Source organism: Cygnus olor, chromosome 1 (genome assembly GCF_009769625.2).
Source record: "Cygnus olor isolate bCygOlo1 chromosome 1, bCygOlo1.pri.v2, whole genome shotgun sequence".
NCBI classification, from domain to species: domain Eukaryota; kingdom Metazoa; phylum Chordata; class Aves; order Anseriformes; family Anatidae; genus Cygnus; species Cygnus olor.
This window is the reverse complement of record NC_049169.1, coordinates 192002399-192060246: the sequence shown is the minus strand read 5'-3', so window position 1 is coordinate 192060246 and position 57848 is coordinate 192002399. Positions and strand designations below refer to the sequence as shown.

At 42.1% G+C, this 57848-nt stretch overlaps 2 protein-coding genes across 3 annotated transcripts; both read right to left on the bottom strand.

The window, feature by feature from the left end:
- Positions 1-3404: 3404 nt before the first annotated feature.
- POGLUT3 (protein O-glucosyltransferase 3) lies at positions 3405-16186 on the bottom strand. The gene is made up of 8 exons (XM_040544093.1): positions 15898-16186; positions 10940-11137; positions 9274-9560; positions 8593-8809; positions 7013-7209; positions 6002-6196; positions 4874-4978; positions 3405-4028 (listed from the first exon to the last, which is right to left on the bottom strand). The coding sequence occupies exons 1-8, from the start codon at positions 16100-16102 to the stop codon at positions 3903-3905; spliced, it is 1530 nt and encodes a 509-aa protein (XP_040400027.1). The 5' UTR covers positions 16103-16186; the 3' UTR covers positions 3405-3902.
- Positions 16187-20060: 3874 nt separating this feature from the next.
- On the bottom strand, positions 20061-55261 carry EXPH5 (exophilin 5). 2 transcript variants are annotated; one of them, XM_040544090.1, is made up of 6 exons: positions 54919-55261; positions 38198-38355; positions 35859-36003; positions 31175-31223; positions 29816-29942; positions 20061-27971 (listed from the first exon to the last, which is right to left on the bottom strand). In XM_040544090.1, the coding sequence occupies exons 1-6, from the start codon at positions 55047-55049 to the stop codon at positions 22627-22629; spliced, it is 5955 nt and encodes a 1984-aa protein (XP_040400024.1). In that variant the 5' UTR covers positions 55050-55261; the 3' UTR covers positions 20061-22626. The 2 variants fall into 2 exon arrangements, with proteins under 2 accessions (XP_040400024.1, XP_040400026.1); XM_040544092.1 differs by lacking the exons at positions 35859-36003; positions 38198-38355; positions 54919-55261 and adding an exon at positions 33853-34324.
- Between the last annotated feature and the right edge of the window lie 2587 nt (positions 55262-57848).

Sequence of the window (57848 nt, the reverse complement as noted above, 5' to 3'; positions counted from 1 at the left end):
TACCACCAAATTTAAAAATATATATATTTTTAAGTTTTTGTAATTACCACCAACAGCTAGGTGTACTAGAGATTTACTCAGTGCTGTTCAAGAACTGTTGGAGAATAATAGAAACTCTAGTGTACATATGCAGCTTAAAACGCTGTGCAATATGTGCATTGCACTTTACTTGTACAAACAGGTTTTACTGAATATTTAGCAATTCCTGTAACACACCAGGCCAGTGAATATCATTCTGTCATCAAGCTAAAATAGATCTGACATCTCTTCTGGCCTGGGGGTGCAATTGTTACGATTGCTCATCATTACAATTTACATTGCAATATAGTACCACCAGTGGAAACGAGAGAGGCTTTGCCTTCCCTTCTTTTATCTTTGGAAGATCTGTAGTTATAAACTGAACCAGATTTTCTCAAATGACTAAGCACCTTCCATGGAAGTTCTACCATGTCTCTTCTGTTTTCTAATTTTGGCGGGAAGACGAATATTCCTCAGGGTATTTCTTGCCTCTAAGCCATAAAAGCATCTTTACAGATGCTTTCTGTGACAAACTAGTCTTTGCTTTGAAGGGATGCTTATTACCAAAGCAAGTTGTTTTTGGCAGAGAATTTAGAAGATTTTTTTCGCTTTCTTTGAGGGAAAAAGGGATGGGTGAAATATTCTTACTTATTTATATTCATGACCATATAAATGTTATCTGATTCTTCTTCCAGTTTAGAAGACTTATGTTTCAAGCCAGGCAAGTTTTCCTACACAAGTATTTGAAAAGAACCCTAACATATCCAGTGGAGGGCAACAAAGATGATACGGGGCCTGGAGCATCTTGCCTGTGCGGAAAGGCTGAGAGACCTGGGTCTGTTCAGCCTGGAGAAGAGAAGACTGAGAGGGGGTCTTATCAATGTTTACAAATATCTTAAGTGTGGGAGACAGGGATTTGGCCAACCTCTTTTCAGTGGTTTGTGGGGACAGGACAAGGGGTAGTGGCCAGAAAATGGAGCACAGGAAGTCCCGCAGCAACATGCAAAAGAACTTCTCCACGGTGAGGGTGACGGAGCACTGGAACAGGCTGCCCAGGGAGGTTGTGGAGTCTCCTTCTCTGGAAATATTCAAGGCCCGTCTGGACGCCTACCTGGGCAGCCTGCTCTAAGGAGCCTGCTTTGGCAGGGGGGTTGGACCTGATGATCTCTGGAGGTCCCTTCCAACCCCTACAATTCTGTGATTCTGTGATATGTATCATGACTACTCCTGGTCCCTCACATTTTTATTTTTTTTTAAATACAGATTATTTTTGGACTTTTGCTTTGAAATATGTGTGCAAGGGGGAAAATTTTGTTGCTTCAACCATCTGCTATGCTTAATTGCCTTTGCTGAGCACAACATCGCATAAATACCGATGAATACAAAATGCAGATAATATAATGGATAATGTAAGATTGTATCATACAGTAAAAATGACTGTACACAGAGAAGGAATGAGGAGCACGTTACCCAGGTTTAAGTGTCAGTGTCAGCAATGGAATTGTGTTTCTGAATTCTGATGTAGAAAATTTTACGTCAGATGACATGGAACATGTATTTATAGTCTGAAGTCTTAGGTTTGATTGTAATGCCAAATAAAAATACAACCACTATTTATATTAGTGTTAGAACTAGAACAAAGAGGTTGACAGGTAGAACAAGATGTTTCAGGTTTTTTCTTAACCAGTACAACGTAATAAATGACTGAGGGACAGAGGCATTAATCTCTTTAGAGACCTGGGGTTCTTTCCATATTTAGCATGCTGAAAATCCAGTCTTTCCTCCTGTTCTAGTACAGATTTATATATTTTTTAATGTATTTTATGAGAGTAAGTTGCAGTGTTACTTGGAGTGTTACTTGCAGGAATGAAACCCAGATGAGGTACACAGCACTGAACTTCGGACACCTAAGCAATCAGATGAGCCCACAGTCTTAAAATGTTTCCACTCCTTTTTGCACAGGTAGAATTAGGTATTCAGGAAAGACATTATCTGAGTGTAGCTGAGTAGGAAGAACACAGATGCCACATAAAGTTAGAAAGCAGAGGCATTCTGAAAATCTTTTTCTCACTGCAGTTTTGTCATTGTGTCAATACCAAGTATCTTTGTGTTTGTCTCCTGGAAAAGAACTTAAGAGTGAGGTGAGCAGTGAGTTTGGTAATGCAGGTGGATTTCAGCACTTACCTTGCTTGGATGGTTTCAGCCCAATTGAACTCATGTTTTTTTTCATATGGATTTGTTTTCCTGTCTGCTTTTACTGGTTTTCAGTGCCCTACATTTCAAAGTTAATCTGCATTTAAGTAAGGTGTTGACTTTGAATGGATTTTAACCAGAAATCTGACAGCTGGCTTTCAATCTGGAAGCCAGATGTTACATGGTGGCCAGTTAACTCTTCATGATGTGGGAGGTAAGATTTGGTATTGGTCTCTCCTCCCTGGGCAGTTTATGCATTTTGAAGTAGACAGTTTCTTGGGTAAAAATTGGCAGAGACACTGGGAGCAGCATCCAAGACTAGGATTTTTCCTTGAACCCACCCAAAGGCACACTTTATTGCTGTTTTATGGCCAGCTCCTTCTGGCCCTGTTTATTTTGTATCATTAGCTTCATGGCTTCACAACTTCAGTGCAAGACCTGAAGAACTTGTCTCCAGTCTGGAGCTAAGGCACTCTGGAAACATGGCTTTGAAACAAACCAAGGAGAACCAAATTGTTTTGTTGCTCAGTATGGCCCCCAACCCCTACTATTAAGACACAAAATGCAGCATAAGTTTTTCTACCAAAACTGTGATGGCTGACCTGCTGGCTACTCAATTCAGTGCTCTCAGCAGAAGATTAGGTAGGTTTGATCTAAATTCAGAAAATGGATAAGCTCACTGTGGGGGCTTAAGTACAGGAAAAGTAGTTCATGAACCCAAGGGAAAAAGATGGTGACATCTTTAGCCTTACACAGAAGTAAAACCTAGGTAGTCTAAAACTTTACTAATAAATTTCAGATGCATGAATACTCAAGTAGCCTAGAATACTGTAGACTGTAGCTGTTGAACTGAGATACCAATATTTTACCTGGCCCTCACCTGAAGTTACTAAGTCCTTTTGTGGATCTGTGCCTATATTCAAAGACATGGTCAGTAGCAAGGAACAGGCCTTCAGAGAGATGTCTTGGCACTCAAAGCACCGTGATTGTGATAGCTGTGATAGCTACACAGTCTGCTCTAAAGCAGAATTTAATTTTGGTGATTCGCAGCCATGGTGCTTAAAAAAATATTATTCTGATCTTTCCCTCTCCTCTCCATTAATTTCCTCTCAAATTAACAATGATTAATCATGTTCTCTATTCTGTTATCTGTCATACACCACAGAATGATCTCAATGCAACACCAGATTTGATATCTGTAAATCTCAAATACTAATTTTCTTTGTCTAGTTAGAAAATTGTTTTGTATACAAGAAACAATCTCACACTGAGGTAAACTTTATGAAGAAATCATAACACTGTTTTAGTATGTTGCAAATGCTCCTTTAGAATAACTTGCCCTGACTCATGGAAGATCTTGTGGATGACTGGTTCCTCATAAAACTCTGGGGAACTGGATCCCAGCAGGAACATGCGCAGCACTGCACTCGTCTTCCTGGTGATGCGGTACATCCAACCAATGCCCCAAATGCTCCCCAGTACAGGCTCAGCATCTGTCTGGTGGTGGTCACGGAGACAAAACTGTGGGAACCGACGTTGCACATCAGAGTCAGTGTGAAAAAGGATATGTAAATACAATAAGGATGCATAACTAAGAATGTCTGCTAGTGCATAAGTGTCTTAGGTTTCACAGCTTAAATCCTATTTAAATTCTTGCATTGTAAGAGGGTGATTTTCTCCATCCGGTACAGTTATAGATCTTCCCTTAAAGGCTTTTTCCTGTGGCAGCTGCATACTGAGTCTCTGTCATCAGGCTGAGGTACAAGATCCATTCCATCCCGTATTTCAGGTTTGCTGGCTTGGTGTTCGGCATATTTCTGAAATATGTAAACAACATTTAAGAATGCTGAAAGCACCAAGGTATAATTCATGAAACAGAATTTTCCTCCTCCCTTCCACTTACAAGCTTCCCTTTATCCAGGCTCCTTATGTCATTGTTTACAACCTGTTTACAAGATGTCTTTATAACACGCCTAGTAATAGGCTACATTGCCTCTGAAAGCCTCCTTTAATGTTTTCCCATGTGCTATGATTAATGTCAATTTAAATATTGTCATTATTTGTGCCTCTAACCACGTTATGCAGATAATACTGTCATTTTGGTACACTGAACTATGTCAAACTTTGTGTCAACCTGTGACTGCTGAGGCCGAGCTCTACCTCTGTACAGCAAGGGAGGAAAAAGAAATGAGTACTTTCAGAGAACAGAAACTCAAGTTTCACTAGAGACTTGCATCTCCTAGGGAAGCAATGACTATTGGGCCTGCGTCACCCTTCACCACTCTGCAAACCATATTTCCAGAATTTCTTTTCCAAGTATTCATGTAATACAGCAGAATAGCTAATGAGTGAATATAAAGGGAAAAAGAAAGTTGTGTGCAGATTGTCTCCTACCTCTATGTCATATACCAAGTGAAACCGAAAACAGGTCTGACTGTGGGGATGGGGGCAAAAAAGAAATAAATCTCTCATTCTGTAAGACAACTGTTACATCAGGCTGCCTCTTTAATGGTGAGGCAAGTTCTAGCAAAGCTCTTTACACTGATCTCCTGTGAATAATATAAAAAATGTCTGCTACTGATGTAAGGACTGAGTATGAAATGTGTAGCATCAGTAGCTGTAGCAGTTGAGGAAAAGTAATAAAATGATCTATTGTACTAACCTGGAGCACTTTGTAATAGTAGCAGTAAAGCCTGTGAGGTTGAAGTAATTCTCTTGCCATTAACTGTCCTTCTCTAGCAATTTTTTGTGCTTCTTCATCATTTTCCTGGAAAATCGAGAGGAGATGATAGGAATAAATAGTAGAGCAATCAGCGAGTTACTTGAAGCCTTGCTGGCGTAAGTATGGTTATCAAAGGGGCTATTCAAATCTGAACTTTTACAATTGCTGGTACACTGCAAAGGCACACTGTTTAATTTTTTTTTTTTTAATACTGGATTGCTTTTATGGTTTTGATTAGTAGGTTAGGGCTATCAGTTACAGCTTCCACGGGTAACTGTACAATTTCAATAACTAATTACTCTTGCTCCAATGTTTTGGCCAAGTCAAAGCCTCTTCAAAAGCAGCTCTGACAACTCTCACGCATACTTAGTTACACAGAAGACAAAGCTGCAGCTGTTGTCCTCTTCTATGCAATGCAATTCAATGTTTTCCTTTTAAAAATAACTGATTGACATTTCAAAGTCATATACGTAATGCCAACATGAGCATGTGAATTCATGTACTTACTCTCAAGTTTTTTAGGTCTCTATTTCAGACCTTTTAGTATTCTCATCTGATTCTTTATGAAGAACTACAGTATTGTCAGAACAGAATCTGTTCCAAGGTTTTAAACCTTACAGTTAAGCTTAAAACACAAATGGTAATTGCAGTCACACAGCATGCCAGCCTCTCTTATTCTGAGATTATATAGAGTAGTGATTTTTTGTACATTCAGACAAACATGCAATGACTTCTGTTCTAGTCAGGACCTGAAAAAAATGATAGAATAATTAAGTAGTATCTAGGATTCTGGGCATTTCTTTGAAAATTACCTGCATTAGTCAGTATACTAATGCTCTGACTCATGAAAACACTACTGCACATACCTAAAATTAATTCTCAAGTATTTCCCTGAATAGAGATGGTTACTTGAATTAAGGCCTTCCCCTCTAATACAGCAAAATGTACTTCCTTTATCCCAGGATCTCAGTAAAGAGTTTATGCAAAATATGTATGTGGAAATACAAAAAGAGAGCACTAAGATATTTTTTTAACATATTTATTTATTGAATTTGTAATGGAACTTACCTTAGCCCATTTTATTTTTTCTAGCAAGTCTTCCAAGCTTCTTTTAACTGGAACATAATGTTTCCATGGTTTTAATACAGAATAAAAATGTTCATAGTACTGGGAATCTTGCTTCAGTACTAGGCTGTCACCCAGCATGAGGTATGGAAACCTGTAAGCTGCTACAGTCCCATCAACATTCACTTGGTATTTGTACTACAATATGAAGACAGAGGGAAAAAATGTGAAATATTTTGAAACAGAGTAGGAACGCTGATTATATAAAAAATTATTTTCACAGACTATACATAATTGTGTTTATTAGTCCTCATCTTCAAACCTATTTTAGTGTTAAGCAGGTGTAGTTTAGTGGTGTTAGGATAACATAATGGAAAAATGGTTTGTTTTCAGCCCAGGACTGACAGTCAAGAAGCTTTGTGTCACATGAAATTATTATGCTGAAGTGTCCTGTGACAGAACAAGGGTTAGAGCTATCAAGGAATCAAAACTAATCTATACTTCAAAAGAGTACATTTATTCTTACTGAAAACTACATAGAACAATCTAACATAGTAAACTAAAAGCAACCATGAATACACTGCTCTGCCAGATACTCTTGGCTTTTACAGCGTTTCTAATATATTAATCTCTGGAATAGAGCTTCAGTTGCCATTTTTATAATTACTTTTTACTAGACTCTGTCCTCTTTACACACAAGTTTTGTCCATTGTTTTCATATTTTTCCCAAGTGAAAAAAAAAAAAGATGGTAAGCAATCACATTTTTCAATCTCTTTAAAAAAAACCTCCATGAATTCTCTCAAAGGGAATCCATGAAAAAATTGTAGTGGCTTTCTTTAAGTGTGTCACGCTACGACTTTGATTGTGGGTGGTCTAGCTACCCGTGGACCAGGGTTCACTGTGTAGCATAACTCTTTTGTTTACTGAGTGGAATTAGCAAAACTAAGCCTTGTTATTTTAGCTGGTAAGAACTTGGCAGCAAAATTAATCCAGGACTGTAATTTGCTTGCTACCTTAAAGAAGTCAAAGAAGCCCATCAGCGGAACCTTTCCCAGCTCTTTCTCTTTTTCTCTGAAGAAGAAATATCCTGTTATTCCAGCATCAAGTAGTTCTGGATTTTTCCTGGATAACTTGACAAGATAGAGACGTTCTTCTCTGCTGTCTCGACCTCTAAATAGAGCTTGCTCAGTTTTGTTTTCCCAGAATGGGCCTATAAGCATTGCGTGATAAAATAAAAGTGAACAGTAATGAAATATACATGATACGTTTTGTGCAAATAATAGGAACTTGCTATGAAAGTGGCATTACTCTCAGAGACGTGGTAAAACAGGCGTGATTTCTTGTAATTAACCCATAAACACTTATTAATCACAGGGTTTAGACTCCCAGTTCTGGCTTGAATTTTGGGATGAGAAACTGAGCAACTTTTAAGAAGAAAAGCAGAGAACTGCTTTTGCACTCATCAATTTTACATTTAAATAACCTGAAATATCTTGAAAGCTGTTTAAGAAATTATAATCAAATTAAATAAGTAAAATAATAATTAAGTAATTCTCTACCCTTAAAGACTGCCACAATAACCAAACTTTCTTTAGAAAAATCCACTGGTGTTACACAGCAATTTATTCAGGTCTTTGAGAAGTCACTTAATGATGACCTATAAAGGAAAAAAAATGGCTATAGTGTGTCCTCAGGATACTTAGCGAGAGTCAGAAAGACTTCATCTCTGCTTACTTCTTTATTTTAAAACATTAAATATGTGTCCTTTTTCATCCTTCTGCTGGAAATTTGGGACATACCAAGTTGGAGTAGGACCTTAATCATATCCTAACCGGAAAAGCAGCTGCACTAAACAAGTAAACACAGACTGCTTCAAACTGATAATGCAATTAAGATGGTAAATTTAAAAACAAAGTAATAAAGCAAGGAGAAACTGTCAACTATTCAAATAAAAAGAAACACCTACTCGCTCAAATTTTACTCCTTAGGTATTCTGCATGTCACTTGCCTGATCCCTAGGTATTCATGAATATCCTGGGGGAAAAACACACCTGTCAGTAAAACTGACTCTTCCTTTGAAGGTAGAAAAACAATTCAGAAGATCCCAGTATGAGGTATTTTTATACAAACAATATTTTTTCAGTTGAAAGAGGCTACAGCATAGTACTAGTTTGCTACTTTCAGGATTCAAATTCATTTTTATCTAAGTGGAACATTGGGCCACATCACTGTCAGAAGAAGGATTACTATTTTATTAGAAGGAGAATATTCAAGCACTTTACTGAGGGGACAGGCCTTCTAATTATGTATGTATATTTGACATGTCATGGTAGCTATCTTCTGGATACCTTTAAGTTAAAATTCACCATTATTATGAACTGAATTTCTTAAATTTTGGCTCTAACCCTGTATTAAACACCTCCTTTTAGCAGTGTTGAAAGTGTGTAGACTCTGTAAAGACTAAACTGCTTGTATTATGAGATGTCCTAAGGCACTTCATGTGTCCTGAAGACTGTAACACACATTATTTAAACACAGCTTGCTTCAATGGAATTACAAATTCTTTTTTTTAAATTCACCATCTCTAACTTACCTGTATTTCCCTGAATAGAAAGGAGATCATTTGTGACACCACGTAGGGTTTCAAGAGTTGAATGGGTTACATCATACGTTGGAAGGACGATGTCTCTTGAATCCACAGAGCCACACCATGAAATTATAGGTATAGGACCAGGTGTATCATTAACTTTTCGATACTCAACTGGCCAATCTCCAACATTAAGATAAAACTCCACATCTGGAAGATGAACCTAAAAGTATACCCAAGAAAGCATAATAACACAAAGATAATCATTTGCCACTCTTAAGTAAAGTATAATCCTCAGTTCTCTTATGAAACAACAAACCTACTGAATCAACCTACCTTAGAATCAACAAACCTACTAATAGATGTTACAGATTTAGCTGGTATTAAGATACGAATTTCAAGTTTCTGTCCTGCAAGTAGATGAGAATGGAACACTTACAGAGGCCAGGAAGCTTGCCAGGTTGAGCTTTAGCTCCTGCAGCTTTTCTAACAATTTCATGAACATCAAACTCAGATCCCACACATTAATTCTAGTATGATCCCTAAACAGATACTGTCATCTTGATGAAAAAAAAAAAAGTAAAATCTCACTGCAGCAATTACAAATCTGAAGCTACAACAATGAATACACTACAGCCATATTGGAATAAGATTTAATAGTTTTAAGTAAATGGTCAAGACTGATACCTTTCTTGCTAGTGACAGTAACATTTCATCGGAGAACATTTTGAAGTCTGTGTACTTCCCTAAGGAACGACGGTAGATGCGATTATTGAGAATAGTGTAATGTACGATAGCACCTCTTGTTTGACTGAACTTTGATGGGATTTCTTTAAGCATTCGCTGAAGGTCAATGGTGGGAAAGGAAAGGAAGTCCTTTGTAATCTGAGGTTCTTGGGATGGACAAGAGAGAGTGTTCTGCCAGACCTCAGGGTCTTCTTCAGGACAGTCACAATATTCATGATAAACTGGTCCTGCAGAAAATGAAACACTGGGAGTCAGTATTTGTGATTCTACACCAATCATAACTCCCCAAACACACAGGCATATGACTCTAGAAATTAGAGTGGCTTGACATATTTTATTCTAAGTTTTCTGAAGTTTCCTGGGGAATCATCCATCTGGGGGTTAGCAGCGTAACTGAGAAAACTGCATCATTCTTTTCAGAAATAATAATACGAGATGTGTTGTTACTTGTTGAGGGCAAAATTCATCTGCAAAATGAAGCTCCATTATTGTGCTACCTGCCAACCACAGAAAATGTTTAGAATTGGTCTAACTATCCATAACTACTAAAGCACAGGTATTATTTTCAATTTTAGCCTAATTTAGGACTTTGATACAGCAGTCTTTAGCTCTGCTGTAAGGTACTGTCTTTGATATATCATCAACTATTCTTTCTGTTCTTTTGAAGCAGCAGGCTTACACAAGAGCCTCTCACAGCACGAAATAAGCCTTTATGGACTCTACTCAACACAGGTTCTGCCCTGTGCCATATTATCATGGTTGCTGGTAAATGTGTACCAGCAAAAAGAAGACAGACTGCTACCTTGACGACTCAGGACAGTTTTATTTCTGTTTGAAAGCATTTCTAAGTTTGTATTTACGATGTTTTACAAAAATGAAACATAACCAAATTCTGGTTAGGAGTGCTAAACTGAAACAAGACTCTCCAGAGAAGTAACTTTATATTACCTTTTTCTTTGCCAAACAGCTGTCTGTCCATTTTAGAGCAAAAGAGGGAAATTAAAAAAACAGATCTGGAATGAGAGAATAATTTGCCTTGTTTTCCCTGCTTTTAAATAGTTCTTGTGTCATATAGACCTGCACTAGGCTAAGGAAAAGAAAGTTAAATGCTGTTCTAGTTAGAGAAATATTATCTTTGTTGTTATGAAGGATCACACTGCTTAGAGATCACACAGAGAGACATTTACATTATAAAGTATTGGGAACAACACACTCATTACTTTTGCAGGTAGTAATTTCTATTTCAGATAAAAATGACAATGTTTAAGTGAATGGCTGCTGGAAAAAAGTAAAAGTACCATTCCTCTCTTATTCCTCTTACAAAATCTGATGAAATCCATTCCTGTATGCAAGAGGGAAGAGGATATATTCAGACACAGGACCTTAAGATCAGAGACTGTAATCTACCTGCCTATGTGCCTACGTCCTGTAACTTGGCAACGTATAGGGATTGTCTCTGCTTGCTTCTCTGCATGAGGGGAAGTTTGTGATGAGACTATGAACAAGAGCAACCAAACCTCTAATCTCCCACCTCCAGCAGTAAATTAGTCCATAGCATTTCTGTAGCTACCATCCTACATTGCATTAGATCAGAAAAACAACATACCTTTCAAAATATAAGGAGATCGAGCCACATGCTTATCACCATAAAGTATCTCAATTTTTAGCCCTTTTTTGACACTGCCATACATCCGATACCGCATAAGAAATGTGCCGTCGTTTCTATCCAAAGGGAGAGGAGTATGAATTCTGGTGATCTCTTTTGGAGAAAGTGCTTTAATTACCACTTTAAACTGTGTTCGTCCTTAAAACGGGAAAATAAAAACAGATACAAGCACGTCAAGCTATTAGAATCACATGTATAAATTAAAGGTGAGAGCAAACTTTACTGGATGAAATCCATGGAATTTCATTTAATGCTGCACTGGAAATTTTTTGATTATACCATGTTGGAAAAATTCATTTCCAGTCATGGAGTGCCATCCTAGCAATTTTTCTGTCTGGGAGCAGAAGAATCTCATGAGGCTGATCACTCCCCCTCTTCTGCTTTGTATTCAAATGTACGAACACAAAATGTGGATTGTTTGTCATCATCCCTCAGTTTTCTTACTATTCAAAGTCCTTGCCAGCTAAACACACCAAAAACCAAGTCAGAATGTCTTCACTGAAGAGCATACTGAGGAAATAAAATCATTATGAAGTAAGCATTCAGTCTTTCTTGGAATGTCACTGCGGCAAGCAGCACTCCCACTGCTGAGGAATGTGGAATATTGTGTCTTTGGTAGCTAGCAGATCTGTCATGAAAAGCCCTCATTTATCTGCCCAGCGGGACTCCCAAAAGTGCACTTCTGACTTCAGAGGAACAGGGAAGTGTTAAGGTTGCTCCAGATATATGGTACGTCCTTTTCAGAGGAACGCTGAGTGGACACCTCCCTGCTTGCCTAGGTGCTAGGCTGAAGATACGCTAGCAGCGAAGTTATGCAGCGTGAAATTTCCTTGGGCAAGTACCAATACAGCTCTGTACCAGCCTAGGTTAGCTTTCAGGAATCCCACAATATGCAGATATGCTCCTTTTTTTTTTTTCTTTGGGAAATGGTCGATATGTCAGAGTGACTCCAACACTCTAAAGTTGCAGTTCTCTAAAGACTTAAGAATACCAGGTGTAGATGCTCTGTGACGAGTGGACAACCCATGTGTGTTGCAGGAAATAATGGAGCTTTATTCGTGTGCACACTTTATTATGATTTCCTCCTCCTTGAATCTGCCTGAGTCACGTAACCAGATTCCAAACTGTCCATGACTGAGATATCCAGGACTATTCAGAGGGCAGTCAGGTTCTTTCTAAATGTAACCTTCAGCTCTTCTTTGCTCTGTGCAAGATTATGTTGCACCATGCAACACATGATAATTAAAAGCACAGAATAACGAGAATAACAGAAATGTCGAGTTTGGAGGGGACCTCTTGAGATCATCAAGTCCAACCCCCCTACTCAGGCAGGGTCAGCTAGAGCAGGCTGCCCAGGACCGTGCCCAGCTGGGTTCTGAATATCTCCACTGATGGAGGCTCCACAACCTCTCTGGGTAATCTGCTCCAGTGTTTCATGACACACTGTTAAAAAAAAATCACAACTTTTTCTTGTGTTCAGATGGATTTTGACTGTTCTAAACTTCAGGAACCTCTCCTGTTCGCCATGATCTTTCAAAGATAATCAGAAGTGGCCTCGCAATGACATCAGCCAGCTCCCTCAGCGTTTGTGGCTGTAATCCACCAGGCCCCACAGACTTACACATGTCCAGTGTTTATGTGTCCCCTAACCACCAAGAATAAGTCGTGGTTCAAACTTTCCATCTGGTTGCAGCGGCCTGGGATTCCTGAAGGCTGGTCCTACCAGTCAAAAAAAAAGGCAACAAAGGCATCTGACTGCCTTGACCTTTTCTATGTCATTTGTCACCAGGTCCCCTGCCCCACTCAGCTGCACGCTTACAGCTTCCTTAGTTTCCTTTTGCTGTTGTACCTGTAGAATACTTTTTTGTTGCCATTCACATCCCTCACCAGATTCAGTTCCAGATGAGCTTTGGATTCCCTAACCACATCTCTGCACAATCAGAAAACTTTTCTGTATTCCTCCTCAGTCATCTGCCCTGGCTTCTACCTCATGCCTGCTTCAGCAGAAGCTCCTTGTTCATCCGTGCAGGCCTCCCGCCACCTTTGTTCGATTTCCTGCTTGTAAGGATGGATCATTCCTGAGCTAGGAGAAGTGATCCTTGAATATAAGGCAGCTGAGAAGGCAACAAGGAAAGACTTCTTCAGAAGACAAAAAGAACTCTTAACCTTTGTTCTCCGTAATAATTCTGATGGAATGAGACTTCTCTTGGCTTGCACAGAAAATGAATGAATGCTAATTAGGATGACACTGGAAACACTTCAGCCCCTGTAGTAGGACTTGGGAGCAATTTTATTAAATAAGGACAATGTACCCAGGTCTAAAATTTGTTTTACCTGAAAACCTGTCTGGGACAGCATTTTAAGGAAAAAAAAAAATGTTCCTATCCTGAAGAGAGACTAAAATACAGACACAGTCAAAATGGGATACTTCAAGAAAACCACCTGGTGAAACTTGCTTTATGTATTTTTTTTCTCTTATATAGCTTGCAAACACGGTATTCCATGCATGGATGAAAAAGTGACAAAAGGGAGGGAAGGGAGGGAAGGAAAGGGAGAAAAAGTAAGAAGGTATTGGTTTATGAAAATTGCTAGAGAAGAACAAAAGAAAACAGACACCCCATTTCTGAAATGCAAGCAGAAAATGAATGAAAAGATCTGAAAACAAATTGCTTTTTCCCTCAATGATTTTATTGAACTCATTGCTGGTTACTTCTTCAGATGAAAACTGGTGGTATCGTCAATAAAGAGGCAGTTGAACAAAATAGGTTCATTTAGCACTTGACAAAATGGATTCCTGTGAATAGCATATAATTCATATAAAGACATGGTGAACAGTTGTTTAGTGTAGGGGAAAGCCTAGCAGGGAAGAAGGATAAGGGGATCCAAGAATTCAAAGAAAAATCTATGCACTTTATATTAAAAATAAGTTCTGTATTTTCAGCAGCGATTCTTTAATATTTGGGATGCTTTTTTTTTTTTTTTTTCCTAAGGAAGGAGTGAATTCTGCATCATTTGGCATCTTCCTGAAAAGACGGGTCAGAGTTGCAGGCTGTAGGTTGACATTATTGTTTGGTGTGCAACGGTGCACATTAGTTCTGGTAATTAGACCTGATACTCAGAAAACTCATCTGGATTTAAAATCTACTAATTACTCTATATAAGCATCATGTTGTGTACTGAGCTACTTGATTGAAATTCTGATCCACACAAAACACAACTTAATAGCTTAGCACAAGTTTTACAAATGGGAAGCCTGAACTGCAGCACTCTGATTGCAGTATTCTTGTTGGTGTGATGGAGATGGTAACGTGGAATTATTTAGCTACCCCAATAGGGATATTTTGAGATGTATTTAGTTTATATTGGAAATAAATACCTCTGTGAATATTATTAATTATAACTCTTACTGCCATTTTACAGGTAGAATTTGAACATTTAAAATCATTTGAGAACCTGTGTTTATAGGAATAAATTAAACAGTGCTCGTGCACTGGAATGTGATCAACTGTACCGCTAAGTTGTTAAATGATCCTTGGCACTCTCCTAAATAATTCCTGGCACGACTCAGAAGCTAGCCTGGGCCGAGCCAGCAGCCGTTCCCTGCGGGCATCCTGCATGCACCGCCTGAGTCCGGAGGCTACAAACGCCACTGCGTGAATGGAGGCCACTCCATGCCAGATCGCATCAGGACCTGAAAACTTCCCCAAAGGCATTTTATTTATTAACATAAACATAGACATACGTGTACACACTGAGGGCAAAACTAGGTTTGCAGTACCCACTTCCTATCAGCTTATCTGGGAGCATTTAAACTCACACGAGAATCCGGCTGAGCTTCACACCTTTTACCTTTAGCAACCTGTTGCTCCAACCCGAGGATCTCCCTCTGCGGCTGAAATCAGCCTCAGAGCGGCTGGCAGCAAGTGTGCAGTTGCATGCTGGAGTACTGCTACAAACTGCGCTGCAACCCAGCACAACATTGCAACAGAGGCTGGAGAAAGTCCAGCACCGAGGCGTGTGGGGCTCTGTCGGACTGAAGGCACAACGCTGCGATGTCAGATCAAAGCCCATGAGAAAGCTTTAGGCAAATGCTGGGTATTTTCAATTTTGGGCCTATTTTTTAATTCCACAAGCAGCAGCCTTCTGACACTATTACCCAGAGCAGGAATTACTGTATGACAAGGAGAGGCTGTGTGTTTGTGGTAGGTCAGGCCCATGTACATGAGCGGTACATGATGTGGAGTGACATAGCCAGATCTACCTAAATCAGCAACTCATCTCTGCTGGGCAGGTAGCTCATTGTTGTCTTCAGGATGAAGTCTGAGACGCAAAAGTTCTTTTTATCCTAAACTACAACTATTTCTACAGAGGGTGTGCGACTAACTTGTGGCAGAAACCGGCTGCCAGGCAGCATAGCGCGGGGCTGTGAGCGCAGAATCCCATTCCCACCCTCAGGAGATGTTTTGTGCTGGCGCTGAATAAACAGGAGATGAAAATTATTCCCATTTAACGGGGCAGCAGTAGGATAACGGAGCCCAGAGCGCTGTGAGACTGGGATTTGAAGCGAGCTGAATGCGTGCAGAGATGGAGGTAAGTGCTTCAGCACTTCAGGGCATGGAGCTGAGGGAAGGGGCAGGCTGCTGGACGTGGGGGCAGCCAGGGATGGGTGGTGGCACTGCTCAGAGCACGGAGGGAGGAGGATGAGGAGGAGGAGAAGGGGAAGGGGAAAGGGGAAAGGAGAAGGAAATGGGAAGGGGTTAGGGGAAAGGGAAGGGGAAAGGGAAGGGGAAAGGGAAGGGGATGGGGGAAAGGGAGGGCTGCGAAGCCCGGAGGAGACCCGCTGCCCCCGGGGCAGGGCTTGCAGCCCGTCCCCCTGCCCCGGAGCCCGAGCACGGTACCTGGGGGCGAGCGGGTGAAGTTGTGTCCGGCCGCGCTGACCGCCTGGACGTGGAAGTAGCGCACGGGCAGGGCGAGCCCCGCTTCCAGCCCGGGGCCCCACGCCAGGCTGCGCTCGGGGCTGACGGCGGCCGCCTCGGCGGAGCGCAGCAGCGGCAGAGCGGCGCCCAGCAGCAGCCGCAGCAGCCCGCAGCCCCGGCTCGCCATGGCCCCGCCGAGCCGAGCCGAGCCGAGCCGAGCCGGGCCGGGCCGGTCCAGGGCCTCCTCCGGGCCTGCGCGGCCGGGCGGGCCCCAGCGCCCGCTCCCCGGGGCGGCCACCGCCCGCTCCCCGCCCCGCGGGGCGGCCCGAGGGGGCCGGGGCCGGGGCTGGGGCCGGGCGCGCCCCGCGGCTGAGGGCGGTGCCGGCGGCGGCCCCCTGTGGGGAGGAGGCGGGGAGCGGGGCCGCGGCTCCCCCCGAGTGCAAACGCCCGGCCCGGGGCTGTCCGGGGCGGCTCGGGGTGGCGGGGAGCGGGCGGTGCTTTCCGGAGGGCAGGCGGCTCTGAAACGCCGAAGGTGTTTGTGTGCTTCCAGAGAGCCGGGGGGGAATGGCCTCCGGCCCCGTCCGGCTGCAGGCTGCTCTGACCTCGTGTTCTCAGGCCTGAGGGGGTCCTTCCCGTGGGCTGCGAGCGCTCTGCAGGCCAGGCAGCAGCAGAAATAGCCTCCGTGTTTCCCTTCAGCAGTACGTTGCCTGTGTTTTGTAAGTCAGCTGAACAGCTGGCACTGCAATACATTGCCTATGTTTTATGATGTAAGTCAGCTGAACAGCTGGTATTGAATTTAAAGAGAAAAAAAATGTATTTTTCTGAAGCCTATTAATCACAACTGTACGAATCAGTTCATATACAGAGACTCCTGTGAAAGAAACAAAAATGCAAACACAATTTAAAGTTCCCCCTTGCTGTTTCCAGAATTTCCCATATACTGGTTACATTCAAACCAAAGGACAGACCAGGGACCCTGCTGGGACATGGGGGCACGTTGCTCCCTGCCACCAAGGTCGTCTTCCCATCCCGAGGAGGAGGCAGGGTGCTGAGGAGGCTCAGCCCCTCGTCCCGGTGCGGCTCGGGCATGTACCCACTGTCAGGAGCTGGAGTGTGCTCTTGGCTCCTGCTGTCTGCGTGTTGCAGTTGGGTCTTGTCAGGGCTGGAAAGCCCAGTGAAGGGGAATGAGGGGTCACGGTGTTGTTCTCTAGAAAATGGAAAGGTTTGCAAAACAAAGTAATCTCATAGATTTAACCTGATGGAAAATGAATACACGGGGGAAAACCCCAAAGATTTGTCTCCTGAAGTTGTTGTATCATTTTTATCAGATGTGCCTTTGTTGCTACTAGGAAGTAGCTCAGGATGACAGTAGATGTGGGGGCTTACAAGGCTGTAAGAAAATTAAATGATGCTTCCATGAAAGCTTGGATTTTTCAGATGCAAAACAATGAGAGCATGAATGAACGCCGCATGTTTTATATATAAATAACATGAACTTCAAGGCTCCGTGCATACAGACCATGAAAAACAGGTTCTTTGAAAGGAATCATCAAGTCTGGTTTCCTCCCTGCTTTTGCCTTTAGTCTCCTAAATTCCCTCACCTCAAATTACCACAGATTTCCACCAACATACCATATATGATACTCCCAACGGGCAAGAGAAAACATGTATAGTGCTAATTTGGAGTTACGTATTTGCTTACTGGCCAACCACTACCTCACTGGCTGCTGCTTTCAGTGAAGGGATCACTGAGAGCTGCTTTCTCCTCCCTCTCCACCAGTTTTGAGCACATTTCTGGGCACAGGAAGGAGAAGAAGCTGACTGGGAGCAGTCACTGTGGGCTGACCAAGGGCCGACCATGCCTGGCCAACCTGGTCACCTTCTGCGATAAACTGACTGGGTCTGTGGATGAGGGGAGGGCAGGGCACGTCATCTAACTTGAATTTAGCAAAGACTTCAGGGTCTCCCACAACAGTCTTATATCCAAGTTAGGATGTTATGGTCTGGATGGGTGGACAACCAGAGGGGTTTAAAAACTGGCTGGGTGCTTGGCTGGGCTAAGAAGGTGGTAGTTAATGGTTCGTCTCTACCCGGTGGCTGGTAACGAGGGCAGCGCCACAGGGACCTGGGCTGGGATGAGATGATGGAGTGCTCCATCAGTGAGTCTGCAGATGACGCCAAACTGGGGGACCAGTTGGTATGCTCAAGGGCAGGGCTGCCATCCCGAGGCACCTGGGCAGGCTGGAGGAACCGGCCATGACATTTGACAAAGTCCCACACCTGGGTGTCAGGGAGCAGCAAGGGCGAGCTGCTCCCTGGGGGCTGGGGAGCACAACGCCATGGCCTCCCCGGTGCTCGTCCCCAGGGTCAGGCCCAGCAGCTGGGGAAGCTGAGAGGCCACTTCACCCGGCAAGCTCATGGGGACAGGGCAGTGCTGAGGTCAGGTGGGGACGTCAATCTGTGGATCAGGATCAGGCCTGGTGAGGAGAGATGGGGTCAGACTCAGCCCCAGGATGGCTGCAGGGCTTTGGGGACAGGGACTGGCTGAAGCTGGGCTGGACAGCCCATGGCCAGGCACCACAGGGCTGTGGGGAACTGGAGATCGATACCCTATGGTGTCACTGTGACAGGGACTGATGGTCGTGGGTGGGATCAAATGTGGTCCTGGTCTGTGGACAGGGTGAGGGGAGGTCCTGGGGAAGGGGGTCAGGGCCCCCTGGTGCCCCTGGGCACCTAGACTGGGAAGGAGGCACCCCAGTGCTGGTACAGGCCAGGAGTGACTGACTGGTAGCAGCTCTGGGGGAAAGGCCCTGGGGTCTCGGCAGGCGGTGAGCAGGACATGGGCCAGTAGCGAGTCCTGGCAGCAATGGCTGCCTAGGCTGTGTGAAGAGAGGCTGAGGGAAGTGGTTGTGCCCCTCGATCCTGTGCTCGTTGGAGCGCATCTGGATGCTGCATCCAGTTTTGGGCTCCTCAGTGCAAGATCCAATAATTGGATCAAATTCAGGTGAGGCCACTGAGATGGTGAGGCTGGAGCACCTGCCACGTGAGGGGAGCCTGGAGGAGCTTGGCTTGTTCACCCTGGAGTGGGGGCAGCTCTCGGGGGACCTAACACTTTCACAGGCTCTTCATAGTGGTGCAGGGCAGGAGAACAGGAACAAACAGGCATAAGCTGAAATGAGACATTCAGCCTGGATATAGAGAAGCTTTTTCCCCATGAGGACAGTCAGGCATAGGCTGCCCAGAGAGGTGGTGCAGTCTCCACCCTTGGAGGTTTTCTGACTGCTGTGATGAAGAAGGACCAGAGAGCACCTGACCTCCTTCCCAGCCTGAGCACTCCTGTGACGAAACTAGGAGCATGCTGCCCCTTCTTTCAAGTGTCCAGAGCTCGGTTATTACGTTCACAGGTCAGATGGGGATATAAGTGACCCAATGCGTGTACCGAGATAAAGACACAAACACAGCCTTTGCACATAAACTGTTTCCTTACGAAAGCAGGCTGAGGGATGGTGTTACTGAGCTCAGGTACCACATACACTGGCTGTAGTAATTAAGGTTCAAAGTGAGTGGTGAGTCTCACACCATCACACTGCACGTGGCAGCCAGTCTCCACCGAGGTCTAATTCCGGCCAGAGTGATTTTCACGTGGATCTCATTGCCTTGTAAAACTACTCATCAACTACTACCCTTGGCCCTATGTGGAGTATCGTCTCCTCAAGGTGCATGTCTCCTGTAAAGATCTGTAAAGATGTAGTTTTCCTGCTGATGGAAAACTACTCATATACCAGAGACTCACTCATCAAATGGCAGAAAACTAAAGGCTGCAGCACTGGCAACTGACTGGATCAAGAGTTGCCGAGGGCCACGAGCCAGCACTGTGGCAGGCACAGGGTGCGCATCGCTCAGCTGGGCACATCCTTCATGTGTACAAGGCAGGACTGAGCCACCTTTGCCTAGAGCTGTGTGATGGACCAAAGGTGGATACCCCCTTGTAAACCTCTGCTACTGGAGCTCCTGGCAGCACTGCCCAGCAACGCCCTGGCAGCAATACTAAAATGCTGTATTTTTTTGTTTTGTTTTTGTTTTTTGATAAATTGTCTGTGATGTTCTCAGTAAGTGAAAAAATAAATACAGTACCAATGCATTTGTTCATTTGAATGCAGTTTATTGCAAACACGTAACTTTAGGTATGAAAATCCTATAAATTATGAGCATTTATATAATATACTTTTGCCAAAGAAAAAGCTTGAAAGAGCGAAGGTATCAAAATCTGGCTCTGCTGAACTGAATGGAGCTGATTGCTACTCAAAGGATTTTTCTCCCTGTTTTCACAAAACTGTTTTCGAGAATACCATCATTCAGTGTCAATATTAAATCACGGATCCTCAACAGGCTGCAGTCATGCACAACTGATTTATTACCAGGAGCTGTTTTTTTGTTTGTTTACATTAAATCAAGCTGCCTGTGGATACACAGCAAAGCAAACGAGAAAACTTTTTTTACACCAACAGGGTGAGAACTTAATCCAACTTCTGTTGAACAGGTAGAAAATACAAATAAAAATGTTCTAAACCATCCCCTTCAAGTCGAGCAAAACTGTATGACCGTTTATTTCCCTTGTAAACATTTATTTTATTATCCTTTAACTTATGTAGGCTGGTATTCCCAGTTTTTAGATTAACATATTTTGCAGAAATGTACAGCACAAATTCCTCGTTGGTACTCAGCTGGTTTTATTATCTTACTCTACAGGATCCCAAACATATAGAACCATTTACAGAAAAAAAACATAATTTTTCCTTAGAATACCACATTTTACAAGATTACAGTTACAGTGTAGTTATTTCCTTCCACTATTGCATATGTCAGCATACGCTTACATTCTTCTAAGACAGACATGTTTTAGAGATCAATTCTGACCATAAATACATAGTTTATATTAGTCCTTTTATGTACAAGACAAATTATCTTAGTATAAAGTAATAATACTTATATATCGGTATAGATTTGAATTAGACCCACTTCTTTAACGAAGTTTACAGTACAAAAGATAAGGATACCAGTTACCTACTATCTTTTCATCTTTTAGTTTCTTGTGGAGTATTTGGTGAGACAAGCACTGCTTGTTCTGATAAAATATATTATTTTAAAATATCAGTATATTGTCCTTCCAGTTACAAAAATATAATTATGTCCTACAGAAATTTTATTGAATTAAAAAGCGTATCAAAAATATGGATCAACATTTTAGATCACATGTGAAATTATTAAAATAGAAACAAATGTATAATTATTTAAAAATACTATCTTCTGGCTTGCTATTTCATATAAAAACAGATCAAAGCTTAGTTAGAAACTTAATGGCCAGGGATGAGTTTTGGCTACTGAGTAATAACACAACATTCATTAATGTGGCCGAACGAAAGCCGCAGGAAAACAATTGCGGCGTTTCATTTCAAAGGATAGAAAGTTCCACGGTGACAGCGGGAATGGTGGGAAAACACCAGAAAGAGGTGGTAATTTAGCAAAAGGCAAGGAGCACTTTTCACCAGTTTTACCTGCTTCATGGGAAAAAAATGCCAGCCTGTGCAGCGGTGGCCCAGCCAAGCGCCCGCTGCGGGAGGTGCCAGCCTGGAGCAGCCTGGTGGTGGCACCCGGCTCACCGGGGTCAGCTCCGCACGGGGCAGCCACAGTTTGCACCACTCAGCTTGTCTTAGCACTGTTAGGACAACTTAGGATTCAACTATGAGGTTTGTATAGGCAATAGATAGGGTAAACCTTTTACATTTCGCATGGTTTAAAGCGCCGGGTTATTAATCCAAATGAATCTGTTCCAAGTCAAAGGCAGAAGCCTGGCAATTCATCTCAACCGTAGCCAAAGCTGTGTCAGTTGTGAATCTCCCCGCACGCACGTCTGAAAAGCGGATTTCCATGCTCATCTGTGTTAACATCCACGGCAATTTCACAGTACTCCAGTACTGAAAATTACTAATACACTAAGCAGTGCTACGCCCCTTGCTCAAGTGCGTTAGCAGCACTCCTGTAACACACAAAGCTCATTGCCCTTGCAGCGCTGAGGAGAAAATTCCTGGCATGGAATCCACCTCATGCGACATGGCCACCGCCTGGCCCAGCAACTGCCACCAGGACATTGCTGCAATGCCTCCCAGGAATACAGAAAAAGAGCATTCCTACAAAATATGCTGTAAGAAGTGAATGACTTTCATTTCGTGTGGGTGTTAGGTGGGATGGATCAGCATTACGATACTTGGTCTGGTAAATGAGAGTTGGAGAAACATCTATCAGCAACGTAACCTGTTGGTTTCCTATTACAACTTGTAAGAAAATGTAGCTAGAGCAAGATTTTATCTATTTTAGCACTGTTCTACCTAGCTGGCAGCAGCCTGAGCCACTGCTTGCTGACTCAGAGGAAAGCCATCTCCAGCCCTACACTGCCCAAAGCTCTACAGTTGTTTACCTACAGAAGGTAATATTTTCGGATGGATTTTTTTTTCCCCTGCCAGGAAAAACCAACAATAGTGAAGCCACGTATTTAATACAAAACTCAGAAGTTCAGCTAACATAAACTACTAACTTCTTTGAAACTTAAGATTACCAATCTATAGCAGCACAAGAACTGGCTCAAAGTATTTTACATGTTTTTGCCTGCCCCAAAACGACCGAGCTGTCTTGCCATCTTCGTACCACAGGCTGTCACAGTTCTGATTCCTTATCTATCTCGTCTAGGTAATATTCATCATCTGTGGTAGTATCAGTGTCTGAGTCTGAGTAAGTAGCTGGGTCTTCCTGATAGATGTCTGACAGCTCTCGGGGGGATGAAGCAGCTGATGATACTTTGCTCCCAGCAGAACTCGAGCTGAAAAGCGCAGCCCTGTTTATGGAAGGGGTCTCTCCATCTCGGAGAGCACCAGGGTTATTAAGAAGACAAGGTCTCCATAATCGCCCTTCTGTGAGTGACCTCTTGATATTTTCCAGGAAAGCCAACTGTTGTTCTTTGCCAAATATACCAAATTCAACGGAAGGATACATCAAATTCCTAGTGCTGTAGCATTTCTCATCATCTGACGCCCAGTTCTCATTTTCATCACAAGACAACAGCTCTGAGGAAGATTTAAATCTCTTCCCATGTACGCTATCCTTTGGTAGAATACTGCTTACAGAGGCAAAGGAATGGGAATCTTGAGCACAAATACTCTCAGAAAGGTGACGCTCTCGTTGATTTTTTGCTTGACTCTTGCGCAACAGATAGCTCTGCAAGTTGGCATTTTTTAAGCTATTGGACTGGGAGGTGTTTTGATGCTCTCCAAGCGCGGTCTGAGAAGTCACGTTTTGCTTTGGACATATGTCCGTCTGCAAGCAATTATTTACAAATGTGTTTGAGTTTTTGTCAGTTAAGAGTGGCAGGGGAGGACTACAAGCACTGCTGCTAGCTCTTTTTTTCTCACCAACCACCAGGTCTGATGCGGTAGCACTGAGTGAGATGGGCTGGCTTCTGTTTTCTAACCCCAAATCAAGTGTTTGGGAATTCTTATTTCTTGTGGCTACTGCTTTATCTGGAAATAGGGTTGTAAGATTTGGCCTATTTTCTACTTTCATTGTAGTCTTTTTGGGACTGATGGCTTCCTTCTGGGTGTATAAGCTTGCAAAAGACTTCCAATTTAAGTTGTTAACTAGCAAAGAAGGATCAGTCACATTTTCACTCTTACTATTCTCAGCTGGTTTTCGTATTTGTGTATTCCTGTCTGGACTGTGATTCTGATTTTCATTCTCAGACTGCAGAGATGACTGATGGCAATCTGCTGAAACCAGCGAGTCAGGGGACATGCTGGCCTCTAAAGAAATGGCATTCCCATCATTCTGTGAAAAAATATTACTTATGTGTGGTTTGGGGGGTAAATTTTTACTTGAAAATTTTCGGCTGGTTTTGCAAACAGCTGCCAGTTTATTTTTAATGGAAGGTCTGTTTTTCCTTTTTTCTATATCTTTGACTTTGTCTCTTGTGCAGTCAGAGAGAAGCTTGTTCTCATTTTCTGCACTCTGTGTTAATTTTTGGTCTTGTGCAGCCCTGATGACTTTATCTTTACTGTTAATGTTCACGCTACCTTCACTGGGCCTTTCTGATTCCTGCAAAACACTACAGTCTTTACCCATCTGAGTACTCTGTGAGTTATGCTCTTTTTTAATTTTTGAATTCTTTAACTCATCTTTATCTGTGCTGACCGTTTTGTCTAGCCGAAGTAATGGATCAGCAGTGGAAGGTGTGCTTACCTCAAATGCTTTGTTCTGAGACTCTGGCAGCATTTGGCTACAAGAGTTTAAGTCATTTGCATTATTTCTTGAACTATCAGCTCTTAACTGCAGTCCACTGCATTTATTATTATACAGAGGGGTGGTGTGGCGTAGGAAATTTATTCCCTGTTTGACTTTGGTACTGTCCCTGTCTGTGTCCTCCCTGGGAGGCAGTGGCACATCAGCACGCTCTGCGTTACCGATCCTTCCACGAGAACTCTTCTCCCTTGTGTGGAGGAGTAAACTGTTCTGATTTTTATTTGTACTTACAGTAGCAGGCTGATAGCAGTTTGCAGAGCTTCCCTTCTGTATACCATTCTTATTTGTTGAAGTAGAATAAAAAGAGTTGTCTAAAAGTCTGTCTGGTTTAGGAGGTGTTGATAAAGTGGACGTTAGTGGTGCAGATGTTCGAGAAATTTCCTCCTTTTCCTTCAGACGTGTTTCTGTATTTTGGTTGTTTGTAGCATCAGAAAGGGCCTTACCTGAGTTAGCCGCTATTGCAATGGGTTGTGGACCACCGAAAGAAATGTCTTTTGTCACCACATCAGAAAGGATGCTGTCTGTTACTGAAAGATCTGTTGAACTACCCTTCCTATTATTGACCATACTCATTGACTTTGCAGTACGTACCCTCTCAGAGCCAGGAGATAAGTGCGAATTCTCTCCTTCACTGTTAACAGCAGTTTCTAAGTTCTGAGGTGTGACCAGAGCTGAAGATACCTGGTCAGAAGAATAGGAAGACACCTCTTTTTCTAGAGTACTGGGGAAAAAAACATTTGCTAAACTCACATGACCTTCGTTCTTCTTGTTTCGTATTCTTGGTGTCTGAGAATTGTCATCAGAAAGAGGTAAATCTGCATCCTCTGCATTATCCCTGAAGAGGTTACAAAATGTTTTTGAATGCCTCCGCGGCAACGTGTAATAAATTGAAACTAGCTCATGATACTTGACATGATCTTCATCAACACAAACTGTAAACGTGCTTGTAGTTTTATATTTCTGCAAACCGTTTCCCCCTTCCTTACAGTCCGAAAACACAGAGGATTCTCTTCTGCTTAGATGTCTACATCTATCACTCAGTTCAACTGATGTGCTGCCACTTACTGAATCATTAGGACTTCTGGTTAAAGGACTGGGGTACTCTTTATCTCTGTTACTTGTAGCAGCATATAATGGTGCTGATGTTAAAAAGGAACGTTTTGATTCTAAACAAGACACATCTCTTTGGCTAGAACAAAAGGCATCAACTCCACTTGGAATTTCAGACCTTAAACAATCATACATACTTCTTCTATTTTCTCTAGGGAAAGAGATGGGTGTATCTGACATAATACTACCAGCAATGCTAGCTGATTTTCTAGGTAAAGTGTAATAAATAACAAGTGGATCAGAAGATTTAAAGCTGTTTCTGCTCGGGGAGCCAGTAATGCTGCAGCTACTGGTATGTCTCAGTAAGCTGTCTTGCTTGTGAAGCCTTTCAATTCCAAATGAATCATTCCTTATTTTCCCTCTTTCTTTTTCAAGGCAAAAATAATTTAAACTATGTTCAGAAGTCTCAGGGTCTCCATGTGTGTAAATACTTCCAGAACTTCCATGTTGTGGAGAACTAGTATTGAATTGTCCACTATAGTCCTTAGTATCTAAAGTGCTTGTACTTTGTGGTGTTTTCTGTGAAATCTTTTTGGTAACACCAATTCTGCTCAATTGAGCTGTTTTTCCACCTCCTGCATGAGATTCAGTAACTGTGCAACTTGCTGAAGAGTTAGTTAGTGTTCCTAAACATTTAGAATTGTCTTTATGAGAAAGTGCTTGTGGAAAGCTTGGTGAGGAACTAGATGAACAGTCAGGAGGCCAGGATGACATGCCTTGACAGTCTGCTAATTTTTCGGTGGATGGAGCAGAAGCAACATTCAGCAAAGACAATCCCTTTGGAGGAGCTTGGTTAACTGCTTCTGCACACTGATTATCCTGTCTGATGCCTTCTCTTTTTCTTGCATAATGCAGATTATGTTTCCATTCCTTCTGACTCAGAAGAAAAGGTTCCCTTCTGCTCTCATCAGCTGGCAGAATACGGGGATGCTGACCGAATACACTGTTGGGTGGGCGATCATTTTCCTTCATTTGTACATTTCTTGTATCGCCGTTTGATGCATCCATTTTTGCAGTATCTGTTCTGGCACTGGCTTGGGTTTGCCTCTTTGATCTCAGTGAGTTAATGAGAGGTGCACCACTTTGCAACGTGGCAAACGCAGAGTTATTTGAGGGAAAACTCTGGGTGTTGATGTAGCTTGTATCTGCTTGTTGAGAAACAGACCGTAACGGCATGTCTTGAAAATCCACTTCATCTGGCAGTTTCATACCTTCAACCTTTTCTAGTTGTGTGAAGTCTGCCTTAGTACTTCTTTGGGTAACAATGACTGAATTCCTTTTCAGTCCTATGGGTTTTGTTTGGTCCTTCAAATTAGGTAAGACTGATTCATCACTTCTGATAATAGCTGAAGAAACCGAAGAGTTACAACTTAGCCAAGGCTGACAGCCCTCAGTGAATTCTGAAAAAGTTCTACTCGCACTTCTTGTTATTGTTTTGTAATTTGTATTTTCTGGAGAACACGCGTGAAAATCATTCTGCAGGTGCTGTGAAGAAAACTTGGCATTCCTTGTGTGAGTCCATTGCTGGTCATTTAAATTAGCCATAATCACTTCAAAGCTGGTATCAGGAGAAATAAACACATCATCACTGTGGTATTGAGGAATATCAGTCCAAGAAGGATAACTCTCTTTCCTTCCGTAAGAACTTTTTTGGTTTGCATACAACTTGCTGTGAGAATTATCTCTATGGTATGATCTGGAGAGATTATTTTCTGATTGGTATAATGGATAATTTTCCCAGTTATCAAAGGACAATGGAGAAGTAGCTTTGTCAGGGCAACTAACTCTACTAAAGCAATTACTGCTTGAAATAGATCTTCTGTACTGGTGTTTTGAGTGGTAACATGCGTATTTCTTGTTTTCTTGCAAAGAGCTAGGATATCTACCGTGGTCTGTAGCATGAAACTCCATCAGTGATTGGGTTCTAAACATCTTTTCTTGAGCTGATGTTTGTCCAGAAGAGTCTGGTGCATTGTTCCATACAATAGAAGACAAAGGAATTCTCTTCGGGTTTTGTCGACCAAACCTTGGTACAAAATCATTGTTGCTCTCCCTTGCCAATGGATGTTGTAAACTAGATGCTGACAGCTGTTCAGAAGATACCGATGACGGACATCTCCGGAGGGAACACACAGAGTAACTCCTGCCAGCTGTATCCCTGTTCATATAACTCTTGTGCCTAAATCCACTGTTCTGTGTTATGGAAGGAGGATATAAGCTACCTTCTGAAGACCGCCCAAAAGACACAGAAGACAGCCTTCTGCTTAGCAGATGAGGATTTTCATCGACTGGATCACTGTATTTGTAGTCATCTTGAAAGGTCTGTTGCCAGTTCATATACGCATTGTACAGTTTCCTTGGTCTAATGAAAATCTTGTGTTCATCTCTGGCTCTTATTGTTCTCAGTCCATCTGGGAAAAATGTGCTAGGCATGTCACTCCAGTCATTTCTGTGTTGCCCTCTACTAGCAGTCTGTCTCTTTGAAGTAGGGAAGGCACCTCTGTTGTATTGCACATTTGAAGCGCTGCTAGCAGAAACCGGCCTGTCCAGTGGATCTTGGGATTGCTCCTGGGCCAGCTGGTCATCCAGATCATTTAGAACTGCACAGGGAAAAAAAAAATAAAGATACATGGTTTTGTTTTCTTTAATAATCTTCTGACTATTTTTGTTAAAATTGTGCTACATTAATAATTAGGACTGGTTTTGAAAGAAGTCAATTTCTCAACATTCAAAACCTCTTCCAAACGACACATTCCTCATCCACAGGACCTTTCAGTGGCCACCCATTATGACTACAAGGAAAAAAAATGCATTGCTCAATGACTGATCTCAGAAATGCTTTTTATGTAAATGTCGGTCTTTATGCTATTTAGAAGAAAAACAAAACAATTTGAAGTCTGAATTCTTCCTCACTAGCTTCCTCATGGGAGGAGGGAGAAGAGGGGGGGAAGGGCAAACTTCCCAAATATAGTCTGTAAGCAAAAAATCCCTGAAAAGAATTCACTATGCTTGTAAGCAAACATGGACCCTTGTGTGATCACAACATACAGTTATGATCTAACTATAAGGAAACACAAAATTCTGCAGATCATCAAAGAAGCATATTCAGTAGTCTCGCAAGTCCACTGTTTGTTTCATTTAGAAAACAAGTTCTTCAATAAATTGTTGCTTATTATTCTAAAATGAACAATGAAAATGGCATTTTCTGGATAAAAAAGGGTAAGAAAATAGTTAAGAACCTATGATTCATTCTAGCAACAAAGCTGTAGTTACAGACACTCTCAAGAACTGGAATTAAACACTGTGCAGCTCAGATAACCAAGATATTCAGTCATAAGACTAAGTAACATCAATGTATTTAAAGTATTTTTATTGGCAAAAAAAAATTATGCATTTGCTAACTGTATTCTTTCTGTATTTTGAAAATAGCACACAAGACAGAACCACAAATGGATTTGGCAGTTTTGTTACAGCATTTCCTAACCCAGTTAAATAAAAAAAGACTGACTGATCAATCCAGACAAATCTGGGCTGATCATACCAGATCACTACGAAAACATTGTTAGGTATGTATGGGTGGAATAAAAAGTGATAAAAGATTCTAAATTGTTCTGGTTTTCTAAGTTTCTCTTCAGCACAGAAGAGAGAAGAGTCTTGAGATAGTCAGGTAAGTACAAGAAAAAAGAGGAGTTGTTTCTGAGTCTTCTGTTTTGAGGACGTCAGCCAACCTATGAAGAGTTTTTCTGTCAGTGGGCAAATGTGCACAGTTATGACTAATACCCAAAAGTGGCGATGGGCATGTGGGTTTCCAAAGAACCACTGTCTACCATGCCGTGCTCTCTGCTTCCAGCACTGCCAACTCACCCACTGCTTCCTTATCATACTTTCAATCCCAGCTGTGACCTCTTGTAATTTTGGGTAGCAGCACACCCATAATCTGGGCCTGATCTTGCTTCGCTTCTCAGCAGTCAGAAAAAAAGAACCAGCAACGTAAGACTGGTTCTGTGAGGGCTCCCAGAAAGGTAACTGAAGGCCATAATGCCTCTTGCTTCTGTGGCTTGAGGCCTTACAATTCATAAAAGCAGGCCCAGTAATTCATTATCAAAATTATGCATGCAGGAAACTGCTATGAAATACTTCTCCCATAACTATGTGTCTAGATCTAAAGAATATAGGCTCCTGCCAGAATAAGCAGAGGGAAATGCACGCTTTTCAGATGTGATTCTTCTGGACTGGATCAGCAAGAGATAAACATGAGCTCTAAGAGGGAGCGGCAACACATCTTAAAGTCTACGTCAGAGCAGATAGACAAAGCCAGCAAAAAGTACCCACTGCACCAGAAATAAGCCATATCTTTGCAGCCTATGCTTTTGCAGAAGAAACTATTCACCATAGTCACTTCTGACAACAACAGTATCAGAACAAAGTAAGCACATGCACTTACCACTGAAAAACTCCTTCTCTAGCTGTTCATTCCACTCCTGTGTACTTTTTTCCATCATTTCATCTTGTTTTACATCAAAAGAATGACCACTTGTATCAGCTGACATCGGGGAATTACACATTTCAGCCTGTTAAAAAGAGTAAGACAACGTGATTTTAGTTCTATGTGTGTAAGTAGATTTGCTCATCTGGTCCTCATGCTGTAGTATGTTTTGGATACACTGGTTATAATAACCTTATAGTACCAGCTGTAGTGTACTCATTTTTTCCATACGTATCCTTACTGTACAGTATCTCTTCATTTAAGTTTTCCAAAGCATTTTTCTTGTGTGCAATATTTTCATATTGCAGCATATTCTCTTTCCACATCTGATCTATTAGACAGTTTCAGTACTACAGCTAAGCCAGCACTTTGAGGGGCTGTGATGCCTTCAGCAGCAGGAAAAATGACATCTTATTCCCCATCAGTCTGAGTTTAGCTTACACGCCAACCAGGAGAGGTTCACACCCTCTGCTGCTTTATTTTGGCTGAGACCCTTCCCCATGTTTTTAATAAAAATCACCCAGCTATAGCAGTGTATTTGTATAATAGTCAGGATTCTGTGAATCCTAATGAGATCTCTGTCTCAGTCACATATTAATAAAGATTATCCCTTTGTTTTTGAAGTATGAGAGAAGGGTGGTGGCCAATTTACCTCCTCTATACCTTTGATTATGTACTGTATACCTTCTCAGTCCCCTCTGTGGTTATACCATACAATTGAAGAGGACAAAATACATGTTAGTAATACAGGGCAATAAAGTAATTAAAATAACAAATATAATCCTTGGAGGAAATCTGTTTATTTCAACAGAGTACACATAAATTACATCAGATATAAATTTGTTTTTCATGCTTGAACTGAGCTTATGTTCATGGAAATGTTGCAGGAGCAGGCTTTAGCTTACTGCCTGCCCATGTCACCTACTGTTTTTCACTCTTGCGCAAATGAAGGAAAAAAAAGTAAATAAACTATTCAAAGTGAGTTTTTATCTGTTTGTACTTTGGTTACAATTGCCAAAATATGTGAAGAGTTTGGTCTATGACATTATTCATGCAGTAGTCTCATCGTAAGAACTGAAACCTGATCATAGCTAGATTCAGTATTACCTATAAAGTTTTTGACTTGTACAGTTAACAGGGCAAGTTCATTTCACTGCCTTCAACAGTTTCACAACACATTTCGCTCACTGTTTAAAACAAGAATTGCAAGAATATTATTTAAAAAGGCATTATATCAGCAGCCTAAACGAAGGGGATTAGTATTGAAAAAAGCTGTGATTTAAACATTGTTGCAAATAAAGTTGATAAGACACTTACCGTTGCCATTTCTTCCACTTTCGGAGCTGTAATAGCAGAACTGTCATATCTGTAAGGAGAAGGGTTTAAATGTTGGCTTGGAAACGGAACATGAAATCATTTTATGCACTAATAAATAACCAGCAGTTTCTGTTTAACAACTACCAAAAGGCATTTGAGAAAAAGACTGCCCTATGATGAATCCCTTCCCCCCCCAAAAAAAATTCCTGCTAACCAAAAAATGTAAAAATGCTGGAGAACTTTACCATTTGGTTTGGCCTTGTCAATTTGCAAATATTTTACCTGCACAGCCAAGTATGATCTCAACCTACTGATATCTTAATGCTTGCAACAGCCATAAAGTCATTGTTTAAATCCAGCATTACAATAGGATATTATAACTTCCTTTTCCAAAGAACAGTAACGTAGTAGGTACTATGAATACCTGGAGTTAACCATGTATAAATTGATAACTGTTTTTTTATCTAAAACTTTACTGTTTTTCTCTGCCATATTTCCCTACATACACGCAGAGCTGTGCTCCATCCCTGCAAAGGAGGTGAGACAGACAGCAGACTGGTTTTGGTGTGAATTGGGAATTTGCTGCTACCCATCCAAAACAGCCTTTATTTATCATTTTTTAACACGTAATTGAATGGTAAGCCTGTCTGCTTTCCTAAGCTACACAGGACTGCAAGGGTTTGGCTGGAGTGTTTGTGAGTAATGCAGCTGTCAGAGTGAGCCAAGAAGCACTGCACATCACAGGCATGCTGCTCTCCTGGGCCACTTGCAGACATATAAATATACAAAGAAACTAGAGGAACAATATTCAACTTCACTGAGTCCATTCTAGTCTACAAAATCCTTATTTTACAGATAAGCAAACCCAGACCCTTCAAAAGCCCTGAAGGAAATCGTGCTCAGTCTGTGCTTGTTGCCAGTCCTTCCTTGTCTCAGAAACACTTTTTCCCAGGACATTAGTTCTCAAGAGGAAGAGAAGGAGGGAAAGAAGGTTCTGCTCATTCCTGTTTGTCTCAGAGTCTTTTTGAATGATCTTGTTCTTAGGCTCTTAAAACCTTCTTGTGCTCAGGTAGACTATTTTATTGTGCTTCAGCAGCAAGTAGAAACCGGCTTGTTGGCAGGTTCTTTGTGGCCAAGCCTTTCCTCCTGAAGTGCTTTGTCATTTGTTTGCAATGTGCTTGCAGGCAGGGAAGAACAGTTGAAAGGTGCAATTTGTTTTTGCTTCTGTAATTGTGAACTTTAAAACCAAGATTCCTCTCTGCCATGGGGTCCAACTGAAACCAATGGAAACAAGCCTGGTGACCTCGGCGGGCTTCGGATCAGGTCAGGCTATCTGAATCTGAAATTCCTAGTTTTTCTTTGTAAAACTGAATATGAACAGCCATTAATTCAGAGGGTTACCTCTCCCTGTGAATAAGGTTTACAGAATCAGGACTCAGAGGTATATGCAACTCTTCTTTTAAACTAAAATGACATTGAATATACTTTAACGCTTCTACCACAAATTAAGAATTAAACTTGTGTTTCAGAATCTTTATGATGATTTCCTGCAAACCAAGTTCAATGAAAACCTGTGCTTTAGCGAGTTATCTTAATTTTAATTATTTGCCCAACAAAAATGCAAAAGCTTTGCTAGAAGCTCTCTTCTTCAGCTTTACTGTGCAAAGCTGCTCCCTACTGTTCTCCCTGCTCGGTGCTATGCTTGGTGTAGAATTAATTGCTCCATGCAATGAAGCTTACACAAAGCAGACTCTTCAGTGAGAAATATCTTCTGATAGTCTAGACAAAAATTAAATTTTCATTTGCACCTCTGGCATTATTCTAAATTCCTCCATGTCTTTGTTGTCACTGTTCTTTGAGAAATAACTGGTCATTGTATCCTGATTTATTTTCCTCCCTGACAACTTACACAGACAAGGTTATTTTAATCTTTTCCCCATACCAATCTCTCCACCTCCTTACCTGCCTCATTTTTTCCTTCACTCTTTCAAGTTTTTCACCGTTTCAAAAATTAAAGTTTTATTTCCTTCCAGAGAAATATTGTTACAGTTTAGGAAAAGGTAATTTTAGGAAAAGTTTCTCTTTTGGTTAAGGATTTTAAGCAATGTTTACATTAGTTTCACATACACACAGGCACACACACATGTAAACGTTATCTATTAACTCCTTGGCTTTTTATGGATAAATTGCTACTCAAGCTCAAAAACATTTGCCATCAGAATAAACACTATTTACTTCAGAAAAGCAAGAGGTTATTTGTTAAACATTTTCACTTACATATACATATGTATCTAGTTTGTGACAACAGAGTCTAAGATTAGAAGTATGTATGACTATTACTACCACAACTGATAATAATATAAAACCATGAACTGAAATCTGCTGCAAATTGCTATTTTCACTGCGGCACCTGTCTTCCCCAGGCCATGTCCAAGTTGTCTAATGTCAGATTGCAATCCGTTGCAATCTATACTATTCTTATCAGTATTACCTTAGAAGCCAGCTAAGCAACAGACACATAACACCAACATGCTGAAAACACGATTAAATAGCATTTCTCTTCCAGAACAAATAAAACTTACATATCAGAAAAGAGTAAGAACGAATTCAAGAACATCGATCACCTCTGAAACAAATATGATCCAACATTTGGCTATCTTCAAACTAGGGTTACAAACCTTTTATTAGCATCTCCTGTATCTCCACATACGCATATTCTGTTTTGCAGCATCCATAATTTATTCTCACAGCAAAACACCACCACAGCTGATGAAAGTGTCTTTCCAGCACAAAAAGGACCCTCTAAACAGCCATTGATGCCTAGCTAGTTAAAAGCTTCTGCCAGGTAGACTTACTTACAGGATTTACACTGCTGCCTCCTATTGCACTTCACTAACTCTCCAGAATAACTCTACCTGGTGAGAGGCAGATTATTTCAGTGCTTTGTCTATGCATCAAGCAAACCACATGCCACGGCAACACCTAAAAGAGGGTGGGGGAAGTTTTCGACAGAGAGGCGTGACTAGAAAATGTGGCAATCAGCTCAGTTACACGTCAGGACGGACTTGTTTATTTTTCAAGCTGTGCGCTGTAAAAAACTAAAGGCACAGGAATCTAAAATAGGGTAGATTTTCTGTAGAAAAGCAAGGTAAATACCTGTTACAAGTGCTGATGAAGCGAGCATGCACGATTTTTAATTTTTTTTATTTTTTTTTTTAAGTAAAAAATCACTCCAATGCTTAGGCTCTAGAGCAAAGACTGCACCTTTTTCAGCTGCCTTGCAGCACGCCAATACGAAGAGCCCTGGAGATCTGACTCTCCGGTACCAAGGCGCCCCTTGGCAAGGGACTCGCTGGCCCCGTGCCCTGCGTGCCCGCAGCCTTGTGCCATTACCCAGCATACAAGGCATTACCCTGTCACAGGACAAAGGACAAAGGAGGGAGCAGATCACACAGACAGGTGTCAGTGTTAAAACTTTGCAAATGGTGGTTTGTTTGTTTGTTTTCCCTATGCTGCATTGCTATGTAGAAGAATTGTTACCAGCAAACAGCCACCAAGTTAAACTTGCAGCCTCTATTCCAACCTCTCCTTACATCTCTTGCTTTGATACAAACACTATACAATTGCAAGCTGCTGTGCTACAAAATCTGGTTATCCCACTAATCACCATTTCTTCAGAGGCTTGCGCTCCCTTTCTTTGTTCACTGGAGCTGTTCCTTGTCTCAGTGCCACTCAGTGACACCCAGGAGCCCCAGGCAGGGACCAGAAAACCAGCCCAACACCCTCAAACAGCGTGAAAAGCAGCATTTTGTGCCAAATGTCTTGCAGGTTCATACTTAGATTTGACGTTACTGCACAATGCCCCTTCTCCCACGGTTGCTAGCTGAAGCATTACCCTAAGCTGTACACAAAAATAGTAGTATTTTATTCAGGTGCTGACGGCACCTAGAAAAAGGGACGACACTGGACAAAATTAGGAAATAGCAGACAGCACGTCAAGCCTGAGTGCAGCCCCTCTATCCTCTCAGCAGTAGCTTTACCCCTGTGAACAGTGAGGGAGAAGGATGCTCTTTGAACATCACAGCTCCCGTGCTGCCGATGAGCCCATCCTTGGTACCACTCCAGTTGGAACCAAAGCCCTGACGAAGCACCAAAGACAAAAGCATCGGGAACCGCCCAGTTTGGCTGGCTACAGCTAAGCTCCAGGCCCAGCTCTAAGCTGCCTCTGGGCTAGAAACAGTGGGAACTGCTGCAGTAGAGCTGCCTGCGGCCCATACTCCTTGCCACGGCCTGGGAAACCGATGCTTCCCTGTTATATCACTGCTATAGGGCACCAGATCCCCATGCACCGTACATCTCCTCCTCCTGCAGAGGAATTAAGCAGAGTGCAGCCACTGCTAGGTCTAGGGGCCGTAATACAGCTAAAACCTCTATGCAAAACCTGAACAAAACAGATTCAGCCGAGAGACGTTAGCTATTACTTGCCACTTAATCCTTATTCTTCTGACACACAACAGATAATCTCTCATTACGTTACCAAGTAAAATGGCGACCTTCCTGGTAAGGTGAAAAGCAAAAGACTGGAAAATTAATCTTAAATTAAATTAATTTTTCTAAACAAAATATAGGACAACTTACAGACTTTTAAAAGTTAGAAATAATGTATATTTTTATTATAGCTCACCGTGGTTGCTTCTGAGTTTGGTTTTTCCTTGATTTTCTAAAGGAGAAAAGCCAAGCAAAAGGTGACCTGAATCCCAGAAAGGAAGCTGAAGTGTTCTTTTGTGCTTGAGGATTTGTGCGGGATGACATTTTAAATTCTTTATGATCTAAAAATATTATAAAAATTTGATTTGCTTCACGTTCTTATTAAAAGCAGTATTAAAGCGTACATTAAACATTATGCTTTCACAGTTCTCTTTTGCTTACCTTTTATACCAGTAAAATCCAATTTTTTACATTTTTGGACAGAGTATGTGACGTGCTGCTTTCTAATGACTAACTAGAAGGCTAAGAGAAAGATAAACAGGTCTAAAGTTTCAAAAAGTACTCTTGTTTTTGGGTGGCACATGTGAGATAAAGGAGGCTGCTTTTCAGAAAGTAATCAGCAATCAACAATTTGAAAACCAGAAACATTTTAAAATAAAGGTAAACATTTGAAAATTGAGGCAACCACAATCATTAGTCACTTTCTTTCCGCTTTTACAAGCAATATAAATATTAGAACCCTAAATGTACAACGGTTTAATGGACTGCAGTGTAACTACCTAACAGGAATTCAGTACTGTGTATCATGCAATTCCTTGTGATGGGATTTCTTGGGCCACTCCAATGCACCAGTGTACATCTTCTGCTGTAAACTGCCTATCAGAACTGCTATTTTAAATGCCCTATATCATGAATGATTCTCTGGGAAGGTTATGATTTGATTTCTTCAACTGTAACAAGCCATTGGGAATAAACCCAGGCTGCCTGTAGAAGCAGCTGGCAATCACTGGGAATTGCTCACAGGTTAGGGAAAAGAACTGCAGGGTCTGCTACTAAAATATGCCACAGGAAACTAAAGGACATAAGGAAACAAGGATTCGCCCAGGTATAAGGCACTGCATTTTTTTTTCCTGTTTAAAACATCTTGTCTGAAACAACACAACAGCCTGAAAATGGCTTATCCAATGACCATAGGAGAAAGCAAAAAAACAGAAATGGAAGCAAAATGTCGCCAATAGAAACAGCATGAGGCAGTATTTTGGATCTAGTCCAACATGAAATGAATATGTCACGTGACTTAAATCTTGTGTGTAATCGCTTTCACGTCAGTGACAATCACCACGTATTATGAAATGCCGCATCCTTTACCCCTTTCAGAGCTTAACCTCTTGGTGTCATTGTTTGACCTGACAATGAAGGTGACATCAGGAGAGTCCTATCAGTGCTCTGCCACAGCCAGGATGGTCTAGGGATGTAGGCAGAGCAAGACTCGCGGGTAGAAGTAGTACCTTTTGTTAAACCAACCCATACAGTTGGAAATACCAGAGAAGCCTTTGAGGCATACAACCCCTTCTTCAGATCTGAAATAAAAAGAGCAGCTTTCAAAGTTAAATACCACTGAACAATCACACAGAGCTTAGTTAGCTAATGCATCAATTAGACCACCTCTGAAAGAGAAAAATAGTAGATAGCGGTGGACTAGCAGGGATGCTGGGGTGTAAACAGGCAGGAAAGAGAGAGGTATCTAGAGAGAAAGGAAAGAGAGAGGTTCTGTGGAGGGCTGTAGTTTCACAAAATTTTTTAGTCTTTCACTTTTCTTTTGAAATCCGGTTCTTTTCAAATGGTTCTTCTACTTGCTACGAGGCTCCAATAGGAAGAGCTCAGTGGAAAATGTGCAGGAATGTGAATGGAATAAAAGCACGTATCGTGCATGAAAACTACCTGGAAGGAAGATGAAAAAGACAACGCAGATGCTGTGTTTGGTCGAGTTACCATGGTTTTTGTGTGTGTGCATTTTGGATGGGCAACACCACCTGCGAAATGAGATCTCTAGCCATTGCTTCTCAGCCAGCCCAGCTTTCCAGGCTGTATCCCCTGCCCTGATAATCAGCACTGGTGTGCCTTTTACCCAGTGCTACCAGGAAAAGTTGTTTGCCAATACAGCCTCTCACCCAAACCCAGACTACCTACTTATTCCAAATGTCATTTAGGTGCTTTTAGTTTCTTTAAGAAAACCAGGTAAGGCTGAAACAGATTTTGTACAAAATCAACTGGGAAACCACCGCTACATTCACTGTAGTCAAAGCAATTATGGAATGAGAATATTGCAGATTTTCTATTGTGACTCACAGTTCTACTTTCAACAGAATCCGCTTAAAGACACATGCTCATTTTGAAAATGTATTTTTGGCAAAACTTCGACGTGAAAAAAAACTCAATGCCATGTCAGAAACTCCTTAGCCATTAAATTCTGAAATGCTCTAAGACGTTGGTTTGGTGACCATATAGGTAAGGAACTGGGAAAATGCAACTTACTGGTCTTTTTGCTGTTCCTTAGCTGATGCTCTAATGGTGGCTTTAGCATTGTATTGACATCAGTGTTATTCTGAAATTTTTTTCTTTGTATTTCTTCAAACCATTCTCCAGTCACCCCTTGCAGACTTGTTTCAGACTTCTTTCTCTCCAGAAGTTTTCTAGAAAGGAGAAAAAAAATCAATACAATTTATTTTTAAGCCACTTGAGATACTGCAGGTATATTATTAGTACTCTTCTTGTTTTTTTTTTTTTGTTGTTTAAGTATTTAAAGTATATTTCTACATGTAGTATGTCTGAAAAGAAAATACAGTGGGACGTGGTATATTCAGAGCAATCACATGAAAGACTCTTGTGAGAGCAGAGCTCTCCAGCTTAACAATGAGATTGTGTGACTAGCTTAACTGGACTACTCATATGCTTGCATTATTCTCTGCCTCAAAGCACATCCTTCTTCCTTGCAAAATGAGGTAATAATTCATAAGCATTATAAAACTAATTGAAAGTAAGATTAGGTTCAGGCAATAATCGAATTAAAATAAATAATACTGTAACAAAGCAATTCTTAAAATATTTATCCACTCATTTAAGCAGTAGCAGTAATGAGATTATTCCGACTTTCACGAGGAAGCTCACTGGAGCCCACCACACGCTTTCTCTGTAAAGAGAAAAAGTAAATACTGTGTTCAGCTAATAGGTATACACGCAACATGTCCAACAAGTTTATCACATTTTCCTCTTTCCTTGCTGCATAGTGATCCTGTCTGTGCTTAATATGTATGTAAGCAGCTAGCAATGATTATGGATGTTCTACCATGCAGATGGGAGGACTGAACAAGGTACACACATGTGGCTTCAAATGAAGAAGCTGCTTAGTAGCAGGTTCAGTTTTTATACCAAGAGGTCACAGGATTGTACTGTTTATGTGGACATAAAAGAATAATGTACACTTGCAAAGAAGTCCGGATAGTGCAACTTACTTGTTTTCAAATTACATTACACAAGTGCCTAAAGTACAAATTTAAATGTGGCAAATCCACACCCCAGCCTACTCTGATGGCAACACAGCAAGACTTTGTGCACAGCCTGGAGATGTAATACCAATGTTTTACCGAGGCACTCACGTAAATCTTCTGTCTTAACCTGTGGTAAAACCCATGTCCAGGAACAGAGACATATGTTTATTCTCTCAGTGTATCAGTTAGCAACTTGAATAAAAACTCCCTTTCTCTCATTGAAACAACATCACAAAACAAACTTGAAATTAAATGTCTAGCCTGGAAATAGATGTACGTCCATCTGGCATTGATACAGACTGTATTGTCCACACCAGCACCTACTGTTCATCTGGTGGCCTCTGAAGAATAGGAGGGCAAGAAAGACACATTTTTGCTAAATGAGTATTGCTCTTGAAGAAGATCAACAGACACATGCACGAGCGCTTGACATTTCAAATAAACTTATTACAAAGGCAAAAATGTTAATCATCACAGATATTGCCGCACTGTGGGAATGATTAAGCACAACGAACGCCATCTGCAGCACGGAAAACAGCCTAGCAGTAATACAAAACAGGAGGAGGAGATGAACAAAGTGCTCTCGGAGGAGGAGATGAACGAAGTGCTCTCGTGCTCCAATTTCATGACCTCACTCACGTGGCCCTAGCAAAGGGGACCCAAGGCCTGAGGAGGAGCGAAGTGCACAGAGCCAGGCCTGCGGTGTGTGTGGGGCGGCTGCAGGCAGAGTTATGGCCTGCAGAAGGGGCGCGTGGCCTTGCTGCTGAAGTCTTGGATGTGGAGACCAGCTCCTACAACCCAACCCGCCTCTTGCAGTCCTTTAAAACAACCCGAATTAACTGTTTTCCTCGCCAACCTAAGAAGCAATGAAGTAATTTAGGGCAGACAGCCTGTATGTCCGTACAGCTGTGGGATCTGGCTGGTTGGAGGACACCAGCCCTGCGCAGGCCGGATGGGTGCGATCGCGTTTAGCAGGGTGACACCTCACGGTAACAGCCAAAAACACACCCGCGTTCCCTGCATAACCTTCCAGTATTGCTTTCCCAGGCAAGTTCTCCAGTACTCACTGTGGGGAATTCCTAAATCATTTATATACAAATATCTATTTGCTTTAAATGTGTGCCTTGTGGATAGAAGAAAAAAAATAGTAAAAAACACTTACTCTAGCATCTACCATATCAGGCATTGCATGAACGTGCCTACGACTGAAAGATATATTAAAAATTTTGCTCAAACCCTGCCATTAACATTTAAACATTGTAAATCTTTACTGGTACATGTTTGGCATTATCTCTACTCGCTGTGTGTGCATGTGCTGCTTTTTAATTGTGCTGCCATCCCCAGCTCATGAACTAAGTCCTTTAAATTGCTTGTGCGTATTTGTACTTACACGCAGATGCACACCCACACATGGAACCCTACACATATACAGTTACGTGAGTATAGAATAATATTTATATATTTGTAACTGCAGTATCATACAACTATTAAATATTTCTCATTTGCAATGGCTCCCAGCCAAACCACATCATTTCACTATATACCTGCTCTGTCACGTCTGCATGCCCCCTCACGGTACCAACGAACGATGGCTGTGAACTGCAAGGGAAGCCCGTCTCGAGAAACAATTACAACAGAAGATGGTATCTGCACTCGGAGTTGCAATGAACTTGCCTTTGAGGCAGTGCTATTGTTACTTGGATTGCAAATTATATATTGAGACACTGCTCCGTAGGAGTGTCAAAACACCTAAATACCCTCTAAACCAAATACATTAATCCTACTTCCCTGTCTGCTCCATCCATCCATCCTTCCTCCTCTTTTCTTTCCTGGACACTCTGAGCCACTTACCCCTGGGAGGACACAGCCCCGTTGTGCCTGGCACCACTACCGTCAGCTGCTGCAGGATTAAAGGCAGCTCCGTTCCTGGTACACATGGAGCCTGTGCCACAAACCAGGGCAGGCAGCGATCCAGCATGGCCTCACAGACTGTACCTCTTTAACTTTTCCCATCAATTATCCTACACATCTAAACTAACGAATCACTTGGGAGCAATTCCTTTGCGGTGTTTTTCAAAACATCTCTTCCTTCTTGGCATAAGCATGTCCCAGAATTTCTTACACAGACTCCTCCAGGGAAAAGCTAACCTATATGGTTGTATGCGTTAGACTTTCATGTGGGTTATCACAAATATTGTCAAAAGATCTGCACCCTCCCCCTGTCACTTCCTGCTAGGATAGTAAGGAGCTTTAATTGCTACCGTAAGAGGAAAAGTATTTTCTCTGTCATCTTCATATTGAACACAGAGCAGAAGACAAATGCATAAGGCAAACTGGGTTGCCAAATAGGAGATCTGGGGACATCTCTGCTGTTCGCAGGGACCAGGGAACTCAATGCCACTTTTGTCAAAGCAGAAGCTGCTGTTTCAGTTGAAGCAGGATTTGGCACTAAGCAGCTCTTACCATACACCTCACGAGAGAACTGAGCACGAGGAATTGCGCCAGGCCAGACGGTAAGCAGAGCAGGGTTTGCTCATCAGATCAAAGTTCTCAGTGTCTGGGAAGACAAAGCTGAAAGGACTGCACATAAAACCTGTGCCGAAAGCATTAGGTAACAGCTACATCAGGGCAATTCATCTGCAAAAACAGCCACCTAAAACAAGCTTGTGTCTTTACTTTGTTCATATTCCTCACTTTGTCAGCGAGAAAAGGCTAAGATGCTGAAAAACAGTGCCTGAAGAACCAGTTCTTTCCCAACATTTTGCTTCAACTTTACCACCTTCCCACTGCTGTGTGCATTATGCCACACGGTTGAACTGTGCATCTTTATCATTTACACGGCCAGTTAATTTTCTAGAAGACTATGTCTGTTATCGCAGCAATGGATAGTTCTATAAAGTATACGCAAGAATATTTTCTTATATTTCACTTTGACAAAATTGTCATTTAAAGGCATTCTTTCAGGTTGCCACCTTATTTAAAAAAAGAGAGAAAGAAGTATTACTGACCAGGTCAGACAACCACAGCTGAAGTAAATAAATAAGCTATTATCCACCATATCACATATAACAGCAAAAAACCCCACGATATTCTGGTTTTCACAGTGCCAGTGAAGCTTCTGTATCAGGTTAATCCTATCAGGAAGAGAAATAAGCATAGAGAGCTCAGATACTTTTTCCTAGTATGTCAGACAGACAGTTGGCTCATTTTCTAAGGCATTATTCATTCTCTGTAGCTGGTATTTTTTTACTCATGTTAAAGCAATCTTTTGTTTATTTTTCTTTCTTACTGTTTTCTATTTGGCTAATGTCAATAAAGCAAGTCATCTTCATTATTATATGTAAAACAGTATACACAAGTACGTGAATCAGAGAGGTAAACTGACTCCAATGTTTTGGTTGCACACACTACAAGGCAGTCCAAGCTGAAAAGCCACTTGTTTTTCATTTGGCCTTTGTATTTGTAGAATTAAGCCTTCTCTGGAAAACCAAGGCCTCCTCTAATTTGATTAACAAAATGTTGCATTGGCAATAACGCTGGAATCTAACCTGCTAGGTCAATGTAAATCAACCAGATTGCATTTTCTCTTCTTCCCAAACACTTGTTTTCTTACGAAGTCTTCATAGTTTTTATTAACATTAGTGCTGCTGCTATTTTTTTAAATTATATACTGATTTAGTAAAGCCCATTACCACACTAAGTTGCCTTCAGAAAACATATTAGTCTGAGTATCTGACCAATAAAACTAAATATAAGTAAGGGCAAAGGTACATGCCACAACAAGGAAGACCGGAGAGTGTGTTGGTTTGGCATCTCTTTCTAACCATGCCCCAAATTCCAACAAATCTAATGGCTTGACTTTCACTATGTTTAACAGGCTGCTGGAGAGTCACCTAGTGGTGACACTGCTGGATGGAAAGGAGTAACTGGAAGTGCCAGGAAAGGTTCACCTTAAGGACAGGGGAAATCTTTCACAGCCCAACATTGAACTACATGGGATATGTTTTCAATCCCACTTTCCCTGATGTATCAAGTTGACAGCTCAGAATTATCCCTAAATATTGAGACTCTGAAAATGTGCAAAACCAGAAGGAAATGAGGAGAAAGTGAAAAGGGAAATAATCTTCTCTCTAGCTTTTCTACCCAAACTGCACATTTTAGGAGACAGAAGCCCTGTAGACACAAGTAGGGTTACTTAAGCAGACAGCCGCAAACAGCACATCATTTTGTCCCCAGAACACTTTACTGACAAGAGACACCAGAGCCACACATTAAGTCTTGCTATGAGTGTCATGGGTACAGACTAGGAATACATGCATTAAAGGCAGAAAACCTTTTCTGCCCTTACTGAAGTCCCACCCTGTCTGCTCATAGGAAAGTCCTTCCATTCCTACCTCTCTTCTTTTTAATTAAAACGTAGGAAAAAACACAAAATGTGACCCAGGAATCTTCTTTAATTCATTACTATAGTTATATTTGTAAAATTCTTGTGGCGCTTCTCAAAGCTTCAGAGCTCCCAGCAAAGGAATAATCAGCAGCATCCCATATCATTTAAGTGCCAGAATATCCATGAGACAAAACAAAGAGCAGCGCTCTATTCAGTGGTTTTATTCCTTATATTAAAGCTGATCACCTGCTCTAAGAAAGCCTAAAGTAGTGGCAAAGTGTACATTGATTACACTCAACCCACAAAGACAGGGAGATTATCAGCATGCATGGAACATTACAATTGGACTCCCACTGTGTGCTGAACACTTCTTTCCACTCTAATTCACGACGTCTTTTGTGTCTACACTCTTTAACTTGAGCATCCTATGCACAGTGGCTAAAAGTTACCTCTGTTTTTTTTTTTTTTTCCCCAAAGCATTAAGTTCTTATATGACACTACACACAGTGAATACACTGCAGACTTCTTGTTCTAGCTGCTGTTTTCCTTCACTGAGTCCAACACTCCATTTCTGCTTGAAGCTTTTGTCCCTTGGCGAGAGCACAGTGACACCTTCCTTTGGAGCAAAAAATTACAAAATCTTGTAAGGAGCTGCCAGTGGCAGTTACAGGGGCAAGGACGGGCATTCTCATGCTGACCACATACATACCTTCCCTCTGCTCTGGCAGATCAGAAACAGAAGTTCTCAACTAAAGCTCAGAAATCCAGAGCTCAGTGACTGTCTTCATAACATTCACTTTTTAAAGCACGGAGCACTGTGAACCTAGATCATGGGAACTGAGGACTGAGGGTGTATTAATCATCTATCTCAAGCTTTAACAGAGGCTCAGAACATTGCTTTTAACAATAAAGCTTTTTTTTTTAGCAGCTGTCCTGGGTTTACAGTGAAAATATTATTTTAGCCCTACCGGAAGAAATAGAAGAGGCTGTAAGTATACAACTTTTGAGTTTATAAATATTTAGAATATGAAAGCTTTTAGTCCTTTAGTCAACAAAAGTGAATGAGGTCAAAAGCTACTGGTAATGTCACAGCTGTCAGCAAGTCTCCAGGTTGGGCTGATTCTCTGCTATTTTCTCTACATGGAGTGCAAAGTAGGGGGAAGCTCTAATCCAAGAATGTTTCACAGATGATTTACAATCTCTCTGTAAATGACTTGTCAAAATCAGATGGGCATGGTAAAGGGTGTTACTTTTTATGCTGTCAATACTCACAAGCTACCTACCAATATTATGTGGTAATAACAAAACAAATTCATGATGCAATGGAAAGGAAGGCTACCTATCATTCTTTAAAGTGTGTCACATAGCTTCTGAATTGTAGTAATTAATATCTCTAATGAGATGACTTCATTAATAGGAATTTCCATAAGCATTAATAGACACGAATTGGTGCAATGCATATAGTACTCCATGTAGTTTCTGATTCGTTTGTAGGGACAGACGTAGTCTCAATCCAAAAACATTGTACGACAGGAGTAAATTTTTGGTTCCTTAATTTCTGTCCTGGAAGCCTTACACAGAAATATGGATGTGTACCGGGTGTCCCACATCTGCAGTGAATTTTAGATCTTTGAACAGTTTGACTACATTAATCAATGTAGTCAGCACGAGCAGCCAGACCATCGGGGCTGGTCTGGAATGGATGTCTGGAAATCTGAGACAAACCGGCTTCAACAGACGGTGCTGGGGTAGGAAGGGCAGATGGGCTGCAAGGCTGAGAATCAGGTCTTCTTAGGTTTTCCAGTAAATCTGAAGGTAATGATTAACAGCAGACCTATTTACTCTTCCAGGGTTGAGCTGCTCGTTGATTGTGGGACCTTTTACAAACATTGATAGCATACGTAGAGACAGCCATCTATGCAAGTAATCTACAGGTCAGCCATAAATTTAACTGCCTTACAAAGACACACAATGTAGATGCTGTTTCTCATATTGCTGGCATGACTTTCTGTATGCAAAATATTTCCTAGTTAACAATATAGGAGAAAATAAACAAAGCAAAAGAAACAGGAGAGATGAAAATGCTGAATAATGGAACTTGGTTTTGAATAAAGACAAAGGTCCCATCGCTGCAAGCAGACTTGTGTATGATGGCCAATGGACTGGGACAGACCTCTAAAACTTGGAGACTCCAGATAGCCTTAGACATCTGTTGGCACAGGGCTAAGCTTGAAGCCTAAGGCTCTCAAAATACACCTTAGAAACTTCAGGTAATTGTGCAGAGTCTCACACACATCTGAAGCAAGATTCTCGTCAACAGATGTAATATAGAAGGTCACAGTGTATGTACACTGTTTACGTGTTACTGTAACACAACAAAAGCCTTGTTTACATTGCTTTAAGTTAAGGAAAGCAGCCAGAAGAATGGAAACTCTGAAAGTCGACACAGTGAATGTTTTTCATTTGGAAATATACATATAATATACATATATTTATATTATATACTTACACAGCCACTGCTATAGTGGCTCTGAATTTATTACATCTCAGGAGATAGAAATATTATAAAAACATAAGTAGTATTATACTATAATTCATATATACACATATATAATTTTAATAGACATTTATATGCATATAAATATGTATTTAAGTTCATTCAAGTCCACAACACAGGAAGGAACAGAACACAGAGCCCACCGGCCATGCTGCTGCAGCTCTGCCAGACTGCAGCTCTCTGCACTCAGGCCCCTTTACCTAGAAATCCAAAGATAGCGCAAGCAGAAATATTGCAATTAGTTGATTATTCCAACCACAAATTAAACTGAGTGTAATTTATATACAATAATGTACAAATAGGTTCCATTTTTCATTTACTCATAGCTTTTATTTTGTGATTTTGATGCATTTGGTCAGTTAGTGTAATACCAAGACACGTACCTAGTTATTTTTGAGGTAGGACTGATCAAAAAGAGTATAGTTCCAGGTAGGAATTTAAAATGCAGGCATTTACATAGAGCTATTACATTTAACAGAGTTAATATAACAGTCTAGCTACAAAGGATTAGAAACACATTTTATGTGAACATTTACATGAACAAATCCTCAGGAAAAGTTCCTAATTTTCCCCTACTTTATATAAGACATTTCTTACAGGAAATCCATATTGTGAAAAGTTTCAGACTGTCAGCACTAGGAATTTAAGTAATTTTTTAATTTAAAACAAGCATAGGAAAGTTGGAACTGAGATCTGTCCTTAGACTATAAAGTCCTGTATTAAAGTTATAGAACACAGAAGAAAATGAGGTCACTGTGCTGAAAGCTAGAAACTCCATTTGGTGAAACTCCACTTGATTTGAAAATTAGATTCAGAGAGCAAAAAGATTTTAAGGGATGATTAAACACAGTACACATAAACCACTAAAAAAACCAGATTTTAAAAAGGAAAAGGAGATGCATCCGTTCAACTTTCTACAAATACCGTCAAAACCTGATGGAAGCCACTGAACGTCAGCTGAAGTACTGACATGCAGTCCAGTAAGTTTTGTCCCCAGCTGTTAGTCAGGTTTCTCCAAAGGCCACAGGAGATTCAAGTGCTGCATGTCTAGATGGACCCACGACAGACTTCACGTTATGTAGTTCAGGAATCAAAACTATCAAACTACGGCACCTCAGGCTTCACCACAGAAAGCGCAATGTCACCAAAACCCCTGCTTAGGTGTGAGTCCAACACGTGCTGCAGTCTTCCACAAGCCTACAGGACACACGCAACCTGAAAACACCAGTGGAGCACAGCTGTGCCAATACCAGGGGAGATATCCAGCCACTACTAATATGTATCAGCCCTGTTCTTCTGCAACACTTTTTTCATCTCCTGGCATAACCAATTTAACATTCCTGAAATATGCACAAGGACCAGAAACTGTTGGGACACAGTATGTAGAAGCTGTCAGCACCTGAAAACAATTTTGAGTTCCTTCCAAGACTGCTCACTGCAGACCAATATTCATCCCCTTCTTTATGGCCATGACAGGCAGCGCAGGTTACACTTCACTGGCGCTACCTTCCGCAGTACCGGTGACTTGAATTGTGGAGGAGACAGAGTGTGCTGAGGACACGGAAACATTAGTACTAGAAAGCTCAAACCTGGGAAGTGCACGGACTTCCTACAAGGTGCATGAGTCCTTAACGGGGCCACAAATCCACTGAAAAAAAATCAACAAAACAAATCACTAACAAAATCAGACTGTTTGGCACTAGCATGAACTGCTGTAACTGACCTGATCCACTTATTATCGTAGTCTGGTTTAATTTATCTATGTAGACAAAACCAAAATAGTTTTACTTTCTTAGTTAAGCTTGGACTTAGAAAATATCTACCCACAAGCTTAAAGGTAACCCTGAACTTAAACCTCATTCATTTCAACAAGTATCTTCTTTTTTGCACCCCCAGTGACATCAGCAAGCAGTCTAGATAATAATCATCATTATCAATTTAATTTTAACTTTTGCAACCTTTTGTCACTTAAAAATGCATACTTGAGTTTGAACTCTGGCACAAGAGTGGAAAAGCCCTGAGCATGTCCTTGCCACTACTGCCGGATTGACTGCCCAGGCACTGGGCCAGCTTGGAAAGAGCAGAGCTGGTGGCCTTGGAGAAAGCTCTTGTGAAGCAAGCCAGAGGCCTCAGCAAAGACTATGTCTCTCCTTCCCCTGGGAGCTGCTTTTAAGCAGAAGCTGTCCTGCTGCACCATGCCTGAGCCACGGCCCAGATGTGTCACAGCTGTGCCTGTGCATGGCCACGGCCCTGCTGCTCTGGGTCCAGACCCCTGGCTGATGTCCCTGCCTGGCCTCAGCTCCCACATCACCCCTGGCCTGCCTGGCATCACGGGCTCACAGTTGACCCCAGTCAGCATCGCCGGGCCTCATCCTGACCCTGCTGCGACTTCACAGCCTGGTCTAAGCCCTGCTGTGTCACAACAGCCTTGTCTGGCAATGGGGCTGAGGCTGCCCCCCACTGTAGGGATAGAAAGGGCCCTGATGGTGAGGCCCTGCCCTGATGGCCCTGTGGGGAGACCCACGGCTCCTGCTGCCCCAGCTCCCCGGGAGTAGTGCCGGGACAGCGTTAAGAAGGCAGACACAGACAAGAGCTGGACCAGACAGCCTCCTCCAAACGCAACACACCGTTAAAAGCCTTCCTGGGACCACATGCCACCACACATGCTGTAGAAAACCCTGGGCCTCAAACACAAAAAAAGCACACAGCTGTTGTAACACTGAAATCTGTCGTAACACTGAAATAAGTTCACTATGAACAGACAAGCCCAGAGGTCCGTCAGCAATGCTATGTGGATCCTGCTCTGTAAACGTAAAACGTATTAACAGACATCAAGTTACCTAGAACAGATCTACGTGGCTAAAACCAAAAGAGAAAATGGCAGCTGCTCCCCTGCAACCCCACAGCAGCCTGTAATCCACCTGACCTTCCTCAGCTCACATGAAGTCATTGTCCTCTACTTCAAGCCCCTCTGTAAAGGGCTTATTATTCAAAAATAGCTGTGAGGAACAACTGTGGCGGTATCTTGATAAGCAAATTAACCATTTGCCTTCAGTTATGGTAAGCAACCTGCGCTCAAACAAGGGGAGTCCAAAGGTGGGACTATTTATGACATGTAATTGTTTACCAAACTGAGAAGAGGCTTTTAAATCACAGTCTTTCCTGCCATTTTACTTCGATTTGTACTTACTTAGCATATTAGCACTTCAGGGCTTCAAGGACCTGCTTTCATAAGCGTTTACAAACCACTAACCATGCCAGTGGCACAGTATCAGGAGTAAATAATAATAGCATCTCCTTCACAAACAAGACACAATAGAGCAATCGTGCCCTGAAACGTACCGGGTGGAGTATCTCTTATGAAAGAATTTCTTTATTAATGCTTTGTTCACAGAGGGCGCGCCAATGAAACCGCAATATACCCAAATGCTGATGTCCTGGTACCTTGCTCTCCTCACCCACGCTGCTTACGAGTGCTTTGGGGTTGATTCTAAAAATTCATTCCGATTATAAGGAGTTGGGCCCCTAATCTAAATCTCTAACATACAAGAAGTTATTCTTAGTCTCCATGAGGCTGCAAGAGGGCCAACAGGTCTACCTCTGCGCATAAGCCAAAATTACTTCTGGGTTAAAGAATGCACAATCAGACCTCTCAAAATGTAAGCAAGTCAGAATAATGGAAACACCAAAACGGGGCTGAGTATGGCTGCACCTTCAAAACAAATGCATTCTGACATTACGGGTATGGAAAAAAGTGGAAAAACATTTCCTATGCAGTGTTTTATTGTCATCTATAGTCAGATCTGTGAGAGTAAACGTCAGCCAACAGAATACAATGAAGAATTAGTTGCAACAAAGGATGAAGTCAGTAAATGATCTGCTGTGAGGCAGTGAGAACAGTTGTGTTCCTGTAAAAAAATAACTACGTCCACGTGATTTGTTGTAGAGACCGTCTAAAGTAAGGAGGGGATTCACGTGATTTACATGCTGTTAATGGGTCACCAACAGAGGAGTGGCGAGTAGTGCTGAGTGTATCTCCCAATTAATTTATTTTACTTTCATCTTTAAATGGGAGGATAAAATGAAAACAAACCTCCCCTTTGCTGCAAATGCAAATACAAAAGCAAAAGCATAAACCAACCTGAAAATAAGCAAAACAAATTAAAGCAAAAGGAACGAGCGCTCTTTTCTCCCCAAAGTTCCATTTCCTTTTTCTCTTTTTTTTTTTCTTCTTCAATTCCCATTCGTAAACAGTGGCTGATGCCCAAGATACGTTCTAGGGCTGGTAATATTTTTTTTCCATTCTTCCTACTAAAAAACAGCCAAACAACATTCCTCACACAATGCAGGCATAGTTTTTTCTAGAAACACGATCTAGCTAGTAAACTGCTAACTGGGGAAGTAGGTTCAATTCCCTGCTCACTTACTCATTCTCTGTTATTTTCAGTGTTATCTTCTCATTTTTAAGTAATAGTACTTTTCCTTTTTCTCAGGGATTAATAAATTAAAATGGCAGAAGGCCATTGTATGTAGTCATAGTAGGAGCCATTATGCAAAACTGATGAATCTCCTAAAAGTTAGCAATTAAAGAACTCAGAGCTCTTCTGCCCACCTAACTCCACTCTCTGTTTACCCATAGTTCTTGTGCTGTAACTCCCAACTATTCATTTTTTTGATCTCTTGCAAATGTACTAGCTAGCTCTCCCCATGCCACAGCCCCCCTACCTGCTGCCTCTTTTACGTAGCTGGCTCCACGTCTCCTTGCTCCTCCTGTCCCAGCTGTTCTTCTCTCGACTTCCTGACCTCTTTCAGCACCAGAGAAGCATCTCCACACCAAGCTTGAGTCTCAGCAGTCGGAGGGATCACCAGGAGCCCCACAGCCGACTGAAAGGACACCTGCTTTGGCACTGCCTGCCTCTCCACACGCTGCAGAGGGAGGAGCTGCCTCAGAGATAAAAGGCAATAGCTCCACCTCTGAATACTATAGCTTCATGCCCCACTGCTGCTGAGCCTTCCTGTTCGGATTGCCAGTCCCTCTCCAACCTGCCAGGCTCTGAAGTGTTGTCCTGAAGACTGGAAGCAGCCTCCCTGGTTACCCTGCCCATCGGCTTCTTGGAGAAAGGACAGAAAAAAGAAGCAATTACAGGTTTGTTAAGCCTCTGGGAACTGGGGCTTTGCATGCAAATATCAGTTGTCAAATGTGTTTTACTTTCTGTCCCCAGCAGCTGTAGAAGAAAGCCTGAGAACCTGATCAGGGTTGTACCCCAAAGCCTTGAAACCAGAAATCAAATAAGATCTGGAGTGTTTTTATGTCATGATTTTCAGGACTAATTCATTGTGTGTTGAAAGCTGACCTGTGGTATCATTACCTGTACCTACAGCAAGCATTGTGTCCTTATGGAAATTGAATTGTTAGGGACCCATCTGAACATGGCACCGTCCTCTGAACAAGTTGGATGCCTCCCTATCTTCCCCTAGGCATCTAACTGTGATTGGAATATCTGGGAGAAGGAACCTGCTCCCAGAGGCATCTGCAATGTCATCAATTTCACTGATCAAGTTAATTAAAATAGTATTTTGTGACTGAGTTAGACTTCTGTTTTTAGTACTATAATTACAGAATCACAGAACGGCTGAGGTTGGACGGGACCTCTGGAGATCATCTGGGCCAACCTCCTTGCCGAGCAGGATCACCTAGAGCACACTGCGCATGATGGCATCCAGGCGGGTTTTGAGTATCTCCAGAGAAAGAGACAACCTCCACAACCTCTCTGGGCAACATGTTCCGGTGTTCTGTTACCCTCACAGTAAAGAAGTGCCCCCTCATATTCAGCTGGAACTTCCTGTAGAATTTTTTTAGACCATATATTCAATTTTTTTCTCCCACACTAATACTTACGATAAATTAATTTTTCTCCAAGTGGGTATTATGTATGAGACTGGATTTGATGAACAACAAAGAATACTGAAGTTGGGTGTTACCCAAGTCCAAAACTAATGTGCATTTTTTTTTGAATTATGAAATACGTACTTACTAATTATTGTCTGTATTATTTTCAGTGTATATGGCAGTGTACAGTCATGTGAGTTGCACCAAAGCTGACTGTTGCAGCTTCTCTGAACCTGTTTCGTGGGAGAAGGAGCTCAGGTACGTTTGTTTGCTGTTCAAAGGCAATTGAAGGCTTGAATTCAAACGCATTGCTCAGTATGGCCACGGGAGGGCACTAGAAAGGAGAAAATAGGCAAAAAACCAACGGCATCAGCTCTGCTCACCGTCAGTAACAAGAACAAATAAAGGTCCAACAGGTCACAGGCCATTCCTGTATAAAAGGAAAAGCAAAACTGAGAGGTCCTGCCAGCGCCAAGGTGTAAAGCCTGCCAAGCACCAAGGAGCAGAGAAAGGGCTGGAGGTACCCAAAGGATGAGCTGGGGATGTGTCAAGTGGAATGGGGACAGAGACCACGAAGTAGGGCTCTGTGGCTGAGGCTGAGCCCACAGCTAGACAAATGCGCACAAATGACTGGAAAGAGCACGTTCACGCTCCAGGGAAAGGCTACAAAAGAGAAAGAGAGGATGGGGCTGAATAAAGTGACTGGCTTTTTCCAAAGCATGTCCCCAGTATACATCTCATTTCACAGAGACTTGGGCTATCTTGATAAAAAGACATCCAGTGGCCCTATCAAACTTTCAGTGTAGGTAAGCAATACAAAATATATGTTATATATGTAGATATCCATCTGGAATCTCAGTTATTTAGCTGAGAACTCAGTGCACCTGAGGAGGAATTGGTAGGTACTTCACACTACACTGCAATACATTTGTGTGTATGTGAAAATCAACTTCCCTGAACCACAATTGTCATTTGCTGGAGAAGATAAACCATTCAGGATGTCAGCCTCCGTCTTTTGAACCTAAAACTTATTTCTAATGTTTGTCTTTCAAAATTATAAGTGTTAACATTTGCTTACATAGCCATCAAATGTAGCTTGTGAAAAGACAAAAGCCTGTTCCTGTTTTATTTTATTGCTTCCACAGTGAGTTGTATCTGAGAACGGAATTCAATTTTTCATTGATCTTTTCAGAGTTTTGAAGACAGCTATGTGCTCACTCACCAGACACCAAACAGCATGCATAAGCAGTTGTTGGACCTTGACTTGTGGTCTGCAACCGAACTCTTCATTCTCTCCATCAGTCTGGGCCAGCTTGGTCTACACATGGACACGCTATACTGGAAGATGGCCACTGAACAAACTTGACCAGTGGGTCTGCTGGTTATCCTTAACTTGCTCCCTGTCTCTGGCCAGCTCCAACCATGCCCAAGAGAAGTTGGGGACACAACTCCCTTCGGTGACTTCATGCACAAAAGTAGTATTGATGAAACTGCTCCTTCCATCGCACATCATCTCCTGTACACCTTACTGGATTCGTGGCATAAATCAAACATCTGCAAAACCACACTTAGAAAGCGTCACAGGAGTGGGCTTTATTATCACAGGCTTAATTTTAAAAGCTTTGAACTGAAAAAAATACGTACAAAGTTAATTATCAAAATAGTAATAAGAATGCCTACCCTCTTGGCTCCAAGTCATAAAGTCATATGGGACCAAGAGGAGCAAATGCAATTTTATTCTGAGCCTCTGAAGCTCACTGTGGTCATATAAGAACAGCAGGATTTGGCCCTCCAGGGTCATCACTGTTATTACTTAGATTACAGTAGCACAGAGCAACACCACAGAGCTGCCACCCGTCTGCTCATGATAGGACTCCCCTGGCCTGAAGAGCTTACAGTCTAAATAAGACCAGGTAGACAAGTGGAGTGAGAAAGAAAGCACTTTTATTAGGCTCAAGAGATTAAGAAACTTGCCCAAGGACACATACAAAGCCTTTGACAGATCCAGGAGTTTAACCTAGATTACAGCATGACTCCTTGATGGTAAACCTATTTTCTCCCAACTTCTGAGTATCTCTTCAACTGAGATTTAAAGTATACTCTATGTCAGTAAAGCATCACCGAAAATGTTCTCTTATACCATAAGCTTATTTTGACAGCCTTTGCATAAAGAGAGATCACTTTTTTTCTGCCAACAAAGTCAGAAGAACACAGATGAACAAAGTTGGTGGCAGGTGAAAGCCTTTAATTCGAGAGCAGGCTATTGCTTCACAAGCCTATGCACAGCTAAAAAACACACTACAAAAATCCACTTGACAGAAACGTTACTCATTAACATTCCTTCTATATCTAACATGAATGATTTCTTAGAAGTGCCCACATTAATCTGAGGGGACACTGCCTCCCCCTTGCAAACTGCCCACAAGGTCCCTCAAGGAAATGATAACCTCTAATGGTAAATAACTCATTTTCCAACACACTTTTTTCACCGAGTCGTTGACCTTTTGTTATCACCGTCAACACAGCTTTGGTGACTTGTTCTATTTCTTCATAAGGCTCACATACGGACCCGTGTAGAAGAAGGGAATTAATCCAGTCACTCCAGAGGGTCCCGTGCGCCGCAGGTCACTCAGGCGAGAGCTGGGTTCCTCCCGCGCTCAGCCCCGGAGCCCGCCCGTCCCCGCACAGCTCCCCCCGCCCAGCCACCCCCGTTCAGCCCGCAACTCCCTACCTGTAGTAGCGACGGAGTAAAAGCCCAAACCGGCCTCGTCTCCTGGCTCAGAGCCGCCCATACGAGCCCAGTCCGGCCCCGCAGGGACCGGCTCCCGCTGTCCCCCTCCCCGGGTAGCGCAGCCCCGTCCCCGCCTGCTGTACCTGACCCTGTCCTTCTCCGCCCGCCGGAGCTCCGAGTCCCTCTGCAGCACCTGGAAAATCGTCCTGGCTTCGTCCTCGCTTAAAAAACTGAGATCGGGCCCCCGGCAAGCCGCGCTCATGGCTCCGGTCATCCCCAGCAGGGGGGCAGCGCCGGCCCCCTGGCAGCCCGGCGCCACATCGGCATGGCCGAGCCGGGGCACCACAGCGCCCGGCCGCCGCCCGCAGCAGCCGCTTCCCCCCAGAGGCCACCCCCGGTTCCCTCTGGAGGCGGAGCGGGGCGGGGAGAGGCGGGGAGGCGGCCCCGGGGACGGAGCGGCTCGGTCGGGGCCTCCCCTGGCCCTGTAACCGCACTCCGCCAGGCAGCGGCTGGGGCGCTGCGGGCCCGGCAGGGGAGGGCAGGGCAGGGCGTTGTGTTCGCCCTCTTTGGAGGTTTGCGGGGAAAAGTGGCGGAGAAGCACACCCCTCTCTCCCAGCAGCTGTAGCACAGCAGATCTTCCCTTTCTTCAGTCTGCTGTCCCAGAGACCCAACCAGCATCACTCATGGCTCAGCTCTGGTCCCTTTTGGAGCCGTCTGGAGCTGGCTCTGATCTGACCTGGGGCAGCTGCTGGGCTCTGCTCACAGAGGTCACCCCCGCAGCCCCCCTCTACCAAACCCTTGCCACCTAGACCCATTATATTAGTACTAAAATGCCATTTGAAATACGTTAGTCAAATAAGGGCTTTATTCAGGGTCGAACCTCAGATGTGATCTGCAGGGAAAAGCAGACACAATTCTTGCTATGGAAGACTGAGGTGGTGGATAGGGCACCGCAGTATGAGCGGGAGCAGGGCCGAGCTGCGTGCAGACACCTTCCCACCCCGCAGCGAGCTGATGTGGGGCCGCCGAAGAATGCTTCCCCACTAGGAAGTCGTGTTGTGCAAGTGGAAATAAGGACCTTAGAGCACAGCGGGAATAACAGGTTCCAGGAGGCTCTTTATTTTGCTGTAGCTTCTGGCATCACTCGTCTGGCCCAAAGAGGAATTTACCGATTCCTGGTAACGAAACAACAAAAACAAGGCTATGAGACAACTGATGAAGAATGTAATGAAAGCGTGAAGGATTATGCTGCTTAGAAGGTGTTGGGAGGAGGTGTTTCCTACAGAAAAAAGACACGGAGGATTTTTAGTAGGGTATAGGACACGCTTCTGGGTAAAGTCCAAACCTGTTATTTCAAAAGATGCAAGAGCCACAGTCATCACTGCTGCATTAGCAGCTTACAGATCTTCTCTCTTTGGGTAAACATCCCGTCCTCCCTGTTCTGTTGCGTTGAGCATAGTGGAGTGACTATTTCATTACATACTCAGCCATCATACCTGCTTTTTGGCATTTTCTTTTCTGCTTTCAGAAGTTCCCTGTGGGCTGGAAACGAACTACAGAAAAGGAATATCAGGTCACAAACTTTTTCTGTCATGTGTCCTTCATGGCTGTGTTCCAGCAGAAGAAGCTGAGTGCATGGCATTCTCCCTGGGAGTCTCCCAGGCAGAGGATTAGACATCACTCTCCCTTTCTACCTGGCACCTACAGGGTATGGGAAGCAATTCCTCATGGTGCTTCTGCATCACACTGGCAGAGCTGAGAAGGACCATGATAACTTTTCTCTAGATCCATTGCAATGAACTCGATTCAAATCTGGCAGTTTAAAAATAACAGATTTCAGCTAATTGTCTGAAAAGATGTCTGTTACTAGTGTGAGCATTTTTTCAGGGCCACAAGTCAGGGCCTCATCCATGCCCCCTGTTGCCTTAAAAGTCATGTTTTATATATATATAATATATATTATATATTATTTTTTAATTCTTATGCAAACCTCTTAAAATACATACACAGAGTACATACAAAGTACATGGGTGTTCTTATGGGTTTACCAAGGAAGTAATACATGACAGTCTTCATAAAGAAAGGGTCATACTCCCCATAAATTTGCTTACTTTGTAATTGTATACATCCCACAACAAATTAAAGAATGAAATCCATATTTTTAGGTTTCTGTAACTCTTTTTCTTCTTTTCTAGCAATCTGACTTTTTTTTTTTTTTTAATTATCAAGTCATATGTTAGCATACGATATTTTCAGTGCAGAGGGGAGCAGGGAGAAGATGCTCATTTTGTATACAAGCAATGTATAGTCTTTCAGGTAATAATGAGAAAGAAATAAGTTTTCATTCTCTACTAAGTGATGGGATTATTTAGTAGGGTGTTGAGTAGGTACACTAGGGCCTCCAGAAAGATTCTGCCACACGTCACAGTAGTTATTACTTCATGCACTCTAAGTCCAGAATTTTTAGAGATTTGGGCATAAACTTGGGCATCTGGTAAAAAGACCCTCATTTTATCCAGCTTCTTTAGCATGTTATATCACCACTACAAAACACATATTGGATCATGACTAGAAATGGGTCCTGTTTATGGATTCATTTGTCACATTCTTATTTTGTGGAAAACAACCACCTTTCCATATCTCTTCATTACTCCCTCTCAGTTTAAAGATGATGTCTTTTTCATATACAGATCATGATGGCAAGAAAACACCACCTGCATTCCAGTACTTAGAGACTCTGGCACCTCATGTGCTTTAATTTCTGTTGTATAAACTCAAGACAGGATACAGGCTCTAAAACTTTTTCCATGATTTTAGCTAAGAGCTGTTCCAGGAAGCTACAGAAGTGTTTTCTTGTAAACATGCAGCATTTCTTCTGTTTAGCAACCTGAAACAGAGGGCCAAAATAACATATGAGATGCTGCAGACATGAGACATGTCTATTAGTAATGTTAATTGCCAATGCCACTAAAGAGGATGCTGACACATACCTTAATTACAGGGCAAATTCTTCAAAAACTGCACTTTACAAATACTGTTGTACTAATGGGTGGTGTTAACTCCACTTACTCTC

What these genes read in the sequence shown, in the direction of transcription:
- EXPH5 (XM_040544090.1), bottom strand. Translation starts at nt 55,049, where the DNA reads ATGACCGGAGCCATGAGCGCGGCTTGCCGGGGGCCCGATCTCAGTTTT. An exon ending in AAGTGGAAGAAATGGCAACG is followed by an intron (nt 29,943 to 31,174) that starts GTAAGTGTCTTA and finishes TCTTTTTAACAG; the next exon opens with GCTGAAATGTGTAATTCCCC. An exon ending in AGAGAAGGAGTTTTTCAGTG is followed by an intron (nt 27,972 to 29,815) that starts GTAAGTGCATGT and finishes TTCCCTGTGCAG; the next exon opens with TTCTAAATGATCTGGATGAC.
- POGLUT3 (XM_040544093.1), bottom strand. Translation starts at nt 16,102, where the DNA reads ATGGCGAGCCGGGGCTGCGGGCTGCTGCGGCTGCTGCTGGGCGCCGCT. An exon ending in GCTTCTTTGACTTCTTTAAG is followed by an intron (nt 6,197 to 7,012) that starts GTAGCAAGCAAA and finishes TTCATATTGTAG; the next exon opens with TACAAATACCAAGTGAATGT. An exon ending in AAAAAATAAAATGGGCTAAG is followed by an intron (nt 4,979 to 6,001) that starts GTAAGTTCCATT and finishes TCGATTTTCCAG; the next exon opens with GAAAATGATGAAGAAGCACA.